Here is a 72,089-nt window from a genome sequence, read left to right as displayed (position 1 = left end):
GGTGAAGAAAGCTGTGCATGTCTAGTTCAAAGTGACTAAACTTTAAATTATGCAGGAAAACAATTCTGGTAGATGATACAAGTGAAATGTTGATAGTTAGGTAGCACCTTAATTACTTTGATGATGCAAGATCTTTAACTACCTTGTTTATACACCCAGAAATAATTTTGAAAAATATGTATCACTTCACAATAAATAAAGCAAAGATCTATATCTTGTTTTCTACTTGTTTATACATCCTATGCTATCTAGCAGAACACTGATGTTTCTCTTCTCAAGATATCAGAGAATTATTCCTTTAGCTTTTGTAGTTTGTATGATGAGTAGAACTATAGGTGCAATTTCTATTAAGCCTGGCTTAAATGAAATTTGTAGAAATCCACTGCAATACTATCTCCAGGGACTGAAACATGCTTTTTGATATTAATTTGGCAAGACTTTTACAAATCCATTAAAAATCCTTTATTCAGAAGTTATGCTTTGTATTTTAAATCCATATACACAGGGAAGGAGCAGTTTGAAGTCAAGGATAATGGAATAAAAGAAATGGTGTAGCCCTGCACAGCCTCTGCAGCAATCTTCTGTTTTCTTTTCTTTTTTTTTAAGTATCCATAAGATAGGACATTGAAGTTCCTAAGAAAGTGTCTATCAATCTTAGTGGTTCGTATATGTGTGGGGTTTTGTGTCAGCATTTCCCCAGTGGTCCAGTGGTTGACTCTGCCTTCCAATGCAAGGGGTTCAGGTTTGACCCCTGGTTGGGGAACAAAGAATTAAAATAAATAAAACTGGTTAAAAGGAGAGAGACAGAAGTAGTGTCTAAATACACTAAATACTGAGAACACTGCACGTCCTTGGGCCAGAGTGCTTGGCACTAAACTGAGCTATACCATGTACGTGCAGGTTGACCTTACAAAACTAGCTTTAAATTGTTTTCGGTGACATAGTTTTTTCTTTAATCAAATGGGAAATAAAAATAGTATTATTCTTAAACATATATATATGTGTGTGTGTGTTTATATACCTACACATAAATTATATACTAGAATCATACCCAATTGAAACATAGTAAATACTAGAAATATTATCAATTATCATGAAAACATACAATGCCTAGGTATATCAAGAAGAATAAAACCTAGAGAAAACAAAATAAATATTTCTTTTAGGTTCTCAACTGGCTTTCTATTCCCTTTAGTATGAATACAGCAGGGCTCCACTATATTATTTCCTGAAGCATCCTCTAAGATTCAGTGTTCCATCTCATGACTGATACTTTTAATGGAGGGATCAGACAGTGGATATTACTCCAAGTTGACATCTTCTTTTTTGTTTAAGCCAAGCACATAACCTGCACAGAAGAAAGGTCAGGTGGAGAGCTGTACAGAGAAACCCAAATCAATAATGCTATATGATAAAGATCATGTAAGAAGCATTATCACATCAACTCCACAGCCACTCTTGACATCAGCTCTTCCATGGCCATGTCCCAAGAGTCCCTAATCTCTTTCGTTTTCCACTAGGAGGTCAGATCAGCTCTTAACTGTCATCATATTTACATTAGTTAAATGATGCAGTTTCAAAATACTCAGTTAGTAGATTCTGCTTTCAGGAGAGCTGAGCCAGGTGTTAATTTGATCCTGGTGGCTATTGGTGACTCTCATTGTCCCTCCGCACTCAGGTGGCTCAGTTCATCATGTGAAAGTTGAAAGTGAAAGTTAAGTCGCTCAGTCGTGTCTGACTCTTTGCAACCCCGTGGACTGTAGCCCATCAGGTTCCTCCGTCCATGGGATTCTCCAGGCAAGAATACTGGAGTGGGTTGCCATTTCCTTCTCCAGGGGATCTTCCCGACCCAGGGATCGAACCCAGGTCTCCTGCATTAGAGGAGGAGCCACCTCTGAGCCACCAGGGAAGACCAGTTCATCATAGGAATCCCTATCTCAGAAGGGTTCAGTTTCTCCTCTTGCAATCAGAGTCCAAACTATTTTCCTCTTTACTATGAGGCACCATTAACAGAGGCACTTCGTTCATTCTCCCCAGGGGCTGTGGGTAGGATGAGCTGTATAGTGGATTCTATATAGCTTATATATTAGGCTTCTAGGAAACAAAGTCACCACTCAACAGAGCTTTAAATTAGCATACTCAGGAAATCAAGAGCTCCCAGTGTGATTAGCATACAGCTGCTAATTATCAAGTGAAACGCTGCATCAAAGAGAGAGGGGAGTTGACTGCCGATTTGGGTGTTAACATGACATGATCATGATTTCAAACCACTTTACTTCAACATTTTGGTTATTGAACATATGTCTCTAATTTCCCAGGATGCAAAATTTTATTGGAAAGATATACAAGGCAACTATTTCTTAAAGCACATCTTAGAATTGTTCAATAAATTCTTTTGAATATTGTGTGATACACCCTTGCAGACAGCAATATGTTAAAAATTGTGCTCTTTCGTAAAAATTAATGATAATAAAGATGCTGTAGAAGCTACAAAATGCTTTACTATGTGTAGTACATACATACATAAATAACAATAATGTCTTTTTAATATAACCAGCTCCTCCAAATATGTGACCAAGAGTTTTATCTATTTAATCTTTCCAATTTACGACTTGAACACGCATCACCTTTGTTCTTAGAAATTGAGTATTTCACTTTTCAATGCCTCTGGCTGGCTCTTTGAAACAGTAAATTTTCAACAATTTCTGCAATTTTCTCTGTTAGAAGGATAGTGGATTTATTTCCAAATTATGTTTTTGGAGAAAAAATAAAGTCTGGGCATTTGAGAGCTGCCTTTGCTCCACTCTGCCCCACGTGTTTCTGTGCAAAAGCCGTCTTCCATAATGAGGCAGGTAACGTCCCACTCTGCAGTTTTGATTGGCCACTTCTTTATGGAGGGTACAGAGAACCCCATGCTTGGTTTCCCAGCAATGATTTTTTTTCATATTCACATGGTGAACCATTGTTCACAAAAGCGTAGGTCTCTAGGTAGCATGAATGGGTTACAAAAGTCTGGAAGGAAGTAATAGTTGTCCATGGCTGAGAGGTAAACTTTAAGAAAAGTATGTGGCCATGGATGAGTCTTAGAGAATTATGGAGGTTTTATGTCCTGATTGATCACTTTAAGCCAATAGTAATTTTATATGTTACTCTGTGAGAAAATGTCTTGAGAGATGTGATTGAAGTCACAAGAGTAGAAACAAAATACTCGGAAGAAAGTAGCTGTTCCAGTTAGTGTTGTTTTCAGTTGAAAATTTATAGATAGATAGATCAAAGATCTACAAAGTAATTTTAATTCCCTTTATAAAAAGAGGGGAATGTTTGTCACTTATTATTTAATATATATTTTCTATTTTCATAAGGTTTGGGGAGGAGGAGATAGAGGAGAAAGAACAGTATGAAAGATGAGGGCTGAGACAGTACCTCAAGACAGAGATCTGAGTCCTGGGGAATATTATCACCAAAAAGGACACCCATGTCAAGAGCGTGGGGACAGAGGAGCCCATTCAACCCTGGAGAAGACGGAGCCTGTGAGACCAAAGAGAGCGCACAAAAACAATGCACTCTTTTTGATACGGTTGCTTCCTGTGGGGATATAAGTTAATAATTCTGAAATAGCTCTACATGCACACTGAAACTGAGCAGTTAAATACATGAATAGCTGCGGTGGGAGCCAGAGTTCTCACTGTTGGAGTAAAAATCGTAAAGAAACTAGAGAAGGATTTTCGAAAGACCCATGTGGTCATCAGAGTTGCAGACATCCTTATGGACTCATATTTAGCTTAATAGATACAGATGGTTAACCAGTAGTACTACGTATACATATGCACATATATGTGCTTTAGAGGCAATGATGTACTGTGACATAAGTTATTTCTAACAATATTTCACTTACCCTAATCTCAGAAGGTGCTGTATTTGATTTGCCTACAGATTTTTGTTTTTGAGATGTAAATATGAGTTCAGCACATTGTGAACCTTGAGTTTAAGTATTGTGTGTGTGTGTGTGTGAGAGAGAGAGAGAGACAGAGAGAGACAGAGAGAGACAGAGAGAAAAAGACAGAGTTTAACGGGACGTCTTTGCATTTACAGGCTTAAGTCCCGTGAATGGTTCAATTCAGGACCTATTGACTCTGATGGAGTTGACTGAATGACGAAAAAACATGCAATAAATGTTAGCACATTCTAGAGTCATTTGTCAGGGATGACTAAATCGTGAAAAACGGCAAAATAAGCTGTAATCTGTTGAATAAGTCATCATCTCTATACACCTAAATAAAAGCCTGGGGGGATATGATTTCAAACAACGGCCCCAAAGCTCTAGGAAAGATAGGATTCTCCAGTGAGCATCTAAAAGTATAGGAGAGGGAGAGCCTGCTTTGTTGACAGTAATCTAAAAACACAGATAAAGTCTTTTTAGAAAGATATTCTATTCTGCTTTACATCTTTGTAGAGAAAAACAAAAACTTTCAAACAGAATTCAGCATTGCCAGAGCTCAAGTTTGTACCTTTCTGTTTACCTGCAGTTACCTAATATATCTCTCAGGTATGTTTTCTTGCTTAAAAATGAGCATTTTATTAGTATTTCTTCTCCAAACAGGCTTATCTTTCAGCCTGCAGCCCACGCTTAGGTGACTTTGCAATTACAATTCTCTTATGTTTGCCCAATCGTGAGAAATATATCACAAATTTAAGCTGTTTCCAGTCTGTACAATACAAATGAAGTTATATTGTGGAAGACTGCTAGGGGTGTGACTTTTTAGGGGAGATTTTGGTCTGAAATAGAGGTGGATTCTGTTTCCTAACTAGTTAGTCCTGACTATAAGGCAGTGAATTCTTTTGAATACAATGTGATGGACCACTGTTGAGAAAGGTTTAAGATAAAATCCTAGTTTTTTCTTTTCAAAGTAACATTAAGTAATAATCAATTTTAAGTGCAGTGTTTTCTCAGCCTTCTGAGGTTCTTTGCAATATTTTAAAAGTATAAGCAAGGAATTGTTGTTTAGTCCTTAAGTTATGCCTGACTCTTAGTGACCCCATGGACTGTAGCCCACCACGCTCCTCTGTCCACGGGACTTCACAGGCAAGAATACTGGAGTGGGTTGCCATTTCCTTCTCCAAGGGATCTTCCCAACCCAGGGATCAAAGCTGCATCTCCTGAACTGGCAGGTGATTTCTTTCCAAAGAAATTTAATGAGGAATCCCAAGACACCAGGGAAGCCCATTAAGCAAGGAAAAACTCCCCTAAATTTTTCTCCATCCCTATGTTAAAAAGTACATTAAACACAAAACCTCAACTTTAGTCAAATTATAAGTTTCCAACAAACACACCATTCCCACTGGAAGCAAGATATTCATCAAGATAGTGATGTCTTCCAATTCCAATGATTTCTGTCTCATTCATGATCCCGAGGGCCACAGAATCTCCCTACTCACACATATAATGAAGATATGAATTAGCATGCATACAGTTTTCTTGGCATAAAGCGTACTATAAAGATCTTTGCAGAGCCACTTACGGTTTTGTTCCCTTTGCTTTTGTAACTTAAAGATTTTTTTCCTCTGGTTAATGGAACAACGCACAGTTAATAATTCCTTGTGAAAGATTTTCAAACCAGCCTTTCCCCCAGATAAAGAGCCATTTGCCATAAGGCATATACTAAAGAAGCTATTTTGGCTTATGAGGTTAAAAATCCTCCAAGATTCCCTGGACCAGTATCTTAATGGACCCTGGAATCTATGTAAAGCTAAGCTAAGATGATAAAACATTTAAAATGCTAGGTATAAGTTTTCACAGGTTTTGATCATTGCTATGCTTCAAGATTTCATGTACTCACGCCAATCTCCAAGTCATATTTTATATTCTTGTCCAGAGCACACCACTGTGATTAAGTTGCCTACTGAGACTTCCCAGGTGGCACAGTGGTAAAGAATTCACCTGCCAATGCAGGAGATATGGATTCTATCCCTGGGTCAGGAAGATCCACTGGAGGAGGAAATGGCAACCCTCTCCAGTGTTCTTGCCTGAAAAATCCCACGGACAGAGAAGCCTGGTGGACTATAGTCCATGGGGTCACAAAGAGTCGGACAAGACTTAGTGACTGAGGCTTGGTCACAAATGCCCACCCAAGGGGTGGTATGAAACCAAGGGGGTTTCATAACAGAATCAATATTGCAACTTTGCAAGCTCTATGTTTTAAGCTATGTCTTTAATGGAGACAATAAACATGTAAGAATGCACTGTTCTCCTTGAAAGATATTAGTGAGTTGTATTTCTAATCAAAACAAATTATCATAACATATCATATTAGTGTGAGAAGTTATTTACGTATTGGCAAACAGAAGACAAATGTAAAAAGCTTTTTTACAAAGACTTTAAGAAAACAGCAACATAAAATTGTCAAAATACTACATTTCTATTTCTCATCATCCTTTGCTTGTTTATGAGTAAAGCTATAGAACTAGTAATCTATGATTTTGGAATAAAATTGTAAAATCCCTTTCTTACTGTTTTCTCCCCTAAATTCCCTAGAACAAAACTGATGTATAGAACAGTCTTTTGGACTCTGTGGGAGAGGGAGAGGGTGGGATGATTTGGGAGAATGGCATTGAAATACATATAATATCATATATGGAACGAGTCGCCAGTCCAGGTTCAATGCACGATACTGGATGCTTGGGGCTGGTGCGCTGAAACGACCCGGAGGGATGGTATGGGGATGGAGGAGGGAGGAGGGTTCAGGATGGGGAACACGTGTATACCTGTGGCGGACTCATTTCGATATTTGGCAAAACCAATACAATATTGTAAAGTTTAAAAATAAAATAAAATTTAAAAAAAAATAAAAATAAATAAATAAAATCAAGAATAAGAAAAAAAACACACCTGAAATTTGTATTTACTGCTCCATAAATATTCCAAATATGACTATGTCATTAGTAAACCTCATTTCCTCACAGCATCTCCTCGGATGGAGGAACACATTTATCCATCAAATAATGACGTTTCTTTGGATATTAAGCTTTGAAAAGAACTCTGCTGTACGCCACGCTCTCCGGTCCCAGGTTGATGGAAGGAAGGCTGTTAGCTTCTTAAGGCACTCACTGAGGAGGGTGGGTGTGGAGTTAGGACAGAGGCTTGTTAAAAGGCCACAAACCTCACTGTTCTTCCTGAAATGCAGGTGTTTTTCTTAAACACATCTTGTCTGGGTTGCCGCAAGCCTTCAGTTATCTTCCAGGGTTCTGAAATAGTTGCCATTGGTGATATTTGCCAGCTTTTCCCATTGCTTTTACGGAATCGTGAATGTTCAGAGGTGAGTACTCTGCCCTTTGGCTGATGTTCGCTGAAGCGCCTCATACAGAAGGAGCCACTACCAGCTCCTCTGGGCTGGGAGGAACTTCCCACTTTCTCCCGTTTCCTACGACATCAGTATTCATTCCATGACGGTTTTCTCACCCCAACCCACACCTCTGTACATAATCTATTTATAAAATTATTTTTGTTTAAATTCTGTTCAATGCATCAAATTTTTCCTAACTGAACCATGACCAATACAGTAATAATATTCAATAGACACCAAATATTATAAACAAATGTCTACGTACAAGACAGAGTGCTAAATTCTAGAGTTATTTTAAAGAGGGCCAGAATAGATTTTCTATAACAACATAATTTTTGAACTTTGCCTCTTAATAAAATATTTCCTTTAAACCGGCTTTGCTTTAGATATAATCCATTCATGGAGATTTATTGTCCTTTAAGCAGCTGCTACTTATTAAAAAACAATATACCTACCCAAACAAAAAGAGAATAACATGCATTTGTCTAGCTAATATTGAGATTAATATTTTTCATTAGTATTTTAAATGAAATATCTGTAAACATTTGAGGAGTGAAATTATAAGTTTTATTCTAATTTCAAGTGTTTTTACTTTGAGATACAATATTTAGATAATAAATATGGCTTGATTTTTCTTAGTGAGTACCGTTTGTGTAACAGAAACATTTTGTTTGGGGATTTAATGTAAATAAAATAATTTTTTAAAGAGGTAGAGATTTCCACATAAGCACACTTGAAAGGATTTTAATTGCTACATTGTTTATAAATGCAATTCTATAATAGAAGTCTGTTTTTACAGGTACAGAAGATATACATGGTATTTTAAATGTCATTTAAATGAAATAAAGTATTTTCTGTTGTAATAATTTCAAAATACAGTATGAATACATGAATATGTGAAATAATAATATACGAGCTTTCACTGGGTGACCTTGCTAGGCAGTTACTTTTTTTTTTTTTTGCAATACTGTGTCTTCGTTATGGCTCCGGGCTTTTCTCTAGTTGTGGAGCATGGACTACAGAGTACGTGGGCTCAGTAGTTGTGACAAGAGGGCTTCTCTAATTGTGGCATGCGGGCTTAGTTGCATGTGGGATCTTAGTTCCTTGACCAGGGATTGAACCCGCGTCCCCTGCATTGGAAGGCAGTCCTTAACCATTGGACCACCGGGGATGTGCCGAGAATTACTGTTTGATGAGTATAAAGTTTTAGTGTCATAAGATGAGAAGGGTTATGGAGGTGGGTGGTGGTGATGTTTGCACTACATTCCAAATATATTTAAAAGCACTAACCTGTACTTTTTAAAATGGTTAAAATGGTACAATTTTGTATTCAGTTCAGTTCAGCTCAGTTGCTCAGTCCTCTCCAATTCTTTGTGACTCCATGGACTACAGCACACCAGGTTTCCTTGTCCTTCAGCATCTCCTGGAGTTTGTTTAAGCCCATGTCCATTGAGTCCATTGGTGATGCCATCCAATCATCTCATACTCTGTTGCCCCCTTCTCCTCCTGCCCTCAATCTTTCCCAGCATCAGGATCTTTTCCAATGAGTCAACTCTTTCCATCAGGTTGCCAAAGTATAGTATACTTTACCAAAATTTAAAAAAAAAATGAGGGTAAAAGTCATGGGAAAAATTATATTCATATGAAACAATGTAATATTCATAAAGGGAGCTTTCAAATAAAAAATACAATTATCAAAATATAAAAATCCAGTAGAGAGTGAAAAACCAATAGCCTCTAAAGAAAACTGGATTAGTAATACAAAGATCAGCACAGCAATTTTTTGAAAACTAATTGAAAATAAAGAAAAACAATAAAATATACATGTGTTATAGATCCTCAAGGCTCCATTTGCAAATAATATGAATTCTATTCGGACTTTATAAGAGCAAAATTCAACAAAATGAAAGTAGATACTCTGAAAAATAACTTGGCTCTTGAGATGCATATGAGTCATCAAGTACCTAGGTAAAATTTTTTAACAATAGATTCATATCTGGGCACTTCTTAGTACTTTTTAAAAAACATTCAAGGTTATAAAAAACACATATGTGTTGTAAAAGACACAAAAAAGTACACATAAAAATACAGACAAAGAGTTGCCTACAATGGAAGAAGAAAGCAGAACTGGTATTCTTCCTTTTGCCTTCTGGCATCTCTATATTCTTTGAGTTGTTCATTTTCACCTGCTAACTCCTGTTGGACTCTTTTGCGGCCCCATGAACTGCAGCCCACCAGGCTCCTCTGTCCATGGGATTCTCCAGGCAAGAACACTGGAGTGGGTTGCCATTTCCTTCTCCAGGTGATTGTCCCAACCCAGGAATCAAATAGGGGTCTCTTATAATCTCCTGCATTGCAAGAAGATTCTCTACCATGAGCTACCAGGGAAGTATTCTTTGAGACATCCATACAATTTTCAAATCTTACACACTGAACATTCTTTCAGTACAGGGTTGGGGTCAAGTACATGACCCCTGCATCAGCTCATCTTGGGTTTGTTTCCAGTGAGGCTGCTACCGTGTATACAAGATCTATATTCCTTAGGAGCTTGAGCTTATTCACCATCAAAATGTGTGGATACACAGCTTATGTGTTATGAGGTTGTTATCAAAATTAATTGAGATGACACGTCATCAGAAGCTCATATGAGCTGGAGACACAGCTGACCTGTTACAGGTTAGAGTACAGAGGAGCCCATTGAAACAACAAACCAACAAAGAAAGAGTTAATCCTTGAATTACTTACTGCAGTGATACAAGCAAGAGGGAAACATCTGAGAAAGCACTGACTCCTGCTTTGGGATGGTGCACAGACACAGGGGGGTCATCTCACTGTTGAAGGAGACTGAACAAAAGCCCGGGCTTCCCAGGTGGCACAGTGGTAAGGAATTTGCCTGGCGGTGCAGGAGGCACAAGAAACATGGGTTCAACCCGTGGGTGGGAAAGATGCTCTGGAGGAGGAAATGGCAACCCATTCCAGTATTCTTGCCTAGGAAATCCTATGGACAGAGGAGCCTGGAGAGCTGCAGTCAGTGGGGTCGCAAAGGTTCAGGCAGAACTGAGTGACTGAGCCTGAACAAACGTCCTTGCAGTTTTAAGGAACCTGGAGGCATCAGGTGAATGGAGGGTGAGGCGGAAGGGCTAAGAGTGGGAAAGCCCTGGGACTGAGTCAGAGTGGGGAATAATGACTTTATTCTTCCAGAAAACCAGAAAACCAATGCTTGTTTGTTCCAAGTGGCTCCCAGGAGATTAGAGTGACTAGTCCTGTTGGTCTCTAGAGGTGGGGTAAATTTCCACTGACCCATCGTTGCTGAGGAGATTACTGTTCACCCACACCCATCAGCTTCCAGATGCAGGTGAGTTAGAATTTGCCCAATCCTCAGTGGCAGCAGTGAAAGTTTGCGGTTAAATTCCTCCCAGAAGAAACTGAGACCTCGGCATTTTCTCATGGTCCCTCTGTGCTGAGCCCCTGGGGAAGGCAGCGGGGAATACTCCTGCCTGCTCAGAAACTGCCTGTCTGTTTTATGCAATCCTGGTGGTGTCATTGGCTTTTATTTCTATTTATTGTTTAAAATATTTATTTGGTAGTGTCGGATCTTACTTGTGGCTCATGGGGTCTTTATCTGCAGCACACAGAATCTTTTTAGTTGTAGCATGTGGGATTTAGTTCCCTGACCAGGGATTGAACCCAGGCCCCCTGCATTGGGCACAAGTCTTAGCCATGGGACCACCGGGGAAGTCCCCACTGGCTTTTAGAGCTGGCGGATGTGGGAGCCAGTGTCCCTGGTGACACCCAAATAAACTGGAGTGTTGGATGTGTGTTTCATATCCTCTTTGCTCCTCAGGGAGAAGCTGGGAGTTGGGGGTCCCTCTCAACTGGGAAGTGCAGTGCCCGGGGAGGGTTTGGATAGCTGAGTTTGTCTCACATTTTCCCGCCCGCTTCGATGGGGCTACTTTCTCAGTCACTGGATGTGCAGTTGTCTCTCAACTGGTTTCTGAATTCCTCTCAGAGGGGATTTATCTGCATGTAGCTGCATACTTGGTGTGCCTGTAGGAAGAACAAGAGTCAGGAGTGTCCTAGTCCTCCGTCTTGCACCATTTCTGTCTTTTTCTCCTAAGACCTTCAACTGATTGCATGAGGCCCACCCACCTTTTGGGCAAGGATATTATAGAGTGGATGAGGATAATATGCTTTACTCACTGTCAACTAATTTAAATGTTAATCCCATCTAGAAAATACCTCCACAACACATCTTCTGGTATTTGATTAAATATCTGGGTACTTAATCAAATGGACACACCAAATTAGCCAGCATGGTGAGGAAGTCTGTATTGGAATTCTGCTTGTTATTAGAGCTCCTATTAATATCTACTATTTCTTAAATTATTTTCATTTCCATCAACAAAGTATTAGAATATTCTGTCTGTTAGGGACAGAAAAGTGAACCAATCATAATATGTATATGTAAATATATTCACACATAAGATAAAACTGTATGGAGAGACTGTTTCTTGTGATAATAGAAAGCTATCATCTTTGTGAAGTGAAGAGAAAGTCGTTAAGTCTTGTCCAGCTCTTTGCAACCCCATGGACTAGAGTCCATGGAATTTTCCAGGCCAGAATACTGGACTTACTTTCCCTTCTCCAGGGGATCTTCTCAACCCAGGGATTGAACCCAGGTCTTCCACATTGCAGGCAGAATCTTTACCAGCTGAGCCACAAGGGAAGCCCAAGAATACTAGAGTGGGTCGCCTTTCCTTTCTCCAGGGGATCTTCCCAACCCAGGGATCAAACTGGGGTCTCCTGCTCTGCAGGCAGATTTTTTACCAGCTGAGCTTGCAACTGATTATTCTTAATCAATTCAGTTAACTGTGAGGCCACCTGTGAGCACACCTTATGAGGTTGGCACCTAACAAATTAGGCAAAAATTGAACACAAATTTTGAGAAAAATCAATTAATTGAAATGTCAGTTCCTTTTACCAGAGATTTCTCAAGACCTAAAATATAATATGATTTGCTTTATTAATTTGAAGGACATGAACATATACAAGCCTAAGAAGTGAAGTGACACATGTTAAATAGTATTTTAAGCTATTTTGCAATATTCACAAGTTGCCATTATTTTATAAATCATGGAAACTTACTCTGCAACATGGCCTGGGATCTTGCGGTTACCGAAGAGAAGGCTTTGGTTTAAAGAGCATCCTGATAAAGGCCTTTCTTTCGTTCCTCACCTGACTACAGTACGGGCTGCCTCTTGGACCTGCTGAGGGATGTGGGAAGCCCTCCTCCGGCACGCGGCCCGCAGAGTGAGCCGTACAGTAAGGAGACAGAGAGCCCAAGGGAGATGAGAAAAGGTGCGAGACGTCCTGAGTGGACCCCACACTTGCTTTATGTCATAATCTGAAGGGGGCTCCAAATGCCTCCCTTTGTGTTTGATGGCTGAGCCTGTCTGGGAAGGACGGCTGCCCTTTGCGGGTGGGGTGGCTTTCCTGTTGGCTGGGTTTTACCCTCCTGTTCTCAGGGACACCTTTGAAATGTGCACACAGCTGCTCGCTCCGTGATTATATTCTTGGCAATTTATGGCTCTGTTATGTTCTGTTTCCTTCTCTCACTGTCTCTCTTCACATACACACACACACGCACACACACTCTTTGAAAGGACAAAGGAGCACTACCAAGGGTTCCGCCCACTACCCTTAGTAATTTCGGTTTTGACCTACTCAGATATATGCAGCATAAAGACCTCACCCCTCACTGTACTCATCTCTTACTGGCAACGTGAAGTCAAGGTGCCAATCCTTCCGTGCTTTAATTGATTGGATGAAAATTTTCAGACATTGTTAATGAGTTATAATCTCATCTCCACTAGAGCAAGTCTACATTAGAGTAATGCTTTACTGGAACTTAACAATATCTTCCAGGCAAATAAGTAAACAAACATAAATCAGAGTAGCTATAGAGAGAGAAAGGGGGAGAGAAGGAAAGGGTAAATGGAGTGGTGGAGTAAGTTGGTCTACACTGTCTGCTACCACGCATCTATCCACAGAACATGATGGCCTTCAAGACCAAAGCAGTGGGAGCTTTTTGGTGAAACCTAAGAAGACTTTTTTTTTTTTTTAAGTTTTTTAAAAAAAATTTACTGGAATTTTATCAGTAAAATTTAACATTTTACTGGATTTAAAAATTTTACTGGAATATAGTTAACTTACAATGTTGTATGAGTTTCAGGTATACAGCAAAGTGAGTAATTTCATGAGTTTCTCATTATTGGCAAAGAGTTGAAGCGCAGTGTCTAGAGAGCAGGGAAGTCAGTTGAAATGCCTTCAGGAAGAAACTGAAGAATTAATTAGGGTCCATGGAGAACCCTGAGGTCATGTGGTGGCTCAGTGGTAAGGCATCCGCCTGTCAATGCAGGAGACAACAGGTCCCATCCCTGGGTTGAGAAGATCCCCTGGAAGAGGAAATGGCAACCTACTTCAGTGTTCCTGCTGGGATAATCCCATGGACAGAGGAGCCTGGTGGGCTGCAGTCCTTGGGGTCGGCAGTAGTTGGACATGATTTAACAACTCAAGCACACCACCGCCATGGAGAACTCCACATTAAACAAGAGTCAGGGGGATTGACATAAAGATCCTCAGAACCAGAATATCTCTAAAAGGGTAAGCCTTAAATTGGAATCTTTATAAATCTGATGTTATATTCTAAGCATCAGAAGTTTGAAAATTTTAATTTTGAAGAGTATCCTCTACAAAATCACAAAATGCCTATTTCTTTGTACTTTAAATACCATACAAATGTATTTACCATCTTGGACTTAACAATAAAATATGTACTGTACTTTGAAAGCTTATTAATGTTCTATAAAGTTTTACAATGTTCTATAAAGCATAGACTTTTCAATTCTAAAGTGACGGAAAAAAGGAATGTTATTTTTCAGTTTTGGAGAAATTACCTCTTTGTGGTATGTTAATCTGTTAGAAATATCCTATAACCAGATAAACATAACTTTTGGTTACTTAAAAACAAATGTTAAAAATAAGGAAAAAGAAGCTTTCTTTTTCAATACTAAAGTCTTCACAGCAAGTAATGTGAATTCCTCTTCAGTCTTTCTGTTCTATTTTGCATCTTTTTCTCTCAGAAACAGTGTACATCCCTCTAGATTTTTTAAAAGATCATTTTGAACTTGTTCTTTTTTTCTTCTGTGTATAATTTAGCAACAAACCCTATCATGTCTTAACACCATTCTGGCTCACACATTTAGCAGTTATATTTTTATGAAAAATGACTGAAGGGAGACACTGGTTATCTTCTTACTCTTACAATAGAGAATAATACATTTACTTTCAAGGGAGAATTCACAATGAATCACAGCAATTTTCCTCAGTGCCAAGTGATACATAAGTACTGACAGCTATAATTTAGGTACTCACGTTTTTTCTTAATATTTAGAACCAAGGTTCTGTCTATCCCAAGCCAAGCTATGATTGATAAATTAAGTCAAGTAAATTAGGTTGAATATTTTAAGTAATCAAATCATTCACAAATCAATTCAATGTTAATAGTTGACTTTGTAATTCCAAATGCAGGGGAAAAAATTAGCCACTATTTCTAGGAAGGTTCTGCAGTTTTTCTCACTGATACATCTTATATTTGATTGATTTTTTTAAAGAAAAAAGGAGAAGTGGGACTTGCATGGCACTCCAGTGGTTAAGACTTTGCCTTCCAAAGCACGGGGCACAGGTTCAATCCCTGGCCGGGGAGTTAAGATCCCTCGTGCCATGTTGCCAAAAAGAAAAAAACAAAGCATAAAACAGCGATATTGTAAAAATTCAGTAGACTTTAAAAATGGTCCACATTAAAAAAAAAAGTCTTAAAAGAAATACAAAAGGAAAAGGATTTCAGGGCACAGGGAAATCTGCTCATTATTATATAGCAACCTAAATAGGAAAAGAATTTTAAAAAGAATCAGTTCAGTTCAGTCGCTCAGTAGTGTCCCACTCTTTGCCACCCCATGAATCGCAGCACCCCAGGCCTCCCTGTCCATCACCAACTCCCAGAGTTCACTCAAACTCACGTCCATCGAGTCTGTGACGCCATCCAGCCATCTCATCCTCTGTCGTCCCCTTTTCCTCCTGCCCCCAATCCCTCCCAGCATCAGAGTCTTTTCACATATATAGGACTTCCCTGATAGCTCAGTTGGTAAAGACTCTGCCTGCAATGCAGGAGCCCCTGCTTCGATTCCTGGGTCAGGAAGATTTGCTGGAGAAGGCATAGGCTACCCTCTCCTGTACTGTTGGACTTCCCTGTGGCTCAGCTGGTAAAGATTCAGCCCGCAACGCAAGAGACCTGGGTTTGATCCCTGGGTTGGAATGATGCCCTGGAAAAGGGAACGGCTACCCACTCCAGTACTCTGGCCTGGAGAATTCCATGGAGTTTATAGTCCATGGGGTCTCAAAGAGTCGGAAACGACTGAGCGACTTCCACATGTGTATATCTGAATCACTTTGCTGTACATTTCAATCTAACACAACACTGTTAATTAACTACATTCCAATATAAAATAAAGAGTAAAAAAAACTAAAAAAAGGAAAAGCATTTCAAGTTTGAAATACTTCATATTTTTTGATATATAAGACATGCATTTTGGTATTCATTCTCTATTAATTATTCATGAATTAATTATAATCATATTATAATACTATGAACCATTAAATCAATAGTAATTCTCCTTAAATTGGTATTTTATTAAATATTTCTATCAGTAATCACAACAAGTTCTTGACATTTATATGTAAGATGCCATTCTTTGGTGCTCTAAGCTGATTTACATTTCTCCTGTTTGAGAGGAATTTATTTTAACTGGCTCTAACCTTTTTATGCAAATATTTTGAATATAGTGGAACACCCATACAGATACTGAGTTCTGTCCCAGCACTTATTGGATTTCACTGAAATTAGCATCTTTTAGTCAAGACACAGTATCTGAATAATTAAATGTCATCCCAATCGACTTCCTTCTATAAAAGAAGTTTTTCTTGGATACACAAATCCAAAATGCCTAAATTGTTAAATGTCATCCCAATCGACTTCCTTCTATAAAAGAAATTTTTCTTGGATACACAAATCCAAAATGCCTAAACTGAAGCTAAGTATTCACAGACTTACAATTTCAGAAGAATCACAGAAGAGCCTGGGAGGAGATGGAAGCTGGCTTTGAGGGTTCTTCTGCTATTTGTCTACTCATGCAGATCCTTACTGAGATAAAATCTAAATAGCAGTGACTCGATGGTGCCAATTATTTAAGCAGATCTAGGATCCATGTGGCTAGGAAATTAGTATTAGGTGTTAGATGTTACCTGGGAAATGAATTAACAATAAGTTAATTCATAGCTATTCAAGGTTTATCTGAAAATTGAATCAGTCACACTTTTATTACTCTATGAGCTGTTTTTCAGTGTGATTTTTATACACCATGGTAAAAGAAACTGTAAAGATAATTTAAAATGCACTTAAGAACATATCAGTCAAAGAATAAGAAAGAAAAAGAAAGCTTGTAATGATTCATTCTTGTTACGGCTGTGAAAATGCCTAATTTAAAAAAAAAAGAAAAGGTAAGATCTACCAGATATTCTGAAACAATGTGCAGAAGAAAGCCTTCAAAAAATAGAAGAGTATTCAATGATATGCATACATTAATGTAACTTAATTATACCCCAGTGAAATTTGAAACAGGACAGATGTGTTAGATTTATAGATAATTTACATTTTTTAATTTAGGTTTTAGAAAAGTATCATTATAGTAAGTTAGTTCTGTTAATGGACACTTATCGGGCATCAAAGTGACAAGTTAGTCAACCTTGCTGGCCAGGTTTTTTGTCACCTGTTACTGCATAATCTTTGAGGAAGTTTAATAATGTGGACTGTTCAATTCTAAAGCTATGAAATAAAAAATATTGTTACTATTCAGTTTTAGACAATTTACTTCTTTGCTGCATCTTAATGTTGGAAATACCCTGTAGCAAGATAAAGGTAACTCCTTGTTACTTAAAAAATAAGTGTTAAAAAAAAGGAAAAAAGAAAAACTCTTTACAGTGAATAATGTAAACCCCTCTCAGGTCATGTCCTCCTCCACTCCTCCTTCTGGGCACAGCGTATATCTCTACAGACCTCATTCCAGGCATTTACACTTAGAAATGGAAAGCTCAAAAATACGACTTAGAAAAGTTGTTTTTTATTTGCATAAATAAGCTAATATAGTTAATATATCTCTGAAATCTTCATTCTTCATCTAATACATTTTGGACTCTTTGGTCTTGCATACCAATCAACTCCATTGTATTGAATTTCATTGAAGTTTCTTAACCACAATTCATGAAACTATTGCTCTATTGATGGATATTTTTGCTACTAATGTTGTCTAAATGGCACAGACATCCTATGAGCATCTCTGTGTGCTTGTTAGTTAATGTTTCTGTAAGATGCTGTTCACAGATTTGTAATTGCTGAGCAAATTTTCATAAATACAACCAGCATGCTTTTGCAAAAGGCTTTCTGTAAAATTCAGTCCAAAAATAAATTTTGAATACAGCTTTTCCCCACATTTTTGCCAATATTTTATATGATGCATAAAACATGGGGATTTTTAATTTCCCCATGTTCCTGGTTACTAGTGAGTTTCTAACTTCAGCTCATGGTTTATTAACCAGCAGTGAATTTAGTGAATTGGCTTTTCATGAACTTTATCTAGTTTTCCTTTCACTGCCTTACTTTTTTTACCTATTTATTTATGGGAACTGTTTATAGGTTAAAGATATTAAACTTTTGTCTGAAAAACATTTTCAAAATCTGACAAGTGTTTAAAATTTTGAATATTTGTAATTCCAATATTTTAAACTTTCATTTAGTTATATTTTTGTATATCACTCTTTTTCATCTCCTGATGTTGTTTTCTGATCTCACTTGGGTGTGAAAAGAGTCAAGGATGATATAAAACAGTTTCTGGAGCACGTGGATGCTTAGGAGACACTGATGCAGAGAGCCTGTCCAGAGTTGGGTTTGACCAGAATCTGTCTTTGAGGCAAAACTGTCCTGATTGCAATTTGATCTAAGTTCCTTTGTAATCACAGCTGGCTTAGTCAGAAGGATTGTCTTTCCTGGTATTATATAAGTCTAAGTATCAGTTCTCTGGGGTTTCCCATGTGGCTCAGTGGTAAAGAACCCACCTGCCAATGTGGGAGACAAAGGAGCCGTGTGTTTGGTCCCTGGGTCAGGAAGATCTCCTGGAGAAGGAAATGGTAACCCACTCCAGTATTCTTGCCTGGAGAATCCCATGGACAGAGGAGCCTGGTGGGCTATAGTCCACGGGGTCACAAAGGGTCAGACACCACACACACACACATACACACACACGTCAGTATGTCAATATGATTTCAGCTATATTATGGAAATAATTTTGTTGACACGTAAACTAATTTACTACAACATTATTTCTATAAGAAAATGAATTTTAAGTCACAAATAAATTCATAATAAAATTACATTTTGAATGCACTTTCATTGTGAGTTAATACTTAGAGAGATTAATGTAAATTAAGTACTTTTAAAAAACTAATAACTTCTTTGGCTCGACAATTTTATTTAGGGTTTTTGTCTTAACAGGGACAATAAGGTTGTTATAACTTTTTATCACCATCTAGTGGCAGAGCATATACTTCATAGAAGAAGATATCCTAGAGATTGAAAATTCAGACTAACCATGATAATAGTGATTTCATGACAGTCTGCTTTATTTTCTTTGAAATGAATTCTCCAAAATCAAGCATATACATATTCAGAAATGGAAATTAGGGCGTGGTCATACTTCTGGTTTAGGCTTTTTCCCCCTGTTACCACAGAAAAGAAATGGCAGAGCACCAACAAATGCATTCCTTCTAATTTATTTTGCATTCACTGTCTATTGCACCTTAAATTTTAACATTTAAAGGAACTAAAAAAAAAAAAAAAAGAAATGTTCTACTGAGCAGGTAAAAACTATTTCTGCTGTCTACTGGGCTTTGGAATTCTGATGGTAATTAAAAATCATTTTCTCCCATAGAGAAAACATGAGATCAACTTCATTTTAATCCAGTGTTTCCTTCCTAATAACATTGCTGGAAGCATTAGGAGCAAAGAAAAGAAACACAATACGCTGATAAGTTATACTAATAATTAAATTTCTAGTTTAAGAATGAAATAAAAATGTTTTAAAGGTAGGATATTTTTCTTCATAAAACATGACCAAGCTAATTCAAAAGTGATGTTCTTATGTTGGCTTCTAATTTTGGAAACCAACATTTGTTCATCATCTTCAAATGCTAACTTCTTGATGCTCTTCTACTAACCTTGTTTAACCTCATTATCTCATGAAAAATAGAGCATATTCACCCAGGTTTTGTTTGCTTTGGCTTTAATTTTGGGAGCTCTGTCTACAATTGTTGCTCTTCAGCCACCAAGTTGTGTCCAATTCTTTGAAATGTAAGTAGTATTCATTTTTTTGTTCATAATGACACGATTCTTCATCCTGTTCACCTTTACTTTAATCAGATAATGTTACATATTTTTAGTTTAACATTCAACAGATTAATGTTTATCAATTTAACGGTTTAACATTAAAATTGCTCTTTTTCTGCTAATGCAAAAACTTTCAAATTGTGTTGTAAAGTAATAAGTGACATTGAGAAGCTCTAATATTTTAGCCACCAGATTCAGGGAGCCGACTCACTGGAAAGGATCCTGATGCTGGGAAAGATTGAGAGCAAGAGGAGAAAGGGAGTGGCAGAGGATGAGATGGTTGGATGACATCCCCTCCTCAGTGGCCATGAATCTGAGCAAATTCCGGGAGATAGTGAACGACAGGGGAGCCTGGCGGTGCTGCAGTCCATGGGGTTGCAAAGAGTCCGACACAGCTTAGTATCTGAACAGTGAACATTATCAAGAAATCTTCCTCTTCAAGGAAGTCCAAAAGTAGGAAGTCATGGAGGCATCATTTTGTAGTTCTGTTAGAAACACTGTGCTCTAGAGCTCCTGGAGTGGCACCCCTACGTGGGTCTTTGCTTTCTTCTCTATGGCAGAGGAAGTGCAAGCTGCTAAAATGACGTCACAGCAATGAGCCACGTGGAGAGCCTCACACTGGGTGCAATCCGGAAGTTTTCTCCTTGCTCCTTGAGCAGCATCCAGCACTGTCCTGGGAGTCAGGTGACTCAACAGTGACAAATTCTGGAGCAAAACTTTGTAACATGGAAGAAATTGGCAGGTTTGGAAAGTCTTCTAGGAGTGACACCAAATTAACGAAGTAAATGTTCGCTGTGAATTGTTAATGACTCCTCGCTGAGACAGACACTTTGAGGTGAGGTTCAAACAGCGATTTCCAAAGTGGAATTTTATTAAACAGACCTAAGATGCAATTATGCTAACGTTATAATTATTCTACCTGCTAAATCACTTTCAAATATAAATACAATATAGTCATCGGTCAGAATCATATTCATAAATCACAGGACCCAGCAGGTTCCATAGATAAATGTGCACTGCAATAAGGAAAAAGTGCTGTGAAAGTAAAATAAATTTCATGGTGTAGCCAGTAAATGCATTACAGACTCGGTTGAAAAGGAGAATTGTCACAGCAAACTCATTATATAGACTCTAGGCAAGGACTTGGCATAATAACACTATGAATTTGGGAGAAAAGTGAAATCATAAGGCAAAATTTTTGCCTTATTCTATCGAGTTAAGAGTGATGCCTCAAAAGACTAAAATCTATTTGATAGCATTTTCTACATGCCTTCCTGCCTTGATAAAACACATTTTAGGTGCTAGTTCAGTTCAGTTCAGTCGCTCAGTCATGTCCAACTCTTTGCGACCCCATGAATCCCAGCACGCCAGGCTTCCCTGTCTATCACCAACTCCTGGAGTTCACTCAGAGTCACGTCCATCGAGTCAGTGATGCCATCAAGCCATTTCATCGTCTGTCGTCCCTTTCTTCTCCTGCCCCCAATCCCTCCCAACATCTGGGTCTTTTCCAATGAGTCAACTCTTCGTATGAGGTGGCCAAACTACTGGAGTTTGAGCTTTAGCATCATTCCTTCCAAAGAAATCGCAGGGCTGATCTCCTTCAGAATGGACTGGTTGGATCTCCTTGCAGTCCAAGGGATTCTCAAGAGTCTTTTCCAACACCACAGTTCAAAAGCATCAATTCTTCAGTGCTCAGCCTTCTTCACAGTCCAACTCTCACATCCATACATGACCACAGGAAAAACCATTTAGGTGCTCAGTCCTGTCCAACTTTTTGCAACCCCACGGATTGCAGCCTGCCAGGCTCCTCTGGAGTATGTTGCTGTGCCCTCCTCCAGGGAATCTTCTGGACCCAGGGACTGAACCTGTATCTCCCAGGTCTCCTACATTGGCAGGTGGATCCCTTACTGTTGAACCATCAGGGAAGCCCCTTGAATGTTATATAGGGCAATAAAACAGCTAAGATGATGAGCAGAGTTCTTTCTGATGTGGTGAGATTTGAGCTGAAAGGTGGAGACACTTTTTTTTTTCTTTTCAGGCCATGACCCACAGCATTTGGGATTTCAGTTCCTCAACCAGGGATTAAACCTGGGACCCCTGCAGTGGAAGCACACAGTCTTAACCACTGGGCCACCAGGAAAGTTCCAATATCCATTTTTTTAAAAAATGCTTTGAATTATGCTTTGAAACCATGGAAGCTGAACCTTAGTATTGGTTTAACTTTTTTGACGAACTTGATAAGAAAATTCAGTTAAACATCATAGATTTAAAATACTAATTTTAAACAGTTGTAAAGATACGTTTTCCAAAAAAATCAGTTCATTCTAAATGATTATTTTATTATAAAATGTATAATTATTTTATTGATATGACAAATTTATATCATGTACCTAGTGCATACATCAGAAGTCATTGCTTCAGCTCGACAGTTCACAAAGAAAATAAAACTACTAATAGGAAAAGTCACAGAATCAAAAGAATATTGCTTTAGTTAATTATTCAGAAACTCAACCCCAACCATTCCCCAGCACACCTTATATGCTCTCATTCTTTATTTTCCTTTATAATAATCATCACCCTCAAATACCTTGTATAATCTAAATGTTTTATTTGCTTTCTATCCCTGCTTAAAAATTCAGGGTTAATGAGAACTGGAATTTCTGCTTCTTTTATTCAATGCTATTACTTAAGTAATAGATAATAGTATTAATTAGGTAGGTTCTGTGAAGACCTACAAGACCTTCTAGAACTAACACCCAAAAAAGATGTTCTCTTCAACATAGGGGACTGGAATGCAAAAGTAGGAAGTCAAGAAACACCTGGAGTAACAGGCAAATTTGGCCTTGGAGTACAGAATGAAGCAGGTCAAAGGCCAACAGAGTTTTGCCAAGAGAACACACTGATCAGAGCAAACACCCTCTTCCAACAACACAAGACAAGACTCTACATGTGGACATCACCAGATGGTCAATACCAAAATCAGATTGAGTATAGTCTTGCAACCAAAGATGGAGACGCTATATACAGTCAGCAAAAACAAGACTGGGAGCTGACTGTAGCTCAGATCATGAACTCCTTACTGCCAAATTCAGTTTGAAATTGAAGAAAGTAGGGAAAACCTGCAGACCATTCAGGTAAGACCTAAATCAAATCCCTTACTATTATAGAGCGGAAGTGACAAATAGATTCAAAGCATTAGATTTGATAGACAGAGTGCCTGAAGAACTATGGATGGAGGTTCATGACATTGCACAGTAGGCAGTGATCAAAACCATCCCCAAAAGAAATGCAAAAATGCAAAACATTTGTCTGAGGAGCCCTTGCAAATAGCTATGAAAAGAAGAGAAGCAAAAGGCAAAGGAGAAACAGAGAGAATACCCATTTGAATGCAGAGTTCCAAAGAATAGCAAGGAGAGATAAGAAAGCCTTTCTCCATGATCAGTGCAAAGAAATAGAGGAAAACAACAGACTGGGAAAGACTAGAGATGTCTTCAAGAAAATTAGAAATATCAAGGGAACTTTTCATGCAAAGATGGGTTCAATAAAGGACAGAACTGGTATGGACCTAACAGAAGTAGAAGATATTAAGAAGAGGTGGCAAGAATACATAGAAGAACTATACAAAAAAGATCATGACCCAGATAATCACGATGGTGTTATCACTCACCTAGAGCCAGACATCCTGGAATGCAAAGTCAAGTGAGCTTTAAAAAGCATCATTATGAACAAAGCTAGTGGAAGTGATAGAATTCCAGTTGAGCTATTTCAAATCCTAAAAGATGATGCTGTGAAAGTGCTCCACTCAATATGCCAGCAAATTTGGAAAAGTCAGCAGTGGCCACAGGACTGGAAAAGCTCAGTTTTCATTCCAGTCCCAAAGAAGGATAAGGCCAAAGAATGTTCAATCTACTGTACAATTGTACTCATTTCACACTTGCAAAGTAGTGCTCAAAATTCTCCAAGCCAGGCTTCAACAATACGTGAACTGTGAACTTCAGATGTTCAAGCTGGATTTAGAAAAGGCAGAGGAACCAGAGATCAAATTGCCAACATCTGTTGGATCATCTAAAAAGCAAGAGACTTTCAGAAAGACATCTACTTCTGCTTCATTGATTACACAAAAACCTTTGACTGTAGATCACAACAAATTTTGGAAAATTTTTCAAGAAATGGGAATACCAGACCACCTTACCTGTGTGCTGAGAATTCTGTATGCAGGTCAGGAAGCAACAGTTAGAACTGGACATGGAACAACAGACTGGTTCCAAACTGGGAATGGAGTATGTCAAGGCTGTATTTTAACTTATATGCAGAGTACATCATGCAAAATGCTGGGCTGGATGAAGGACAAGCTGGGATCAAGATTGCTGGGAGAAATATCAATAACCTCAGATACACAGATAACACCACCCTTATGACAGAAAGCAAAGAGAAACTAAAGAGCCTCTTGATGAAAGTGAAAGAGGAGAGTGAAAAAGTTGGCTTAAAGCTCAACATTCAGAAAACTAAGATCATGGCATCTGGTTCCATCGGTTCATGGCAAATTGATGGGGAGACAGTGGAAATAGTGTCAGACTTTATTTTTTTGGGCTCCAAAATCACTGCATGGTGACTGCAGCCATGAAATCGAAAGATGCTTGCTCCTTGGAAGAAAAGCTATGACCAACCTAGACAACATATTAAAAAGCAGAGACATAACTCTGTCGACAAAGGTCAATCTAGTCAAAGCTATGGTTTTTCCAGTAGTCATGAGTAGATGTGAAAGTTGGATTATAAAGAAAGCTGAGTGCCGAAGAATTGATGCTTTTGAACTGTGGAGTTGGAGAAGACTCTTAAGAGTGCCTAGGACTGCAAGGAGATCACTGCAGTCCTTCCTAAAGGAAATCAGTCCTGAATATTCATTGGAAGAACTGATGCTGAAGTGAAACTCCAATACTTTGGCCACCTCATGCAAAGACCTGACTCATTGGAAAAGACCCTGATGCTGGGAAAGACTGAGGGCAGGAGGAGAAGTGACAACAGAGGATGAGACGGTTGGATGGCATCACCAACTCATGAGTTTGAGCAAGCTCTGGGAGTTGATGATGCACAAGGAAGCCTGGGGTGCTGCATTCCATGGGATCACAAAGATTCAGACATGACTGAGTGACTGAACTGAACCAAATTACCTATGTACCTAGCTAATGTGCCAGAAAGTTAGCAGTTGCTTCAAATATATTATTTCCTCAGATTCTGTTCTGGTTTCATAATGTCATGCTGTTTCATGTTTTACTTTTAAAAGCAGATTTCACTTTTTCAAGTCTAATGTACAGGAAATTGGGATATACTTTCTATGTAACTCACATTGAGTTTCCTTATAGTAAGACCTCATTTAGTTTGATCTCTGGTCACAATTATTGATTAAGTACTGATACATTATTTTAAACAAAAGTGTGTAATACATTAAGTTTTCCAGTTTTTCTCTAATGTTCTTTTCCTGTTCCAGGATCCCATTCAGGTCTCCTTAGTACACTCAGTCATTGTGTCTTCTCTTGGCTATGACACTTTCTCAGACTGACCTGGTTTTTAACGTCCTAAGCAGTCTTGAGGAGTACTCTTGCCTGGAAAATCCCAGCCTAGTAGGCTGCAGTCCATGGTGTCCCGAAGAGTCGGACATGACTGAGCGACTTCACTTTCACTTTTCACTTTCATGCATTGGAGAAGGAAATGGCAACCCACTCCAGCGTTCTTGCCTGGAGAATCCCAGGGACAGGGGAGCCTGGTGGGCTGCTGTCTATGGGGTCGCACAGAGTTGGACACAACTGAAGCGACTTAGCAGCAGCAGCAGCAGACAGTATTCTATGGAAGAATATTCCACATTTGGAGCTTGTCTGATGTTTTTTCTCATGGTTAGACTAGGGTCATGGGAGGAAGACTACAGGGACCATTTCCTATTCATCACATCTCAGGTACTTATCATCAGGGGCTTGTCGCTGGTGATGTTGACTGACTGCCCACTGCTTCTCTCCACTGTAAAGTTGCTGTTCACATGTTCTTACTCCTTGAAGAAGAAATATTTACATATATTACTTGGAATTCTTCTACAAAAAAGATGTATCTCTTTTCATCCTTTTGTTAAATCATACAATCATTTATCTATAATCAGTATGATCTCATGGATATTTATTTTATACTTTGGGTCCAGATTGTAACCCTGAATTATTTACCGTGTTGCTTAAATTGTTCTGATCTTGGTCACTGGGTAAACTTTCAGCACCTGTGATACCCCTATCAATGGAGGTTTGCTGAGATTTTCTTTCCTTCTGGTTCTGCAAAGGATCCACTATCTCTGTTTTTAAAAAATTTTTTGAATTTTCCCTAAAATTAGTCATTTCTCCCAAGAGTTTGGCTTCCTTTTATTGAAAATCAAGGAAACTAAGATCCAAACATTAGGAGTGCATGTAGCTATTGTGAAGTTGCTGTTTCTAAGCCTCTCAGCTGACAGAAGAAGGAAGTCTAGGTGAGCATAGCAGAACCTGTATACACACTTATCTATAAATAATTTTATATGTTACCACTTGTATCTATATTAAGCCAACTTTGAGTTCATAGTGATGTCTCCAACAGTAATGCATCAGCACATGGATCCTTCTAGTACCCAGGCTAACATATAAATCCCCACTCCAACCACAATGAAGCCAGTTCCCACCAGCCACAATCCATTTAATTAATTGCTTAACTGGAGTATACACACATAACAGTATCAGATTCGCTAACCCACATCCTCATAGTTGGAAAACTCAGCAGTAGCCATAGGACTGGAAAAGGTCAGTTTTCATTCCAATTCCAAAAAAAAGGCAATGCCAAAGAATGTTCAAACTACCGCACAGTTGCACTCATCTCACACGCTAATAAAGTGATGCTTAAAATTCTCCAAGCCAGGCTTCAGCAATATGTGAACTGTGAACTTCCAGGTGTTCAAGATGGTTTTAGAAAAGGCAGAGGAACCATAGATCAAATTGCCAACATCCACTGGATCATCAAAAAAAAACAAGAAATTTCCAGAGAAACATCTATTTCTCCTTTATTGACTATGCCAAAACATCTTTGGAAAATTCTTAAAGAGATGTGATTAGCAGACCACTTGACCTGCCTCTTTCACTGTCATCAAGAGCCTCATCAATAGGCTCTTTAGTTCCTCTTCACTTTCTGCCATAAGGGTGGTGTCATCTGCATATCTGAGGTTATTGATATTTCTCCTGGCAATCTTGATTCCAGTTTGTGCTTCATCCAGCCCAGCATTTCTCATGATGTACTCTGCATATAAATTAAATAAGCAGGGTGACAATATACAGCCTTGACGAACTCCTTTTCCTATTTGGAACCAGTCTGTTGATCCATGTCCAGTTGTAACTGTTGTTTACTGACCTGCATACAGATTTCTCAGGAGGCAGGTCAGGTGGTCTGGTAATCCCATCTCTTTCAGAATTTTCCACAGTTTATTGTGATCCACATAGTCAAAGGCTTTGGCATACTCAATAAGGCTGAAATAGATGTTTTTCTGGAACTCTCTTGCTTTTTTGATGACCCAGTGGATGTTGGCAATTTGATCTCTGGTTCCTCTGCCTTTTCTAAAACCAGCTTGAACATCAGGAAGTTCATGTTTCATGTACTTGTTGAAGCCTGGCTTGGAGAATTTTGAGCATTACTCTATTTGCATGTGAGATGAGTGCAATTGTGCGGTCGTTTGAGCATTCTTTGGCATTGCCTTTCTTTGGGATTGGAATGAAACCTGACCTTTTCCAGTCCTGTGGCCACTGCTGAGTTTTCCAAATTTGCTGACATATTGAGTGCAGCACTTTCACAGTGTCATCTTTTAAGATTTGAAATAGCTCCACTGGAATTCCATCACCTCCACTAGCTTTGTTCGTAGTGATGCTTTCTAAGGCCCACTTAGAATGTCTGGCTCTAGGTGAGTGATCACACCATCATGATTACCTGGATCATGAAGATCTTTTCTGTACAATTCTGTGTATTCTTGCCACCTCTTCTTAATATCTTCTGCTTCTGTTAGGTCCATACTATTTCTGTCCTTTATTGGGCCCATCTTTGCATGAAATGTTCCCTTGGTATCTCTAATTTCCTTGAAGACATCTCTAGACTTTCCCACTCTGTTGTTTTCCTCGATTTCTTTGCGCTGATCACTAAGGAAGGCTTTCTTATCTCTCCTTGCTATTCTTTGAAACTCTGCGTTCAAATGAGTATATCTTTTATTTTCTCCTTTGTTTTTTGCTTCTCTTCTTTTCACAGATACTTGTAAGGCCTCCTCAGACAGCCATTTTGCTTTCTTGCATTTCTTCTGTTGGAGATGGTCTTGATCCCTGTCTCCTGCACAATGCCACGAATCTCCATCCGTAGTTCATCAGGCAATCTATCAGGTCTAGTCCCTTAAATCTATTTCTCACTTCTATTATATAGTCATAATGGATTGATTTAGGTCATAACCTTAATGGTCTAGTGGTTTTTCCTACTGTCTTCAATTTCAGTCTGTATTTGGCAATAAGGAGTTCATGATCTGAGCCACAGTCAGCTCCTGGTCTTGTTTTTGCTGACTGTGTAGAGCTTCTCCATCTTTGGCTGCAAAGAATATAATCAATCTGATTTCGGTGTTGATCATCTGGTGATGTCCATGTGTAGAGTCTTGTCTTGTGTTGTTGGAAGAGGGTGTTTGCTATGACCAGTGCGTTATCCTGGCAAAACTCTATTAGCCTTTGCCCTGCTTCATTCTGTACTCCAAGGCTAAATTTGCCTGTTACTCCAGGTGTTTCTTGACTTCCTACTTTTGCATTCCAGTCCCCTATACTGAAAAGGACATCATTTTTGGGTGTTAGTTGTAAAAGGTGTTGTAGATCTTCATAGAACTGTTCAACTTCAGTTTTTTCAGCATTACTGGTCAGAGCATAGACTTGGATTACCGTGATAGTGAATGATTTGCCTTGGAAATGAACAGAGATCATTCTGTCATTTTTGAGATTTTGTCCAAGTACTGCATTTTGGACTCTTCTGTTGACTATGATGGCTACTCTATTTCTTTGAAAGCATTCTTGTCCACAGTAGTAGATATAATGGTCATCTGAGTTAAATTCACCCATTCCAGTCCATTTTATTTTGCTGATTCCTAAAATGTCAGCATTCACTCTTGCCATCTACTGTTTAACCACCAATTTGCCTTGCTTCATGGACTTAACTGTGCATATAAGTTAAATAAGCAGGGCGACAATATACAGCCTTGACGTACTCCTTTTCCTATTTGGAACCAGTCAGTTGTTCCATGTCCAGTTCTAACTGTTGCTTCCTAACCTGCATATAGGTTTCTCAAGAGGCAGGTAAGGTGGTCTGGTATTCTCATCTCTTTCAGAATTTTCCACAGTTTATTGTGATCCACACAGTCAAAGGCTTTGGCATACTCAATAAGGCTGAAATAGATGTTTTTCCGGAACTCTCTTGCTTTTTCAATGATCCAGCAGATGTTGGCAATTTGATCTCTGGTTCCTCTGCCTTTTCTAAAACCAGCCTGAACATGTGGAAGTTCATGGTTCACGTATTGCTGAAGCCTGGCTTGGAGAATTGTGAGCATTACTTTACTAGTGTGTGAGATGAATGGAACTGTGTGGTAGTTTGAGCATTCTTTGGCATTGTCTTTCTTTGGGATTGGAATGAAAACTGACCTTTTCCTGGAAGAAGCATAAGCTGGAATCAAGATTGCCAGGAGAAATATCAGTAACCTCAGATATGCAGATGACATCACCCTTATGGGAGAAAGTGAAGAGGAACTAAAAAGCCTCTTGATGAAAGTGAAAGAGGAGAGTGAAAAAGTTGGCTTAAAGCTCAACATTCATAAAACTAAGATCATGGCATCTGGTCCCATCACTTCATGGGAAATAGATGGGGAAACAGTGGAAACAGTGTCAGACTTTATTTTTGGGGGGCTTCAAAATCACTACAGATGGTGATTACAGCCATGAAATTAAAAGACGCTTACTCCTAGGAAGGAAAATTATGACCAACCTAGACAGCATATTAAAAAGCAGAGACATTACTTTGCCAACAAATGTCCGTCTAGTCAAGGCTATGATTTTTCCAGTGATCATGTAATGGATGTGAGAGTTGGACTGTGAAGAAAGCTGAGCACTGAAGAATTGATGCTTTTGAACTGTGGTGTTGGAGAAGACTCTTGAGAGTCCCTTAGACTGCAAGGAGACCCAACCAGTCCATTCTGAAGGAGATGAGCCCTGTGTGTTCATTGGAAGGACTGATGCTGAGGCTGAAACTCCAGTACTTTGGCCACCTCATAAGAGTTGACTCATTGGAAAAGACCCTGATGCTGGGAGGGATTGGGGGCAGGAGAAGAAGGGGACGACAGAGGATGAGATGGCTGGATGGCATCACTGACTCAATGCACATGACTTTGGGTGAACTCTGGGAGTTGGTGATGGACAGGGAGGCCTAGCGTTCTGAGATTCATGGGGTCACAAAGAGTCGGACACGATTGAGTGACTGAGCTGAACTGAACTGAACTGAACTGATGGACCTAACATTCCAGGTTCCTATGCAATATTGCTCTTTACAGCATTGGAGCTTGCTTCCTCACCAGTCACATCCACAACTGGGTGTTGTTTTTGTTTTGGCTCCGTCTCTTCATTCTTTCTGGAGCTATTTCTCCACTGATCTTCAGTATCATATCGGGCACCTACTGACCTAGGGAGTTCATCCTTCAGTGTCCTATCTTTTTGCCTTTTCATACTGTTCATGGGGTTCTCAAGGCAAGAAAACTGAAGTGGTTTGCCATTCCCTTCTCCAGTGGACCACGTCTTGTCAGAACTCTCCACCATGACCCATCCATCTTGGGTGGCCCTACAGGGCATGGCTCATAGTTTCATTGAGTTAGACAAAGCTGTGATCCTTGTGATTAGATTCGCTGCATGGCTTCTAAGTATTGGGAAAATCAAAAGTAAGTAAAAAAGTTTCAAATATCAAATAGCTCAGAGTGTTAGTGCTGATTCAGACAATTTCCTTTACTGTTAGTTCCTCAGGAGAAAATGAGTAAGTACTCTGGGGAAATAAAGAGAAAATGGAAAACTTCCTTTGCTCTTTTTCTTGGCTCAAAACCACAGGGAGATAAGTCATCGATATGTCTTGAGTCATTGGCAAATTATCATATGGCAAACTAATGTTGTTGCTTAGTCCCTAAGTCATGTCCCACTCTTTGCAATCCCTGGACTGCAGCATACCACATTCCCCTGTCCTTCACTCTCTCCTGGAGTTTGCTCAAATTCATGTGATTTAGGCATGATTTCAGAGAAGTATAATTGAGGATATTACATGTATATCATCTGTGATTGCTACTAAAATTGATAGTATATGATCTCCATGAACATGGACTTGATATGTATTCCACAGATGGAATAAATAGTGATGATATGATGATGGTACAAGCATTTTGGTTTCTTAAAATAATATATTGACAACAACAAAAAATGTTGGAACATAGTATGGGGATATTTTTAGGGTTAGTGAGACACATCCACAGAAGCAGTTTATAAAACAACCCTGAGAAACACTCCATAAACAAACTTGTCACTATTATTCTCTATCAGGATATTTGATGCAGTCTGGATGAGATTCAATTATGTAGTTGGCTCTGACTTAGACTGGGAACACTTTCTTATTCAGCACTGCATCAGAGGATGAGATTGACTCCAAATGTTTCCCTTAAGGGTCTGGAGAGGGGCCAGAAATACACAGTCCGAAATGCAAAGCTGAATCCGTCACATAAAGAAATTTCCAAAAAAAAGAAAGAGTGAGAGGAAAAGAGCATGCAGATGAAAGTAGTTCATCGGGGAACCTTTGATAGACAATCCCACGGGCTCTCCTCCTACTCGGGCCTGTCGTGTTTGCCCTTCTGCTCTGTGGTCAGCACACACACTCGGGCCTCAGGGAAGCCTGTGATGACAGGACAAGGAAGGACACAGGACCCATGGTCTTAGTTGTTGTTGCTGTTGTTTTAAATTTCACAAGTTAAGACTCAGATATAAAGTTTGGGAGGGGTGCAGGTGCAAGTTTGCTCAGTCACTCAGTCGTGTCCAACTTTTTTAACCCCGTGGACTGTAGCCTACCAAGCTCCTCTGCCCATAGGATCTCCCTAGAAGGAATACTGAAGAGGGTTGCCATTTCTTCCTCCAGGGGAAATTCCTAATGCAGGTATCAAATACACATCTACTGTGTCTTCTGCAATAGCAGGCACATTTTTTACCACTGAGCCACAGAGGAAGCCCAAGTTTGGGAGAACACAACCAAACCTGCTTTGTCTCAGAGAAGAACAAAGGATGAAGTAGAGCCTTCCAGGGGTCCATAAACTAGCACATGACTGCTTGAGGGCCAAACCCAACCTGCAGGTTATTTTTGTAAATAAAGTTTTAGTGGAAAACTTTATTCCTTTACATGTTGCCCATGACTTCCTTGGTAGTGACAGGCACTCTATGGTCTGTGAAGGTGAAAATACTTAACAACAGGCCTTTTAAAGAAAGCATGCCTTCTATTGACCTAGACTTTGAGGGATGGCTGAGAAGTGCCTGCTGCTTTCTCTGCCATGCCTGCCCTCTAGCAAATCCCAAAAGGAAGGCTGAAGATGCAGATCTCCAAGAGATCTAAAGGATCAAGAGTCAAGGTCCTGGATCAGGAGATACAGATGTAGATACAGACACAGGTGGTGTAGATCAGACCTGGTTGTCAGTTATGAGATGGCTCACTTATTATTGCATTCTGCAGCACACAAGGGAGCTATAATAAACTTACCTGTGCATGCACCTGTACAGTAGGCAGAAGGACCTGAGTCTCTTAGATATAAATTGTCACAGGCAAGCTGTCACATGTTTCGTGGTAACCCAAGAAGGATTCAAATGTACTTAAGATAAAATCCTTTTGTGGGGGAACCAGAAAGGAAGGACCAGCACATTGATTGGGAAAGTAGAACCCCAATATCCATAGCTTACAAGTGTCTACATGATCAGATATCAGTTCAAGTGGCTGACACCCAATGACCACTTGTCTTCATCTAGCAGTCACTGGACCCCTCTCCTCTGTTTTCATCCTCACTGCCTGAACCTTATGCTCAAACCCAGAGGACTGTAAGCCCCTGATGTGATCAAGGGTATCCCAAGTTGGCTGAGATGACCTAGAAACTTCCCCATCATTTATTGAGAGTGAAAGTGTTTGTTACTCAATTGTTTCTGATTCTTTGCAACCCCATGGACTGGAGCCCACCAGGTTCCTCTGTCCATGAGATTCTCCAGGCAAGAATAATGGAATGGGTTGCCATTTTCTTCTCCAGTAGATCTTCCAGGACCAGGGATCAAACCTGTGTCTCCTGAATTGGAGACTTTACCACTGAGCCACCAGAGAAGCTGACATTAGTTTAGGCACTACAAAACTAAATCAGGCTCTTGATAACAGAATATAAAAATTATTTCAGCTTGGAAATTTGAGATAGGGTCCCTGTGCAATACACAGAAATTTTATTTGTACATCAAGGCTGTATATTGTCACCCTGCTTATTTAACTTATATGCAGAGTACATCATGAGAAACCCTGGGCTGGAAGAAGCAGAAGCTGGAATCAAGATTGCCAGGAGAAATATCAATAACCTCAGATATGCAGAAGAAAGTGAAGAAGAACTAAAGAGCCTCTTGATGAAAGTGAAAGAGGAGAGTGAAAAAGTTGGCTTAAAGCTCAACATTCAGAAAACTAAGATCATGGCATCTGGTCCCATCACTTCATGGGAAATAGATGGGGAAACAGTGGAAACAGTGTCAGACTTTATTTTGGGGGGCTCCAAAATCACTGCAGATGGTGCTTGCAGCCATGAAATTAAAAGATGCTTACTCTTTGGAAGGAAAGTTATGATCAACCTAGGCAGCATATTAAAAAGCCAAGACATTACTTTGTCAGCAAAGATCCATCTAGTCAAGGCTATGGTTTTCACAGTAGTCATGTATGGATGTTAGAGTTGAACTATAAAGAAACCTGAGCACCAAAGAATTGATGCTTTTGAACTGTGGTGTTGGAGAAAACTCTTGAGAGTCCCTTGGACTGCAAGGAGATCCACCCAGTCCATCCTAAGGGAGATCAGTCCTGAGTGTTCATTGGAAAGACTGATGCTAAAGCTGAAACTCCAATACTTTGGCCACCTCATGCAAAGAGCTGACTCAGTTGAAAAGACCCTGATGCTGGGAAATATTGAGCGCAGGAGGAGAAGGGGATGACAGAGGATGAGATGGCTGGATGGCATCACTGACTCAATAGACATGAGTTTGGGTAAATGGACAGGAGTTGGTGATGGATAGGGAGGCCTGGAGTGCTGCGGTTCATAGGGTCACAAAGAGTCAGACACAACTGAGCAACTGAACTGAACTATACATGTTTGTGGACTTTAGGGGAACGATTAGGCCAGAAGAGAGAGATTTGGTAATTTGTATAAAATAGAAATTAAGCCTCTATAATGAGAGGATGGATCAATCTGTTAAGTTCTGATGTTATCAGTTGAGTAGTGATGATTATTCCTTTAAGTATTGGTAGGTAATCACAACTCAGAGTCCCTTTATGGTCATTGCATTGCCCCAGTGTTCTAATAACAATGATGCCCACATCATTAACCATAGGTTAATTATGCAACTGTGCCTTGCAAGAATGGGTGATGTATTTTAAACACATTTCAATAAAAAGGTTTTTCAACAAATATATGCAGTTTTAAATTCTTCTGATTCAGAGAGGCAGTGTGATATACTGTGAAAGTCAAGCAGATGGACTCACAAGCCAGGTAGGCCTGTAGTTTATTTATTTATTTAGTGTCTGCCATTTTTGGCTGTGGGGGGGGCTTCACTGCCTTGTGACTTTTCTCTCGTTATGCAACGTGGGGGCTGCTCTCTAGATGTGGTGCACAGCCTCTCCTTGCAGTGGCTTCTCTCCTGTGGAGCATGGGCTCTAGGGTGTGCAAGTTTCAGTAGTAGTGTTCACTAGTTGTGGCTCCCTGGCCCTAGAGCACAGGTTCAATAGTTGTGACACACGAGCCTAGTTGCTCTGTGGCATAAGGGAATCTTCCCAGATCAGGGTTCAAGCCCATGTCTCCCGTGTTGGCAGGAAGATCTTTATCACTGAACCACCATGGAAGCCCTGTAATTTCTATTAATTCAGAGCCTTCTCTTTAATTTGCTGCTAAAGAGTGACAGGATGATTATTCCAATACATCCAAAAGAATTGTGAGACATAAATAAGAATTGAAAAAACTATTTGCAAGATATAAAATCTTATAATGGTGCAAGACAAAATAACTATTCAAAACATGTCAAATCTCTGACATTTGCTACATTAGATCACTGGGGCTGCTGGAACAAAGTACCATGGACTGGAGCACTGATCAACAAAAGACATTTTTTCCTCACAGCTTTGGAGGCTGGAGTCTGAGATCAGGATGCCAGCATGATTGGATGAGGGCCCTCTTTCTGGTCTTGTCCACACATGGTGAGAGGAGAACAGGAAACTCTCTGGGGTCTCTTCTAAGGGCACTAATCTTATTAAAGGGGCCCCACCCCATGACCTAAGCACCTCCCAAAGGCTTCACCTCCTAACACCATCTCCCTGCAGGATTATGACTTCAACTTGTTAATGTGGAGTGGACAAGAATGTTCAAATCTTAGCATTTGGATAACTGATGTTTGACTCTATCTTTTAATTTAATAATTTAGCAAAACACATAATTCTGCAAAGGCTTGAGAATAAAAGCAAAGTACATGGGCTTTGTACACAGACAGACATGCTCCCAGGTTTGCTACTCCATCAGATATAATTAAAGTGCTGAAATACATAGCCTTGATTATAGCTTCTATTATTAAAACATTTACATTTGGTTGGCTTTATGATAGTATAATAACCATTAAAACATTTTTACTTATCATTTCAATTCTGATAAAACATTGCATTTGTTTTTCCCAAAGTAGTTATTCATAATAATGTTAGGGTTTTTGTTTTGTTTTATTATCAAAGCAATATGGAATCAAAATCATTCATTTTGCTAATGCAAGTCAGACATTTGCATGCATAATTCCTAAGAGCCTAGCTTAATATGACCATTCATTCAACACAATGCAAGGGAGAGAAATAAAATGCCAGATGGATAAATAGCCAGGAACAAATTAAATTTACAATAATTTGACAATGGTTTGAAGCAAGAGGAAAGAAAAATACAGTTTTAACATATCATATCTCAAAAAATTATTCAGGGTTTACAGTATGTTAGACCAGTGTTCATAACCAACAAAACTTAAATTTGTCCTCTGTAACAAAAATACATTTGTCATGATGACAGAACATTTACCAAAATAAGGCACTGCAAGAAACAATAAGAAGTGTGCTAAAATTAATGTCTAAGCTCAACTGAATATTTGATTGTGCAAGATCCAGTGCTAAGTGATTTGCAGGCATGATCTCATTTATTAATAGTTCTGATGACAGCTTTGAGGTTGAGTATTAACATTTTTCTCAATTTACGGTTGATGACTGTGGGCTCAGACAGGTTGATTATCTTGGCCAAGAACAAATAGCTCTTTAATTGTGAAATCAAGATTCAACTATAGGACTTACCTAGTGGTCTAGTGGTTAAAAGTCCACCTGCCAATGCAGGGGACATGGGTTCAATCCCTGGTCTGAGAAGCAATTAAGCCCTCATGCCACAACTGCTGAGTCCATGCACTCTATAGTCCATGCTCTGCAACAAGAGAAGCTACTGCAATGAGAAGCCAGCACACTGCAACAAAGAAAGCCCCTGCTCTCCACAACCAGAAAAAGCTCGCAAGCATCAGTGAAGACCCAGCACAGCCAAAAACAAACAAACAAATAAAAGATTCAGCTATGTCCTCCTAACTCCAGAACCCCAGCCCTCTAATCACCACTTCTCAAAATACATGGAAAATTCTTTCTGTCTTTTAAAAATTATGTCTTAAATGAAAACTATCATAGAAGTCTCACAAGACTGCTGCTGCTGCTGCTAAGTCGCTTCAGTCGTGTCCGACCCTGTGCAACCCCATAGATGGCAGCCCACCAGGCTCCCCTGTCCTTGGGATTCTCCAGGCAAAAACGCTGGAGTGGGTTGCTGTTTCCTTCTCCAATGCATGAACGTGAAAAGTGAAAGTGAAGTCGCTCAGTCGTGTCTGACTCTTTGCAACCCCATGGAGTGCAGCCTACCAGGCTCCTCCGTCCAAGGGATTTTCCAGGCAAGAGTACTGGAGTGGGGTGCCATTGCCTTCTCTGGTCTCACAAGAGTAGTAGCATGTTAACAGGAATGATGCAAATGTTGAGGACCACAAATCCTCCATTGATGGGTATCTGACTTTGTGGGCAGAGACAGGTGATGTAATGATTTCGTGTGTGTGTCTCTCTCTCTATATATATAAATCTGTGAATGTGCATTTATTCATTGTGTTAGTCATTCATTAGTTCAACACGTATGAGCTAATGTGTTAGTTCATATGTGAACTGTGAACTTCCAGATGTTCAAGCTGGTTTTAGAAAAGGCAGAGGAACAAGAGATCAATTATGGACATGAGAGTTGGACTATAAAGAAAGCTGAGCACTGAAGAATTGATGCTTTTGAACTGTGGTGTTGGAGAAGACTCTTTGAGAGTCCCTTGGACTGCAAGGAAATCCAACCAGTCCATCCTAAGGGAGATCAGTCCTGGGTGTTCACTGGAAGGACTGATGTTGAAGCTGCAACTCCAATAATTTGGCCACCTGATGCAAAGAGCTGAATCATTTGAAAAGACCCTGATGCTGGGAAAGATTGAGGGCAGGAGGAGAAGGGGATGACAGAGGATGACATGGTTGGATGGCATCACCGACTCAGTGGACATGGGTTTGGGTGGACTCCGGGAGTTGGTGATGGACAGGGAGGCCTGGCATGCTGCAGTATATGGGATCACAAAGAGTCGGACATGACTGAGTGACTGAACTGAGTCATTCACCACATATCTATTCAGTGTTGCTATGAAACAAGCATTTTTTCTTAATGAATTTGTTAAAACTGCCTCTGAATAACACTTGAATATTCAGAAGAATCCCCTGATAGGTCTAAACACTGATAATTTGGTTGCATTATCACCAGCAAAACATGTCCTCAATAGGCAATTAGGTGTGCTATTTAATTACGGTCTCAAAAAAAATGGCTTCATGTGAATTCTTCTAAAACTAAAATTATTATCTTTGGCTGAAACTTAACAAAATGTAATTGGTTTCTATCAAATAATTCCATACAGCATGTTAATTGGTTTAGGTAGCTGTGGGGTACACTTTCTTCCTAATGCATCCTGGCAGGTTCACCAGGAAACCGTGTTGATCTATATTAGATGCTTCATGGGGAAATTACTGAGGATTTTGACATCTGCTATGATAATTTTCTAGGCTCAAGACTATGCTGCCTTGCTTTATGGTTAAAAAAAACACAAAAAAACAAAAAACATTTGGACATTCAAGCAAGCAGCTGTTTTTATATTGGAACACACTCAAAATTATTTCTAAGCAACTCCTAAGCAAAGTTTTCCCCTCAAGCAACATTGGTGCAAATAGTGGATTTTTCTGCCTTGGGGCATTATTGAGGGGGGAAAAAATGAACAAAAGTAAGCAAATGCACCTCCATTGTTTTCTTTTAGTTTTTAATGTCCTTAATATTTTTCTTTACAGAAAAGACTCAGGGTAGTTAAAAAGAATATACCTTCTACCCATGGAGGTTTAGAAGAGAAAAAAGCAATAATTACAAGTTTCCTCAAATATATTCAGTATTTGTTCTATATGGCATGCAGTACTTATGTTGCAAAATACTTTAAACATATTTTTAGACATTTATTATATTTGCATATTTGAAAATAAAACAAAAAATTTGTGTCCTGGAGGTGTAGAAACTTGAAAGAGATCAACTATAGCCCTCATAACTTGCCAGAAGTACATGATCCAATTTTATTTTTGCAAAAAACTTTCTTTTATTACAAAACTCATTTGAAAGCACTCTTCAACTGAACTAATGAAAATCACACACACGACCATTTTTCTATTGGAAAGAGAAAATCTGTGAAGTCACTGTTGACTCGTTTGGTGGTAATTTGGCCTGAGCAATTGAACATTTTATTTAAGGACCATTTTGTGTTTTGACATTTGATTCAAGATTTGTTTCTAAAGAATCTGATGTTATTTTTCTTGGTATGATGAGACAGGATTTTTTTTTCCTTTGTGTAAGTAAAGATGCAGGACTGTGAATATCGATTATTTCTGTGGCATTGATTGAGGGCTCTATATTTGTTTTAAAAGATAATAGATATTGCAAAATAGGGAATCTGATGTTATTTTTCTTGGTATGATGAGACAGGATTTTTTTTCCCTTTGTATAAGTAAAGATGGAAGATGGTGTTTGAATATCGACTATTTCTGTGGCATTGATTGAGGGCTCGATATTTGTTTTAAAAGATAATATAAATTGCAAAATAGGATGTTGACTGGATGAAGATGACCACACTCAGCCAATTAAACTATGTGTTCAATTAAACCACTATGGCAATTTCAAATGGCATTTCTTGCAGATATTGACAAACTGATCTTTAAATTCATATAAGAACGTGAGAGATCCAGCAGAGAAAACAATCTCACCAAAAAGAAAAAAGTTGGGGAACTTTCACTACCCTCTTTCAAAAACCCATACAAAGCTACAGTAATCAAAATGAACCTATTTGCAAAATATAAACAGAGACACAGGGTAGAGAACAAACATATGGATACCAAAGGAGAAAAGGCGAGCGGTATGAACAGGGAGACTTGAAATGACATATATACACCACTATGGCTTCCCTAGTGGCTCACATGATAAAGAATCTGCCTGCAATGCAGGAGACCCAGGTCTGATTCCTGGGTCAGGAAGATCCCATGGAGAAGAGAACGTCAACTCACTCCAGTATTATTGTCTGGAGAATTCCATGGGCAGAGGGGTCTGGTGGGCTACAGTCCATGACTTGGACATGACTGAACAACTTTCACACACACGTGTATAAAATAGATAACAAATGAGAAGCTACTGCACAGCACAGGGAACCCTGCTCAATGCTCTGTGGTGGCTTAGATGGGAAGGAAATCCAAAAAAGAGGGGCTATGTGTATGCTTACAGCTGATTCACTTTGCTGTACAGTAGAAACCAACACAACATTGTAAACCAACCAATAAAAATGGAAGCCCAATAATAATTATTACTGAATGATAAATATATAACAGTGCTGTGCTGAGTCCACCATATTACATGTTTTGCTTTGTTTGCTTGATAGAACTACAATGTATAGAATATTTAACAGAAGGCCAGTGAGGCTCCATGACATTATTAAGTTGATTGCTCTAGAAACAGAATTTCCTGTTTTAAGAGTATCTGTCCTGGAGCTCCATGTGGTGGGCCCTGGAATCTCCACATCAGCATCATTATGCCTCCACTCCCAGGGCTGAAATGAAATATGTGACACCCACAGACGGGAGGCCTTAAAGACACACGTGTTCAAAGGAAAACATGTTTGTGCCAGTAGTCAGAAGCCTCTTAAGTGCACAAGTCGAAGATGCTTCGTAGGCCTAGAGTGGGGCAAGCATAAGCGGGATAAAGTGTCGAAAATACTTAAGGAGCTCACAGAAGCACATGTGAAGTAATTAAGCAAATCTAGGCGTTGCTAAGAAACGGTAGCTAAGACAGGCGGGAAGCCAGGCTGCCAGCCACCCAGGCTGGTAACAGACTTCTAGAGCAGAGACACAGGGAAGTCAGGCAGCAATGGAAACCACAGATCAGAAGGTTTGTTTCACTTTCTCTCTGTTCAGTGTGAGAGAAGGTGTTTGTGTTCCATATTCATAACTGAAATAAAACCTTCTCCATACAAAAGACTAAGGTGTACTCAGAAGTGAAATTACTGGATCAGATATTAGTTCTATTTTTAATTGTTTGAGGAACCTCCATACTATTTTCAATTGTGGCTACACCAATTTTCATTCCCACCAACCTAAGTGCATGAGGGATCCCTTTCCTCAACACCGTTTGAACATTTGTTCTCTTTTATCTTACTGATATAATGATGCTGGAAAATGTGAGATCATACATCGTTGTGGTTTGAATTTACATTTTCCTGATGATTAGTGATGTTGAGCGATTTTTACAAGTTTGTGGACCTGTATGTCTTCCTTGGAGAAATGTCTGTCCAAGTATTTTGCCCATTTGTAATATATATTATATGTATATTTGTAATATACATTATATATGTGTAATATGTTCATGATCTATAATATAAAGCATGCTCTGTGCTGTGCTTAGTCACTCAGTCATGTCCAACTCTTTGTGACCCCATAGACTGTAGTCTGCCAGGCTCCTCTGTCCATGGGGATTCTCAAGGCAAGAATACTGGAATGGGTTCCAAGCCCTCCTCCAGGGGATCTTCTCAACCCAGGGATTGAACCCAGGTCTCCCACACTGCAGGCAGTTTCTTTACCATCTGATCTACCAGGGAAACTCAGTAATATAAAGCATAGATATGTAATTGAATTGTGGGAGTTCCTTATATATTTTAGATATTAACTGCTTATCATGATGTATAGTTTGTTATCAGAGTCTCATAGAGACAGCTATTCACCTGTGTTCTTTGCAGCATTATTCACAGTAGCCAAGATATGGAAACAAAGGGACTGTGGATAGAAGAATGAATAAAGAAAAAAGGTATAAACATGCAGTGGAATATTACTCAGCCTTAAAAAAGAAGGAAACAACCACATTCAACAACATGATGAATTTGGGGAACATTATGCTAAATGAAATAAGCCAGTCACAGAAGGACAAGTACTGTATGATTTCACTTATAACAGATATCTAAAGCAGTCAAGGGCTTCCCAGGTGGTGCTAGGGGAAAATAACCCACCTGCTAATGCAGGAGACATAAGAGGTGTGAGTTTGATCCTTGGGTCGGGAAGATCCCTTGGAGGAGGGCATGGCAACCTGGAGAATCACATGGACAGAGGCGTCTGGTGGGTTACAGTCCATGGGGTCGCAAAGAGTCAGCCATGACTGAAGTGACTTAGCATGCATACACACAAATTAGTCAAACTAATAGAGAGCATGGTTGTTTGAAGGGGAAAATGTGGGGGCTGTTCAATATGTAGAGTTTTAGTTCTAAAAGATGACTATGTTCTAGAGATCTGCTGTGCAACCTCGAGGCTAAAGTTAATATTGAGTTGTATTCTTGAAAATTTGTTAAGAAGTTAGGACTCACGTGTTCTTAGCAAAACCAACCAACACACACACACATATACACACAGAGGCAAGAGGAAAAGTCTGCAAGAGATGTTTACAACAATGACTGTGGTGAAGGGTTACTGGGTATATGCATATCTTTAAGCTCATCAAATTATATGGACAATACATATGTTCAGTTTTTTAATGTATCAATTATACCTCAATACAACTGCTTTTTAAGCTTCAATAATCAAGACAGCATTATTGGTAAAGGAAACAATATATAGAGAAAAACATGAGTCCAGAATAAGTCAGGACAAATGGGACAGATCAATTTTTACCAAGGCAGACCTATGCAATATTTTTAAATGGAGAAATAATATAGTGCTTCAATAAATGGCATTGAAACAATTGGATATTCATATGCAAAAAAATCTTTAAAAATATCTTGACCTAAAACTCACACCATTATACAAAAATTATCTCTAAATAGAGAATATACCTGAATGTAAAATGCAAGACTATAATATTTTTAGAAGAAATCACAGATCTTTGTGTCCTGGCATTTGGCAAAGAGTGCTGAGACAAGACACAGAAAGCACAACCCATAAAAATAAAATGATAAATTAGATTAAAAATTTAAACACTTCATTGTTTGTGTCTTTTTTTAATCTGAGAGGCACTGTTAAACAAATTGGAAGACCTGCTACAGGCCAAGAGAAAATATTTGAAAATCATATATCTGACAATGGACTTGTAGCTACAATATACATTAAAAAACTGTAAAAACTAAACAGAAACAGACAAATATTAAAAATGGACCACAAAATTCACACAAACTCTTCCCCCAAGGGGATGTATGAAAGGGGAAGAAGCACCCATGGAGAGATGGTTAACATCATTAGCCGTTGTTGTTTAGTCACTCAGTTGTGTCCGACTCTCTGCAGTCCCACGGACTGTAGCCCGCCAGGCTCCTCTGTCCATGGGATTCTCCAGGCAAGAATACTGGAGGGGGATGCCATTTCTTTCTTCAGATCTCCCTGACCCTGGGATTGAAACCGTATCTCCTGCATTGGCAGGTAGAGTCTTTACCGCTGAGCTAGCTGGGAAGCCCTGGTTTAAATATTTACTTACATGTAATGCTGGATCATGGAAAAAGCAAGAGAGTTCCAGAAAAACACCTATTTCTGCTTTATTGACTATGCCAAAGCCTTGACTGTGTGGATCACAATAAACTGTGGAAAATTCTGAAAGAGATGGGAATACCAGACCACCTGACCTGCCTCTTGAGAAACCTATATGCAGGTCAGGAAGCAGCAGTTAGAACTGGATATTGAACAACAGACTGGTTCCAAATAGGAAAAGAGTACGTCAAGGCTGTATCTTGTCACCCTGCTTATTTAAGGGTGAGAAACGCTGGGCTGGAAGAAGCACAAGCTGGAATCAAGATTGCCAACAGAAATATCAATAACCTCAGATATGCAGATGACACCACCCTTATGGCAGAAAGTGAAGAGGACCTAAAAACCTCTTGATGAAAGTGAAAGAGTGAAAAAGTTGGCTTCAAACTCAACATTCAGAAAACGAAGATCATGGCCTCTGTTCCCATCACTTCATGGGAAATAGATGGGGAAACAGTGGAAACAGTGTCAGACTTTATTTTTTGGGGCTCCAAAATCACTGCAGATGGTGATTGCAGCCATGAAATTAAAAGACGCTTACTCCTTGGAAGGAAAGTTATGACCAACCTAGATACCATATTCAAAAGCAGAGACATTACTTTGCCAACAAAGGTCCATCTAGTCAAGGCTATGGTTTTTCCAGTGGTCATGTATGGATGTGAGAGTTGGACTGTGAAGAAAGCTGAGCACTGAAGAATTGATTCTTTTGAACTGTGGTGTTGGAGAAACTCTTCAGAGTCCGTTGGACTGCAAGGAGATCCAAACAGTCCATCCTAAAGGAGACCATTTCTGGGTGTTCATTGGAAGGACTGATGCTGAGGCTGAAACTCCAATACTTTGGCCACCTGATGCGAAGAGTTGACTCATTGGAAAAGACCCTGAGGCTTGGTGGGATTGGGGGCAGGAGGAGAAGGGGACGACAGAGGATGAGTTGGTGATGGACAGGGAGGCCTAGCATGCTGTGAGTCACGGGGTCACAAAGAGCTGGACATGACTGAGCGACTGAACTGAACTGAATTTAAGGGTGGTACAATTAAAGACAAAACCATAATTATGGATATGTTATCGGTGGTTGGCAGCATTTGAATCAGGCTTGAAATTTTGAAGTTTGAGATTGAGGAAGGCCATGTTAAAAATTTAGGATATGGATGACAGGCATATAATCCAACCAACAGACACATTAATAGTATCACATCAGTTCAGTTCAGTCGGTCAGTCGTGTCTGACTGTTTGCGACCCCATGAACTGCAGCGCGCCAGGCTTCCCTGTCCATCACCAACTCCTGGAGCTTACTCAAACTCATGTCCATCGAGTCGGTGATGCCATCCAAGCATCTCATCCTTTGTCGTCCCCTTCTACTCCCACCTTCAGTCTTTCCCAGCATCAGGGTCTTTTCCAAGGAGTCAGTTCTTCACATCAGGTTGCCAAAGTATCAGAGTTTCAGCTTCAGCATCAGTCCTTCCAATGAATATTCAGGACTGATTTCCTTTAGGATCACATATCGTTCACTTAACATTAACATGTGTATAGCAAGAAAGTCGGAGAAGGCAATGGCACCCCACTCCAGTACTTTGCCTGGAAAATCCCATGGGCGGAGGAGCCTGGTAGGCTGCAGTCCATGGGGTCGCTAAGAGTCGGACACGACTGAGCGACTTCACTTTCACTTTTCACTTTCATGCATTGAAGAAGGAAATGGCAACCCACTCCAGTACTCTTGCCTGGAGAATCCCAGGGATGGGGGAGCCTGGTGGCTGCCGTCTATGGGGTCACACAGAGTCGGACACGACTGAAGTGACTTAGCAGCAGCAGCAAGAAAGTATAAGACCCAGTGGAATAGTGTTGACATGGGAGTTTCATTAAAAGAAAGACACATTTCTTTCTTTTAAAGAAGATGGATAAATTATGAGTTTGGGATTAACAAACACAGACTATTATATATAAAATAGATAAAGAGATATATATAAAATAGATATATAAAATATATATATAGATATATAAAAGATATATATAAAATAGATATATATAAAGATATATATATAGAATATATGTAAGATATTGAATATGGTTTCTATATCTATAGCACAAGAAACTATATTCAATATCTTATAAAATAATGGAAAATAATCTAAAAAAGAATATATATGTACACACACATATATATGTATATATATATAATATACATATAACTGAATTACTGCTTTATACCTGAAACTAACACAACATTGTAAATCAAGCTTACTTCAGTTAAAAAAGAAAATAGACACATAAACATAAGAAACTACTTTGCGGTATGCACAATTAAAGTGCAGGCAGAAAAAGAACAGATTATAATGTTCTACATGGAAGAAACTTTAAATCCATATGGTACACCAAGACTGTTAATGTTCACATCTTAAATTACACATTGTGTTGTCTCTTTTATTTAGAGAATCTCATTCAAAATGCTTGTCATATACATCAAGGCAATATTTTGTTAGAACTAACCAGTTTATCTGAAGTTAAATTTTTATGGAGCTAGATATTCCAAGTTAATTTTAAAAATTTAAGAGATATGAATATCCTGAAAATGTAACATAAGAAGGCCTAAGAAATAAAGAACCATGTCTTTTGTAAGAAAATCTTTGAGAATGAAGTTCAAGCTCTACATGATTAGTTTAATTCACTTTTGAATTATTTTCTGTAATAAAGTTTTTAGAATACCTATTGCAGTTAAGTTGAATTCTTCACCTTTCCTAAAAAGGTTGTCATATTTTTTTAAATGTAGAAGTCATTTATTAAAAGAAAAGATAGATGTTTTAATAACATTTTTAAAAATAATGTAGCTGTTAATGATTTGGCTATTTCTTGAATAAATTAAAAGTCAAATATTCAAACTTGAAAGAACTATCATACTGTTTCAATTTGAACATTAGCCATATTATAAAAATAGGGATGATGGAAGAAAAAGCACTTTTTGCAAATGAAGCTGTGTTTGTTTATTTTCATAGAAAGAAGTAGCTGGTTGTGAGTTAAGTATAAAGGCAATGCTAAAAAATTATACAATTATATTTACTTGTTAAAAAGAAAAAGCACAGCTCTTCTTTTGTGAAAGTGTTAGTTGCTTAGTCGGGTCTGACTCTGTGACCCCATGGACTGTAGCCCGCCAGGCTCCTCTGTCCATGGGATTCTCCAGGCAAGAATACTGGAGTGGGTTACCATTCCCTTCTCCAGGGAACCTTCCTGACTCAGGGATTGAACCCAGGTCTCTCATTTTGCAGGCAGAACCAGGGAAGGCCCTTTTGTGGAAATCTGAGTCTAATCTAAACAGCACTGAAAAAGAGAGACAAAACAAAAAGTCTTGAGCCAGAGAGGGCAGGGTGGAAGTAGTAAAAGGAAAGAAAGTCCTTTTATTGGGAATCAGTCTTATTATATTGATTTAGTTTCTCCCTTTCACCATAAACATTTTGCAATATTACCTTTTTCACTGGCTTATAACAGAAGCATATTCTTAGAAAAGCTGCATCTGCTCTAATTCAAAACCAAAATATACTTTTATATTTTAATAGTAATCAGTGGCTTGTTAATATTGTTGGATTATTATGATGACTGTAGCCACATAAAGGCGCTTCCCAGGTGACACAGTGGTAAAGAATCCACCCGCCAAGCAGAAGACACAGGTTCGATCCCTGGGTCAGGAAGAGCCCCTGGAGAAGGAAATGGCAAACCACTCCAGTATTCTTGCCTGGAGAATCCCATGGACAGAGGAGACTGGCAGGCTACAGTCCATAGGGTCACAAAGAGTTGGATACAGCATAGCATCTGAGCACAAGCATGAGCCACATAAAGTGAGGTGGTCCTTGCATATGTGATGCAAATGCTATATATACACATTGACTTTAATGGTATATCTTTGATGCTACAGAAAAGATAACATTGAACCCAGGCTGTCCTGCATAGAACCTGTGCTTATTCAACAAAAGATGGGACAATAAAGTCCAGATATTTGAGACACTTTAGAGGAACTCTAAACTTTTAAAAATTAATGATGTCTTAGTAGAAGGAAACCAATAATAAAGACAAAAGTGCCAAAATATGTTACAAGTAATGTTCTTTGTTAAGGAGTACTAGGAATTTGGAAGTACATGAATAGAATAATGTTTAACACTTAACAAGATCCACTGGAGAAGGGATAGGTTACCTACTCAAGTATTCTTGGCTTCCCTTGTGGCTCAGCTGGTAAAGAATCTACCTGCAATGAAGGAGACCTGGATTCAATCCCTGGGTTGGGAAGATCCCCTGGAGAAGGGAAAGGCTACCCACTCCAGTATTCTGTCCTGGAGAATTCCATGGACTGAATAGTCTATATGGTCGTACAGAGTCAGACATGACCGAGTGACTACACTTTTTCACAGGAGAATAGATAAGTAAACAGAGCCTCTGAAATTATAACACTCACAGTCTAGTTGGGAATAAAGCCTTGTAAAAATGAATGAAGTACAATTCATTTGACAAATATGTTGGTGGTATTATTTTTCAGGAAGTCTTACAGATGTGGGGCAAATAAAATTAAATGTTAGTGACAATTTCTCTGCCCTCATGCAGTTTACATCTTAGAGGAAGGGGCAATAAATTAAAAAAAATAAACAAATTAAAGATAAAAATATGGTCAGATAATGGTATGTTCTACAAGTGAAAAGCTACAGATCATAGAATGCTTAGGAGATTGTTGTTTTTTTGTTACTTACAATGGAAATATTTCCAGCTAGTATAAACTCCTGGATCTTGCACTAAATTAATGTTGTATTATCAAAGGGACCTGAAAACCCAAAGGATTTGAAACATCATCACCTCTTCCTATAAAAATAGGCATGCTAATTTTTGCTCCCTGTGATTCCTCGTATTTAATTAAAGTATTACTTTATATAGATTGCAAATACAATTGTTTTATATACATGTGTATATTACAATAGCTTCTTAATACCCCTCAATATTCATTTTCCTATTCCATTTGGTAATAGAATTCTGGTTTGAGTTGGGTGTGTGGTACCTAAGAGGAAGATAATATTTATCAACCTGCCTTTTAGTGAACTGTGGACATGCAACTAAATTCTAGACAGTGGAATTTCAACAGTTGTGTCCTGTGAGTCATAAGATAATGCCACATATAAAGGTATGTGTATGTTTCTGCACGCCTTTTTAACTTTCTGTTGGTTAATATGCAGATGTAACTGCTAGATCTAGAGCAGTCGTCCTTTGCCACGAATAGATATTGGAAATGGAGGTCTGTATAGAATTAATGAGGATAGGGAGGCTGAGTCTGACACCATGGCATGCTACACCAGCACAGGATCACATAACTGAAATTGTTTGTAAATAAATATAAGCTTCTACCTTCTACCCTTATACCCTTCTGTTTGATTTTTGTTTTCTATTGCTTACAGCTAAGCCTAATAATCATTATTATAATTTCTTAAAGATAAAAGCTATATTAAAAGAGGATGCTGTGATAGTGCTGCCCTCAATATGCCAGCAAATTTGGAAAATTCAGCAACGGCCACAGGATTGGAAAAGGTCAGTTTTCATTCCAATCCCAAATAAAGGCAATGCCAAAGAATACTCAAACTGCTGCACAATTGCACTCATCTCACATGCTAGTAAAGTAATGCTCAAAATTCTCTAAGCCAGGCTTCAACAGTATGTGAACTGTGAAATTCCAGATGTTCAAGCTGGTTTTAGAAAAGGCAGAGGAACCAGAGAACAAATTGCCAACATCTGTTGGATCATCAAAAAAGCAAGAGAGTTCCAGAAAAACACCTACTTCTGCTTTATTGACTATGCCAAAGCATTTGACTGTGTGGATAACACTAACAGTGGAAAATTCAGAAAGAGATGGGAATACCAGACCACCTGACTTGCCTCCTGAGAAATCTGTATGCAGGTCAGGAAAAAACAGTTAGAACTGGACATGGAACAACAGACTGGTTCCAAATCGTGAAAGGAGTACGTCAAGGCTGTATATTGTCACCCTGCTTATTTAATTTATATGCAGAGTACATCATGAGAAACGCTGGGCTGGAAAAGCACAAGCTGGAATCAAGATTGCCAGGAGAAATATCAATAACCTCAGATATGCAGATGACACCACCCTTACGGCAGAAAGCAAAGAAGAACTTCAAGAGCCTCTTGATGAAAGTCAAAGAGGAGAATGAAAAAGTTGGCCTCAAACTCAACATTCATAAAACTAAGATCATGGCATCTGGTCCCATCACTTCATGGCAAATAGACGGGGAAACAGTGCAAACAGTGACAGACTTTATTTTTGGGGCTCCAAAATCACTGCAGATGGTGACTGCAGCCATATCAATAGATTTTATTGATATTGAATATAATGAAAGATAGAGTAGCTTTCACTTTGGTAAAATAATTTTCACTGGGTGCTTCTTGTGTTTACCTAGGTTATCTTTATAACAAGAAAAGCTCTACATGGTTTAGCTTTCCCTGTTTCTCAAATGAAAAAAACTGAGGCCCAAGATTTTAAGTAAATCAGTTAAGAATTTCAGCTTAGGTTAAAATGCCATTAAGTAGGTGTAATATGCTATTCAATCCAAATATTCTTTTAAGAAGCATGGCATAAGAATAAATAACTGTCATACAAGGAATAAATTGATACGTGCCCAAAAAAAGCACAAAGTGCTATGGGAAGTTCAAAAATGCAAAAGATCGAGTCTCAGGGAACAGCATTAACTTCTAATCATTTTCTAATTAATTTTCCTCCTTCTCATACACAGAACACTTTTATATATTTTGGACTTGCTGTAAAAATCAATTTTATTGTAAGAGTTCTCTTTTTGACAGAATGTTTCCTGCTCTTTAAAGAAGACATTTTTAGTGTTCAAAATGATTGATATATATTTCCATTCTTCATGATTCCAATGTTTCAGAGGTAGATGCCTAGAAATATAGATAAAATATACATGATACATTCTTAGCTAATTGTCAGTGTATTACTAAATCACATTGCTTCCTGAAAGGCTATCTAAATTTCATTAAATCATGAAATTCTCTACATAATTAATAATACTAGAATGAATGGTTTCTAGTCAAGTAATTTCCTATTCTCATTCTAAAGAAGGAACATTTATCATTTTTCTTTAAGAAAGGAATCACTGTTTGGACAAGTGCCAAAGTGTCTTTCCTATTCACAGTAGCATGTAATATATTTGCTTGACTATAGAAAACAAGAAACAACAGTTTTAATTTATATCACACTAACAGGCCTAAACCTACCAAAAATACAGCAGATTATTTACTGTTTTGGAGATTCATTAACTCTTTCATGACAATAGATGAGATAGGAAAATCTCTTTCTACATATATCATCCCCAAAGTAGTTGCTGTTTCTTTGAACACTTTTAGAAACATTTCAACACATAAACTGTGTTTATTCCTCAATTCTCTGACTTCTTTTAGAAGAGGTGTATGTTAGTTTCTTTGACTACTTTTGGGAACCCAATTTAAATATCCAGCTAAAGCTACCAGTTGAAAGAGTTAACACAATAGCTCAGACTTAAACAGTAACTCTCTCATGACACTGGGAAACACTGAAATCATTTACCTTGATGTACAGCATCAAAGACCTGGGTTCAATTCCTGGGTCGGGAAGATCCCATGGAGAAGGAAATGGCAATCCACTCCAGCACTCTTGCCTGGAAAATCCCATGGATAGAGGAGCGTTATAGGCTACAGTCCATGGGGTCGCAAAGAGTCGGACAGACTAAGCAACTTCACTTTCACTTTCACAGCATCAAAGAACACTATCAGTCAAGTCCATCAGGAGGGGAGGCAATTATCTCTGAAACAACAGATTGGGTGGAATGGTCTTTTGCATTTGTAAAGCTGTAGATTATTCAAGAGCATGACTTTCAAGTTGAAGCCAATGCTATTAACATTTTAATGCATGTTCTCACAATCCAATTCAATGCATTTTTATAGTGTTTACATTATGTTAATTATTTAAAACAACCAGTTCAATTCATGGCCACCACAGAGTCGATAACAAAATCTATGATATTCTTTATTGCTAAGTGAGACTGGCACAAGAAAATTGTTTAGATAATGCAGATATCAGCTCTCTATCACTTGTAGAACCAGGCACAACTGGGATGAATCCTAATTCTGTACCTTTCATAGATACTTTGAAAAGGAAGTAAAAGTATTAGTCGCTCAGTTGTGTCCAACTCTTTGTGACGCCATGGACTGTAGCCCATCAGGCTCCTCTGTCCATGGGATTCTCCAGGCAAGAACACTGGACTGGGTAGCCATTTACTTCTCCAGGGGATCTTCCCAACTCAAGGATTGAACCCTGGTCTCCTGCGTTGCAGGTAGATTCTTTACCATCTGAGCCACCAGGAAAGCCTAAAGAATTTGTAGCATTTATTTAACTACTACAATTGTGTCCTTGTTTCTCTATACAATTTTAATGTTTTTATTTGTTCTCTAAACCATAATTTTAATCAAAGCTATCTAAATTATTGTATACATTTAATATTATTTAATTATATTACATTGTATCAGAAAATACTAATAACACAATATATTTAGTGAAAATTTAGAAGTAAACTTAGATGTTAAAACACCATCAATTTTAAAAATATTTCATGACAACATGAAGTTGTACAATTTGCTTTCTCTTGCTATTATTGATTGGTTAATGTAGTCTGTAGTATGTTAATAATTCAAAACCTTTTTTGATGGACTTGTATTTCCTCTAGTTTATCTGATATATATTGAGTCATGATATGTAAAATTTCCATTTTCTAACTTGATTTTTAAAATTATAATTTAATTCTATGTATTGATAATTTGACCCATGAACATTCATATCTTAACACTTAACATTTTATTGATCTAATAATATTTTAAATGACTATTTCTTAAATTATATATAGCTTGAAATTGTGTTTCTGTTTATACTCTGTGAGTTTTCCAATCATTAAAAAAAAAAAACTTAGGGGTTTCCCTGGTGACTCAGTGGTAAAGAATCTGCCTGACAAGGCAGGAGACAGGGGTACAATCCTTGGTCCGGGAAGATCCCACATGCCATGAAGCGCCACAAGTACTGAGCCTGTGTTCTAGAGCCAGGGAGCCACAAGTACTGAAACCCACGGGTCCTAGAGCCTGTGGTCTGCAACAGGCGAAGCCATGGCGAGGAGAAACCCGCGCACTCCAGCTGCAGAGTAGCCCCCGCTCACAACTAGAGAAAACCCATGCGGCAATGAAGACCCAGCACAGCCAAAAATAAGTAAATAAAATTGTAAAACCCTTCTTTAAAAAAAAAAAAAATGTGGCGTATATCTGATGAACAGAGAACAGCTTGACAAGACCCTGGATTTAGAGTGCTGTGACCTGCCAGATGCAAGGAGATCCAACCAGTCCATTCTAAAGGAGATCAGCCCTGGGATTTCTTTGGAAGGAATGATGCTAAAGCTGAAACTCCAGTACTTTGGCCACCTCATGCGAACACTTGACTCATTGGAAAAGACTCTGATGCTGGGAGGGATTGGGGGCAAGAGGAGAAGGGGACGACAGAGGATGAGATGGCTGGATGGCATCACTGACTCGATGGACGTGAGTCTGAGTGAACTCCGGGAGTTGGTGATGCACAGGGAGGCCTGGCGTGCTGCGATTCATGGGATCGCAAAGAGTCGGACACGACTGAGCGACTGATCTTATCTGATCTGATTTGACCTGCCAGATAAAGGGTTAAGCAAATAAAGAGAAAGTACAGGCAGGAGGGTGAAGAATTGAAAAGACTTTATAAAGTCCTTCTATGGGAAGTGGTGAAATCAACGAATAAACAAGAGAAACAGGAATACAGGTGGTCAAAAAGAGGATGGAAGCATAAAGGAGAATGAGGTTGGAAGAATATTAAAACTGCAACACTTGGACAAGGGAAAGATTCTGTTTTCATGTTGACAGTTGAGGTTGTGTATGACTTGATAAGAGCCAGACCACCAGCAGCAACATAACCTAGTTGTTTGCTACAAGAAAACTTTAACTGGGAAAAGATAAGCCTGGAAACCAATAAATTACTGTTTGCTTCAGAACATTCCTACCAATCCATTCTTCAAAGCCAGTATGACCCACCAACTTGGCTAAGCAATTCTTTCATCAAGACCAGTTTGGCAGTTCCACCACTCCTAAACTATGTGTCATGAATTCGCTAAATCTTAATTAGTCCCTTGTCTGATAAAAATGCCTTAAAACCCTCTTTCTTCCCACCTGCAACACTGCTGAAATTGTCAAGGTGGTGTTCTTGTTAAAAACAGTAAGTTCTAATATACTCAGCTCTGATTTTTTAAACAGATTTCTTAGTGACATTTTCGAGAGTTTAGCAATCTGGTGGTTTCACCAGTGTCTACTCAACACCCCTTTGTTGCCGTCATCCAAGATCTGAAACTTGTAAATAGAATGTTCCCCTGAGGTCCCCAGAGTTTAGGTTAGAGGTCTCCAGGGTGATGAGAAGAGTCAGACATTGCATCTGTGCATCAGCCTCCAAATGTTATGTTTAGTTTGTCTCCTAGAAAATAAAAGCCCTGTTAGCAATCCTCTGATTATCAGATCAGCTTGGAAAGACTTTATTCTCAGTAGAAGCCTGTCTGCTATTTGTTTGTAGTTGTCCTTGATTTTGGACAGCTATAAAGGATTTTCTTAAGAAATAGAGATGAGAACATGACTTGATAAATCTGTTCCTTGATTTTGCCTCGGGAACTGAGGAGTTCATGAGGTTTCTTCTTGGACTAGTGTGTTTTCACAAATTACCTTCAAGCATCAACACTTTATACAAGGTTTATTAGTGTGGTTGTATTTTGTTCATGAGAATCTGGCTCAGGGAGGTATTTCTTTTCTAAACTTCTGCTAGGAATCACAGACATAAGACTGCGGACCCAAGCATGTGTGCAGTGCTAAGTCATTTCAGTCATGTCTAACTCTTTGCAACCCCAAAGACTGTAGTCAGACAAGCTCCTCTGTCCATGGAATTCTCCAACGCTAGAATACTGGGGTGGGTTGCCATTGCCTCTTCCAGGGGATCTTCCCAACCCAGGGATCAAACCCAGTCTCGTGCGTCTCTTGCGTCTCTTGCTCTGGCCGGTGAATTCTTTACCACTAGTGCCGCCTGGGAAGGCCCAAGAACCCAAAACACAGGTGTGAAACCAAACTTCCCACTGACCACTGCCAGACTCGTGAGTTTCTCAGCCTAACCCAAAGTTCATGATGTTTCTGTCTTAGACACTTGCCCTTTGCTATAACTGCAACTAAGATGACAATCTGTCACTTTCTTAATTTTCATTATGAATAAAATGGTTCACTTGAGAGAGTTCTTAGAAACTAAATTCTCCAATATGCAGTGACCACTGCAAAGCCAAAATCCTCTGAAATCTACATTTTCTCAGAAAAAGACATCCTCTTAATATGACAAGGTGCTTAATTTTGGTTTGTAAGCTCTGATCCCATCCTGAGCTGAGAACCATTGTCAAATACTTTGCAAATCATCTACAAGATAGACTAAAATTTACAGAACAACTTAACATAATTCTAGGAACATGTAAATCTGAGTTTATGAATTTGAATCAGCTTGTTTGAATGTTGATTGTTGTTGTTGTTCAGTCACTAAGTCATATCTGACTCTCTGTAACCTCTTGAACTGCAGCACGCCAGCTCCCCTGTCCATCACCAACTCCCGGAGTTTACTCAAACTCGTCCATTGAGTCAGTGATGCCATCCAACCATCTCATCCTCTGTTGCTTCTTTCTTCTCCTGCCCTCAATCTTTCCCAGCATCAGAGTCATTTCCAATGAGTCTGTTCTTCGCATCAGGTGGCCAAAGTACGTGTTGGTAGAAAACTCCAATGCAACAAAAATGGAAAGAAAAAGGCAGAGCGAAAAATTTCATGGAAAGATGATGATTTTTTAAGAAAAAAGATCTACTAATGAGATTTGTTTGTTTTTACATGGCTTTTTAAATTTTTGCTTTTTGTCTTGGGAAGGTCACAAACCTTCTGGAACTCAGTTTTCTTATTTGTAAGATATATGCACCTCATCATTGGGCTTCGCTGGTGCTTCGGATGGTAAAGAATTTGCCTGCAATGTGGAAGACCTGGATTCAGTCCCTGGGTTGGGAAGATCCCTTGGAGGAGGGCATGGAACCCACTCCAGTATTCTTGTCTGGAGAATCCCCATGGGCAGAGGAGCCTGGTGAGCTACAGTCCATGGGGTCCCAAAGAGTTGGACATGACTAAGCGACTAAGCATAGCACAGAGCATCGTGGCATTAGATGTTGGTGAATGATGAACTCCTCATGGTAATGCTGTATCAGTAGTAAAATCTTGAGTAAATATCCACCAGTCCTTCTATTAGTCTATTTCTTCTCTGAAATCTTCATTAAAGATGACATTTTCTCATGGTATTTTTAGGGAGTAGATTTTTGTTGTTGTTTAGTCACTAAGTTGTGTCCAACCCTTTTTCGACCCCATAGACTGTAGCCTTCCTACTGGAGTGGGTTGCCATTTCCTTCTCCAGGGGATTTCCCGATGCAGGGATTGAACCTGTGTCTCCTGCATTGGCAGGTGGATTCTTTACCATGAAGCCACCAGAGAATGTTTTTCCACAAATACAAAGAAGAAGCATGTTTTCCACATGCTTTGTGGATATTGGGATGAAAATAATTATAACGCTTAAACATTAGCAAGTCATTCAGACAGGTGCAGGATGACAGCAAAAACATGCCTCCTTTATTTTTCTGCTGTATCTCCTTCAAACTTCTCCTTCATTTTCTTTCATTGACTTTGTGCTCATCTAGTTTACTGCTTTGGAGAAGGCAATGACACCCCACTCCAGTACTCTTGCCTGGAAAATCCCATGCGAGGAGCCTGGTAGGCTGCAGTCCATGGGGTCGCTTAGAGTTGGACACGACTGAGCGGCTTCACTTTCACTTTTCACTTTCATGCATCGGAGAAGGAAATGGCAACCCACTCCAGTGTTCTTGCCTGGAGAATCCCAGGGACGGGGGAGCCTGGTGGGCTGCCGTCTATGGGGTTGCACAGAGTCGGACACGACTGAAGCGACTTAGCAGCAGCAGCAGCAGTTTACTGCTTACGCACAGGACAAATTTTCTACTCATTCTCTTTTTGTGCCTTTCACCTGATCTCCCATTTTTATTCCTTCTCCACTATTTTTGGGATTATCTTTTATCCACAAATTTAACTATACTACCATAACACAAACTCTTGTGAAGTTGAAAATGCATGGGTTCTATATTAACTAATTGGTAGCCTCGGCTAAATTACCCATACACCTTCAGCTTTCCAATCATTGAAAAAATAATTATTAATAAAGACCATGTAGGATCAAGTTCAGAGCTAGCAGTAATGTATGCAATACTGGACAAATGTTACTATTTGTGACCATCCCAAAACTGTTCCTTCTGAGATTGGCTTTCTTAAGACTGATCTTAAATTTCTAAATGAACGTTTATCATAATCTCTACCTGAATATCCATTTAGAATCTCAAATACAACACTAACCCAATTTACCAGCTCTATTTGTTTTTGCTTTTTTCTTATTTATATTTATGCCAGTCTTATTTATGCCAGCTCAAAAACTTAGAATAATTTTATGCTTTTTTATCTCTTATATTCAAACAATTATCAAATATCATTCATTAAAAAAAGAACAGTCACACTGTTATTCTAGTGTCTCTCTAATTCTTATATTATATATATTATAAATACGTTATATTTTTTTTTACCTATACTATTTCTTTCTACACCCAGCTGCCATAATGCCTATTGGTAGAATTTTTCTGATAATAATGAGACTCTGTTCAACACTTGCAGAGATAACACTACAGAATAAAGCTCATATTAGTAAGCCTGGGATTTGAGTTAATCCAGAACCAGAGCTCAGCCATTCTTCTTCAAAACATTCTACTTTGTACAGCTTCTCTCAGTGACAATACTAGGATCCTACAGTGTCTAACTTGTCTATTAATCTGTCTGTGTGCATGATGATTCAATAGGTGTTTAATGCCTATCTACTTAAATTTACAATCTCCAGGACTTAAATATAACATATCAGTGATTTAAATATAAAAGACAGTAAATTTCTGCTGACTGAAAACAAAAATGCAATATAACCAGAAGGATTAAGTTAGGTACAAGTATTCCAAGAATTAAGAAAACAAGTAGACTGAATTGCTCAGTGAAGTCATAGTAAGAGGAATAGAACTTGAGAGCTAAAAATAATAAATGAAGAACCAGGATATTTTTGAATTAATTATTTTGTATGTTTAATCATACCAAAATGTCAATATTACCCTATTCACAAGGTTAGTTAGAGGTTAAAAGTACGGTAAATTCACCTATATAATGCCTAGTATCTCTGTTATAGAGAAGTCATTAAAACACGTGGGTGAAAGTCAGAGATAGTATGTTACAGGCTTATTTATTTTAACCTAATATTTGCTTTCTATTTTTAGATTATATACAATATCACAGTTACACTTACAGAGATGAGGGGTACTACTTAGTAGGGTACATAAAGTGAAGGCAAAAACTTAAGAATAAAATATGCATAGACAATCATGTTATATGTTCAGATTCTAAACATGGAATCAGCTGGCCATATCAATCCTCTATTAAGCCCTTGAGGTGACTAGGGATTTATAAATGGTTTCTGTCTGTAAAGGTTACCCAGAATTCCCTGTTATTTTAAAATTAACACCTTCAGTGAAACCCCAGATTTCCATTTCAGTAAAGGCTGAATGAACTTCACTATTTTGAGATCCTTTAAGAGCTTTATGATTTCTTTAAATTGTTCAGAGTCCACACAGCCTTCTCTTCTCTAGAAAGTACACTTCTGAAAAATGCACCCTTGATCTTTATGCGAAATGACTGAGCAAGCTACACACCTACCTTTATAACTTCCACCTCCTTCTCATGAGAAGATGGGTTTGTTTACGCCATTAGCAAGATCAGCAGAGCAGAGATGTTCTGCTGGAAAACACAGCCGTGCTCAGGGAACAAATCTACACCCACCTGGTGTTTGTTACAGTGAGCGAAGGTTGAAGACAGTGGCACCAGTAAATATTTTTAGTTTCACATGTACACTAATAAGGCACATCAAATTCCACTGAGTAAAACACATCTGGCTAACATATACGAAAACTTCAAAAAAGCTTAGGGATAAATGGCAAAACGATCGTTAAAATTAACATCTTTTTTTTGAAGTTCTCACACTCATGCTCAATTGTGTCCGACTCTTTTGTGACCCCATGGATTGTAGCCCACCAGGCTTCTCTGTCCATGAGATTTTTCAGGCAGAAATCCTGGAATGGGTTGCCATTTCCTCCTCCAGGGGATCTTCACCACCCAGGGATCAAACCCATGTCTCCTTCTTCTCTTGCATTGGTAGGTGGATAATTTTACCACTGAGTCACCTGAGAATCCTCAGATCTAGACTGCTTCTGCTAAGTCGCTTCAGTTGTGTCTGACTCTGTGCAACCCCATAGATGGCAGCCCACCAGGCTCCCCCGTCCCTGGGATTTTCCAGGCAAGAACACTGGAGTGGGTTGCCCTTTCCTTCTCCAATGCATGAAAGTGAAAAGTGAAAGTGAAGTCGCTCAGTCGTGTCTGACTCTTCTCGAAGTCGCTCAGTCGTGTCTGACTCTTCTCGACCCCATGGACTGCAACCTACAAGGTTTCTCCGTCTATGGGATTCTTCAGGCAAGAGTACTGGAGTGGGGTGCTGTTGCCTTCTCCACAGATCTAGACTGGAATCTACCAAATCCAGGTCCTTTGATTTTGTTTCCGAACATGGAATCTGGCTGGTAGCCAGAATCTGAGCTGCTATAGATTAACTTAGCAAATTCATTTTTTTTTTTAAAAGTGCAATGTGGAATCTGATTTATTGTCTGACCTAATCCCAAACAGGACTTCCCTGGTGGCTCAGATGGTGAAGAATCTACCGGTAATGTGGAGACCTGGGTTCGATCCCAGGGTTGGGAAGATCCCCTGGACAGGGGAATGGCAACCCACTACAGTATTCTTGCCTGGAGAATTCCACAGACAGAGGAGCCTGGTGGGCTACAGTCCATGGGGTCACAAAGAGTTGGACAGGACTGAGCAACTAACACACATACAATCCCAAACAGAGGTTTTCCTGCATAACGTCACCAGCAGTAATAATACCCAACCACAGAGAGCTTAGTACAGCTCAAAATTGTTCTTTACCTTAGGTATATAATTAATTTAATCCTCACAGTGAGTCTAAGATAGCTTCTATTATTTTTCCCATTAAACAATTGGTAAAATAGAATAAAAGAGAGTAATTTGCTTAATATCACCCTGCAAGTTGTGAGCTAGAATTCAATTCCTAGCAGCCAGGCTTCAAAGGCTTGCTCTTAGCCACTGTGCAGTTTTCAATTATATGTATTTTATATGAGATCCATCTCATTTTTCCCCTCTCTCTTTGCTCACTATTCCTTTTTGCATGTTAGTCCTTCATCTAGATTTTCTTCTTTCATCTGAAGTCATTCTATTTCTTTCTTATGATCTATTGATAATAAACTACACCAGCTTTTGTTTTACTAAAAAAATATTTAATCTTCTTTCAGGAGAGATAGTTCTATAGTGTAAATTTTCTTTCAGCACATTGTTGATTTTTTACAATCTCGTATTTTTTTCATTCCTAGTGAAGGAGTCTTGGTATTCTTGCAAATAGCTAGCTTGTTCTACTTGGTGGTAGGAAGCATTACTATTCAAATATTCTCAAGAAGTAATGAATCTAGCCCAATATTCAGGATTTGAACGTTAACAGTCCTGAATTTTTGTCAGAAATTCTTACCAATTATGGGTCCATTCAGCTGCATGTAACAGAAACTCGACCAATTAAGCTAGAATAGGCACTGATTTTACAACATAAAAGGTATCTATAGAGATTTCTTTCAGGGATGATAAACTGTCTCCTGTTCAATGCCATTACTGTCTCAGGCTCCTTCTATCATTCTGCTTTGCCGTCCTTAGCATGAGGATTCCAACATAGTGTTGACACTGCAAGGCATTTCCAATATTTCCAGCTTCACACCCACATCAAAGGCAGTTGTAGATAAAGAGAAAAGAAGAAAGTATAAAGGGAAAATTTCTCAATGTTACTTTCTTTTCGAGTAAGCATCCTATGTAAAGAATGATTCTTTTTACTTCAATGTTAATCAGCACTGACTCAATTTGCATAAGCAAGTTGCAGAAAGAGAAAAACTACCTTTCTAAAAGATTTCAATGTTGAGAAATAATTCCTGAATGAAGTGATGTAAGCGCATTTAATTCCATTTTTCCATTTGCAGAAGTCATATGAAGTGATGTCTAAATTCTGTTGAGTACCTTCTTTTGAGTATGTAGAGGGATTTGGTAATGTCTGAAAAATGATGAGGAAGTAATTTATTGTACTACTGCATTGGCCACCCTGTTCAGGAAACTACATATGAAGATTTTTATCAAGTCTTTTAAGTATTTCTTATTCATATTAAAATTACTTTCAGTATGCTGGAAAAAACTGTTCAGATTGCCAAAATAATACAATTCACCATCATTAAGCAATTCTTATGACTCTGGTTCACAGTCAACAAATACATCATTCTCTTGCAAAGGGAATGATGATGTAAGCTTGCTTTTTAAGGATAGATCTAAGCTGTTGAAATGAGCAAATACAATTGAAAAATCAGAGCATTTGCACAGGCTGTCTCATTCAATAATTGGATGTCACAGATAGAATATTCATCCCAGACACACATGAATCTCTTTTCAACATTCATGTAAGCACATTTCTACTTCTCAAGTGGTACTAGTGATAAAGAATCAACCTATCAATGCAGGAGACACAAGAGATATAGGTTTGATCCCTGTGTGGGGAAGATCTTTTGGAGAAGGAAATGGTAACCCATTCCAGTATTCCTGCCTAGAAGATTCCATGGGCAGAGGAACCTGGCAGGCTATAGTCCATGGGGGAGCAACAAATCAAAAAAGACTGAGTGACTGAACATACTGTCCATGTTATCTGAAAGTAAATACCATTACGTCTATTTATTTTGAACCCTTCCTATATATATAATATTAATGTATATGAATTTTTTAATGTTTTACCAAATAGTAGTTTTGAATATATGTATTAATTTGAACCTACATATATATATATATATATATATATATATATATATATATATACACACCCTGGAGAAGGAAATGGAAACCCACTCCAGTATTCTTGCCTGGAGAATTCCATACACAGAGGAGCCTGGCAGACTCCAGTCTATGGGGTTGCAAAGAGTCAGACACAACCAAGCAACTAACACACACACATCCACACACACACACACACACATATATACACATTGGATTATATATATATATATACATATATATATAGGTGTACTCAAATAAATATATATGTTCAAACTATTATTTAGTAAAACATACAAAATTCATATATATTAAGATTAAAATTTACACTGCATTTAAATTCAGTTCAGTTGCTCAGTCGTGTCTGACTTTTTGCAACCCCATGGACCACAGCACACCGGGCCTCCCTGTCCATCACCAACTCCCAGAGTTTACTCAAACTCATCTCCATTGAGTCAGTAATGCCATCCAACCATCTCATCCTCTGCCGTCCCCTTCTCCTCCTGCCTTCAATCTTTCCCAGAATCAGGGTCTTTTCTAAAGAGTTAGTTCTTCCCATCAGGTGGCCAAAGAATTGGAGTTTCAGCTTCAGCATCAATCTTTCCAATGAACACTCAGGACTGATCTCCTTTAGGATGGACTGGCTGGATCTCCTTGCTATCCATTGGACTCTCATGAGTCTTCTCCAACACCACAGTTCAAAAGCATCAATTCTTCGGCACTCAGCTTTCTTTATAGCCCAACTCTCACATCCATACATGACTAATGGAAAAACCATAGCCTTGACTAGATGGACCTTTGTTGACAAAGTAATGCCTCTGCTTTTTAATATGCTGTCTAAGTTGGTCATAACTTTCCTTCCAAGGAGTAAGCATCTTTTAATTTCATGGCTGCAGTCACCATCTGCAGTAATTTTGGAGCCTCAAAAAATAAAGTCAGCCATTGTTTCCACTGTTTCCCCATCTATTTGCCATGAAGTGATGGGACCAGATGCCATAATCTTTGTTTTCTGAATGTTGAGTTTCAAGCCAATTTTTCCACTCTACTCTTTCACTTTCATCAAGAGGCTCTTTATTTCTTCTTCACTTTCTGCCATAAAGGTGGTGTCATCTGCATATCTGAGGTTATTGATATATCTCCTGGCAATCTTGATTCCAGCTTGTGCTTCTTCCAGCCCTGTGTTTCTCATGATGTTCTCTGCTTATAAGTTAAATAAGCAGGGTGACAATATACAGTCTTGACATACTCCTTTCCTGATTAGGAACCAGTCTGTTGCTCCATGTTCAATTCTAACTGTTGCTTCCTGACCTGCATACAGATTTCTCAAGAGGCAGGTCAGGTGCTCTGATATGCCCATCTCTTTCAGAATTTTCCACAGTTTGCTGTGATCCACACAGTCAAAGGTTTTGGCGTAGTCAATAAAGCAGAAATAGATGTTTTTCTGGAACTCTCTTGCTTTTTCGATGATCCAGCGGATGTTGGCAATTTGATCTCTGGTTCCTTTGCCTTTTCTAAAACCAGCTTGAACATCTGGAAGTTCACAGTTCACATATTATTGAAGCCTGGCTTGGAGAATTTTGAGCATTACTTTGCTAGCATGTGAAATGAGTGCAATTGTGCAGTAGTTTGAGCATTCTTTGGCATTGCCTTTCTTTGGGATTGGAATGAAAACTGACCTTTTCCAGTCCTATGGCCACTGTTGACGTTTCCAAATTTGCTGGCATATTGACTGCAGCATTTTCACAGCATCATCTTTCAGGATTTGAAATAGCTCAACTGGAATTCCATCACCTCCACTAGCTTTGTTCGTAGTGATGCTTCCTAAGGCCCACTTGACTTCACATTTCAGAATGTCTGGCTCTAGGTCAGTGATCACGCCATCGTGATTATTTGGATCTGAAGATCTTTTTTGTGCACTTCTTCTGTGTATTCTTGCCACCTCCTCTTAATATGTTCTGCTTCTCTTAGGTCCGTACCATTTCTGTCCTTTATTAAAATGCTAAAATGTCCTAGAGGAGGGCAAGGCAACCCACTCCAGCATTCTATCTTGAAAAATCCCATGGGCAAAGAAGCCTGGCAGGCTACAGTCCATAGCATTCCACAGAGTTGGCCATGATTGAAGCAACTTAGCACACACACATGTATTAAAATATAACTTCTGTTCTGTGTATCACCCAACATACTTACAGGGAATACCTGCAGGAAAAAATATATAATATTTGGCCAACACCACCTTATGAATCCAAGAGTCTCAGAAAAATTATCATTCATTCTGTAAAATAGGCAATTCACGTGTGTTTTTCCCTCAAATATAAGCAATCATCCTAATTTTTCAAGTAATTAAATTTGTTAATTTTAAGAATCTCCCAGGTTTGCTAGAAAGCTTTATACATATCAGCCATGTGAGAGTTGTTATGATTATGAATATAATATATGAATGAGAATTCAACAGACAAAATATTTATATGACCTATTGTTGGAAGTTTCTTTATTTTTTATTTTATTTTATTTTTAAACTTTACATAATTGTATTAGTTTTGCCAAATATCAAAATGAATCCGCCACAGGTATACATGTGTTCCTCATCCTGAACCCTCCTCCCTCCTCCCTCCCCATACCATCCCTCTGGGTCATCCCAGTGCACTAGCCCCAAGCATCCAGTATTGTGCATCGAACCTGGACTGGCATCTCGTTTCATATATGATATTTTACATGTTTCAATGCCATTCTCCCAAATCTTCCCACCCTCTCCCTCTCCCACAGAGTCCAGAAGACTGTTCTATACATCAGTGTCTCTTTTGCTGTCTCGTACACAAGGTTATTGTTACCATCTTTCTAAATTCCATATATATGCGTTAGTATACTGTATTGGTGTTTTTCTTTCTGGCTTACTTCACTCTGTATTAAGGCTCCAGTTTCATCCACCTCATTAGAACTGATTCAAATGTATTCTTTTTAATGGCTGAGTAATACTCCATTGTGTATATGTACCATGGCTTTCTTATCCATTCATCTGCTGATGGACATCTAGGTTGCTTCCATGTCCTGGCTATTATAAACAGTGCTGCGATGAGCATTGGGGTACACTTGTCTCTTTCCCTTCTGGTTTCCTCAGTGTGTATGCCCAGCAGTGGGATTGCTGGGTCATAAGGCAGTTCTATTTCCAGTTTTTTAAGGAATCTCCACACTGTTCTCCATAGTGGCTGTACTAGTTTGCATTCCCACCAACAGTGTAAGAGGGTTGCCTTTTCTCCACACCCTCTCCAGCAATTATTATTTGTAGACTTTTGGATCGCAGCCATTCTGACTGGTGTGAAATGGTACCTCATAGTGGTTTTGATTTGCAGTTCTCTGATAATGAGTGATGTTGAGCATCTTTTCATGTGTTTGTTAGCCCTATGTATGTCTTCTTTGGAGAAATGTCTATTTAGTTCTTTGGCCCATTTTTTGATTGGGTCATTTATTTTTCTGGACTTAAGCTGTAGGAGTTGCTTGTATATTTTTGAGATTAGTTCTTTGTCAGTTGCTTCATTTGCTATTATTTTCTCCCATTCTGAAGGTTGTGTTTTTACCTTGCTAATAGTTTCCTTTGATGTGCAGAAGCTTTTAAGGTTAATTAGGTCCCATTTGTTTATTTTTGCTTTTATTTCCAATATTCTGGGAGGTGGGTCATAGAGGATCCTGCTGTGATGTATGTTGGAGAGTGTTTTGCCTATGTTCTCCTCTAGGAGTTTTATAGTTTCTGGTCTTACGTTTAGATCTTTAATCCATTTTGAGTTTATTTTTGTGTATGGTGTTAGAAAGTGTTCTAGTTTCATTCTTTTACAAGTGGTTGCCCAGATTTCCCAGCACCACTTGTTAAAGAGATTGTCTTTAATCCATTGTATATTCTTGCCTCCTTTGTCAAAGATAAGGTGTCCATATGTGCGTGGATTTATCTCTGGGCTTTCTATTTTGTTCCATTGATCTATATTTCTGTCTTTGTGCCAGTACCATACTGTCTTGATAACTGTGGCTTTGTAGTAGAACCTGAAGTCAGGTAGGTTGATTCCTCCAGTTCCATTCTTCTTTCTCAAGATCGCTTTGGCTATTCGAGGTTTTTTGTATTTCCATACAAATTGTGAAATTATTTGTTCTAGCTCTGTGAAGAATACTGTTGGTAGCTTGATAGGGATTGCATTGAATCTATAAATTGCTTTGGGTAGTATACTCATTTTCACTATATTGATTCTTCCAATCCATGAACATGGTATATTTCTCCATCTATTAGTGTCCTCTTTGATTTCTTTCACCAGTGTTTTATAGTTTTCTATATATAGGTCTTTAGTTTCTTTAGGTAGATATATTCCTAAGTATTTTATTCTTTCCCTTGCAATGGTGAATGGAATTGTTTCCTCAATTTCTCTTTCTGTTTTCTCATTATTAGTGTATAGGAATGCAAGGGATTTCTGTGTGTTGATTTTATATCCTGCAACTTTACTATAGTCATTGATTAGTTCTAGTAATTTTCTGGTGGAGTCTTTAGGGTTTTCTATGTAGAGGATCATGTCATCTGCAAATAGTGAGAGTTTTACTTCTTCTTTTCCAATTTGGATTCCTTTTATTTCTTTTTCTGCTCTGATTTGCTGTGGCCAAAACTTCCAAAACTATGTTGAATAGTAATGGTGAAAGTGGGCACCCTTGTCTTGTTCCTGACTTTAGAGGAAATGCTTTCAATTTTTCACCATTGAGGATAATGTTTGCTGTGGGTTTGTCATATATAGCTTTTATTATGTTGAGATATGTTCCTTCTATTCCTGCTTTCTGGAGAGTTTTTATCATAAATGGGTGTTGAATTTTGTCAAAGGCTTTCTCTGCATCTATTGAGATAATCATATGGTTTTTATTTTTCAATTTGTTAATGTGGTTGATTGATTTGTGGATATTGAAGAATCCTTGCATCCCTGGGATAAAGCCCACTTGGTCATGGTGTATGATCTTTTTAATGTGTTGTTGGATTCTGATTGCTAGAATTTTGTTAAGGATTTTTGCATCTATGTTCATCAGTGATATTGGCCTGTAGTTTTCTTTTTTTGTGGGATCTTTGTCAGGTTTTGGTATTAGGGTGATGGTGGCCTCATAGAATGGGTTTGGAAGTTTACCTTCCTCTGCAATTTTCTGGAAGAGTTTGAGCAGGATAGGTGTTAGCTCTTCTCTAAATTTTTGGTAGAATTCAGCTGTGAAGCCGTCTGGACCGGGGCTTTTGTTTGCTGGAAGATTTTTGATTACAGTTTCAATTTCCGTGCTATGATGGGTCTGTTAAGATTTTCTATTTCTTCCTGGTCGAGTTTTGGAAAGTTGTACTTTTCTAAGAATTTGTCCATTTCTTCCACGTTGTCCATTTTATTAGCATATAATTGTTGATAGTAGTCTCTTATGATCCTTTGTATTTCTGTGTTGTCTGTTGTGATCTCTTCATTTTCATTTCTAATTTTATTGATTTGATTTTTCTCCCTTTGTTTCTTGATGAGTCTGGCTAATGGTTTGTCAATTTTATTTATCCTTTCAAAGAACCAGCTTTTGGTTTTGTTGATTTTTGCTATGGTCTCTTTTGTTTCTTTTGCATTTATTTCTGCTCTAATTTTTAAGATTTCTTTCCTTCTACTAACCCTGGGGTTCTTCATTTCTTCCTTTTCTAGTTGCTTTAGGTGTAGAGTTAGGTTATTTATTTGACTTTTTTCTTGTTTCTTGAGGTGTGCCTGTATTGCTATGAACTTTCCCCTTAGGACTGCTTTTACCGTGTCCCACAAGTTTTGGGTTGTTGTGTTTTCATTTTCATTCATTTCTATGCAAATTTTTATTTCTTTCTTGATTTCTTCTGTGATTTGTTGGTTATTCAGCAGCGTGTTGTTCAGCCTCCATATGTTGGAATTTTTAATAGTTTTTCTCCTGTAGTTGAGATCTAATCTTACTGTATTGTGGTCAGAAAAGATGCTTGGAATGATTTCTATTTTTTTGAATTTACCAAGGCTAGATTTATAGCCCAGGATGTGATCTATCCTGGAGAAGGTTCCATGTGCGCTTGGGAAAAAGGTGAAATTCATTGTTTTGGGATGAAATGTCCTATATATATCAATTAGGTCTAACTGGTCTATTGTATCATTTAAAGTTTGTGTTTCCTTGTTAATTTTCTGTTTAGTTGATCTATCCATAGGTGTGAGTGGGGTATTAAAGTCTCCCACTATTATTGTGTTATTGTTAATTTCTCCTTTCATACTTGTTAGCATTTGTCTTACATACTGTGGTGCTCCCGTGTTGGGTGCATATATATTTATAATTGTTATATCTTCTTCTTGGATTGATCCTTTGATCATTATGTAGTGACCTTCTTTGTCTCTTTTCACTGCCTTTGTTTTAAAGTCTATTTTATCTGATATGAGTATTGCTACTCCTGCTTTCTTTTGGTCCCTATTTGCATGGAAAATCTTTTTCCAGCCCTTCACTTTCAGTCTGTATGTGTCCCCTGTTTTGAGGTGGGTCTCTTGTAGACAACATATGTAGGGGTCTTATTTTTGTATCCATTCAGCCAGTCTTTTTCTTTTGGTTGGGGCATTCAACCCATTTATGTTTAAGGTAATTACTGATAAGTATGATCCTGTTGCCATTTACTTTATTGTTTTGGGTTCGAATTTATACACCGTTTTTGTGTTTCCTGTCTAGAGAATATACTTTAGTATTTGTTGGAGAGCTGGTTTGGTGGTGCAGAATTCTCTCACCTTTTGCTTGTCTGAAAAGCTTTTGATTTCTCCTTCATACTTGAATGAGATCCTTGCTGGGTACAATAATCTGGGCTGTAGGTTATTTTCTTTCATCATTTTAAGTATGTCTTGCCATTCCCTCCTGACTTGAAGAGTTTCTATTGAAAGATCAGCTGTTATCCTTGTGGGAATTCCCTTGTGTGTTATTTGTTGTTTTTCCCTTGCTGCTTTTAATATTTGTTCTTTGTGTTTGATCTTTGTTAATTTGATTAATATGTGTCTTGGGGTGTTTCACCTTGGGTTTATCCTGTTTGGGACTCTCTGGGTTTCTTGGACTTGGGTGATTATTTCCTTCCCCATTTTAGGGAAGTTTTCAACTATTATCTCCTCAAGTATTTTCTCATGGTCTTTCTTTTTGTCTTCTTCTTCTGGAACCCCTATGATTCGAATGTTGTAGCGTTTAATATTGTCTTGGAGGTCTCTGAGATTGTCCTCATTTCTTTTAATTCGTTTTTCTTTTATCCTCTCTGATTCATTTATTTCTGCCATCCTATCTTCTAATTCACTAATCCTATCTTCTGCCTCTGTTATTCTACTATTTGTTGCCTCCAGAGTGTTTTTAATTTCATTTATTGCATTATTCATTATATATTGACTCTTTTTTATTTCTTCTAGGTCCTTGTTAAACCTTTCTTGCATCTTCTCAATCCTCGTCTCCAGGCTATTTATCTGTGATTCCATTTTAATTTCAAGATCTTGGATCAATTTCACTATCATTATTTGGAATTCTTTATCAGGTAGATTCCCTATCTCTTCCTCTTTTGTTTGGATTGGTGGGCATTTATCCTGTTCCTTTATCTGCTGGGTATTCCTCTGTCTCTTCATCTTGTTTAAATTGCTGAGTTTGGGGTGTCCTTTCTGTATTCTGGCAGTTTGTGGAGTTCTCTTTATTGTGGCATTTCCTCGCTGTGTGTGGGTTTGTACAGGTGGCTTGTCAAGGTTTCCTGGTTAGGGAAGTTTGTGTCGGTGTTCTGGTGGGTGGAGCTGTATTTCTTCTCTCTGGAGTGCAATGAAATGTCCAGTAATGAGTTATGAGATGTCTATGGTTTTGGGGTGACTTTGGGCAGCCTGTATCTTGAAGCTCAGGGCTGTGCTCCTGTGTTGCTGGAGAATTTGCTTGGTATGTCTTGCCCTGGAACTTGTTGGCCCTTGTGTGGTGCTTGGTTTCAGTGTCGGTATGGAGGCATTTGATGAGCTCCTGTCAATTAATGTTTCTTGCAGTCAGGAGTTCCCTGGAGTCAGGGTTTGGACTTAAGCCTCCTGCTTCCAGTTATTGGTCTTATTTTTACAGTAGTTTCAAAACTTCTCCTTCTATACAGCACCATTGATAAAACATCTACATTAAAGATGAGAAGTTTCTGTTCTGTGAGGGTCACTCAGAGAGGTTCACAGCATTACATGGAGAAGAGAAGAGGGAGGAGGGAGTTAGAGGTGACCCAAATGAGATGAGGTGGAATCAATAGTGGAGAGAGTAGGCTAGCCAGTAGTCACTTCCTTATGTGCACTCCACAACTGGACCACTCAGAGATGTTCACGGAGTTATATAGAGAAGAGAAGAAGGAGGAAGGAGACAGAGGTGGCCAGAAGGATAAAAGGGGGGAATGACAAGGAGGGAGACAGATCCAGCCAGTAATCAGTTCCCTAAGTGTTCTCCACCATCTGGAACACACAGAAATTCACAGAGTTGGGTAGAGTAGAGAGGGGTTAGGGAGGAGACACAGGCGACCTGGTGGAGAAAAAAGAGAGTCCAAAGGGAGAGAGAGCAGTCAAGCCAGTAATCTCGCTCCCTAGTGAAAAATGGGTCCTGAAGATTGGGTTCTTAAAGGTACAAAATTGGTAACAAATACATAGAAGCAAAAATTAAAAATCTAGAGTAGAGTTTGGAATTTCAAAAATACGATGTTGAAGAAAAGAAGAAGGAAAAGAAAGAGAGAAAAAATGAACAAAGAAAAACAAACAAGGTCGCGAAAATAATAAAGAAAATACAGGTACAAAATTGATTACTAATACCAAGAAGCAAAAATTAAAAATCTAGAGTAGAGTTTGGAATTTCAAAAATACAATGTTAAAAAAAAGGAAGAAGAAAAATAGAGAAAACAAACAAACAAAAACAATGTCGCAAAAATTATAAAGAAAATACAGGTACAAAATTGATATCAAATACCAAAAAGTATAAATTAAAAATCTAGAGTAGAGTTTGGAATTTCAGATATACAATGTTATATAAAAGAAGAAGAGAAAGAAACAGAGATTGTTGGAATTTTCTATGTTGAAATTGTGAGCGTTGAAAAAAACAGTCAAAGCAGGTGAGCTCAGCAGGGAGGGAAGCCACTTAGTCTGCAGGAAAGACAGACTCAGGAGCTGAGCCCTGGGTCCTCCACGCATTGACAAGGCAATCTGGACCCAGGTTAGAAAGCTACTTTAACTTCTCCTGGGGCAACTAATGCAAGAAAGAGGAGGCAGAATTGGAGGTGAGTAAAAACACAAAAGGGCTTCCAAGGTGGCACTAGCGATAAAGAACCCACCTGCCAATGTAGGAGACATAAGAGATGGGGGTTCAGTCCCTGGGTCAGGAAGATCCCCTGGAGGAGGAAATGGCAACCCACTAGTATTCTTGCCTGGAGCATCTCAGGGACCGAGGAGTCTGGCAGGTTACAGTCCCTAGAGTCCCAAAGAGTCAGACACAACTGAAGCAACTTAGCATGCACGCATGCAAAAATGCAAAAACATAAGCCAACAATATGATACAATTCAGTCATGATGAAGACAGAAAAAATATGAGTATCATATTACCAAAGTTCATATAAAATTATACTAACATTAAGAGGCAATGAACCACAAACACAATCCCCAGAATAAAAACATGTCCTATTATATCACATTAGGTATCAGGACATATTTGACTGAAATCTGTCAAATGGTAACATGGGGACAGATTACGACTGTTGATGCAAGGGAAGGTTAGAATGGAAAAAGGCTTAATTTCTCCATTTGGACTGTTATTAGGGTATATTTAAGCTGAATTTTTTTTAGGCCTGAGTTAACTGTGAATCTATTTTAATTCTCAGCTTCAAATGTAAATACATGGAAGGAATCAATATGCTAATTAATAGTTTACAACTAATTGAAAGCTGGGCTTCCCTGGTGGCTCAGATGATAAAGAATCTGCCCAACTTGCGGGAGTCTCTGGGTTGGGAAGATCCCCTGGACAAGGGAATGGCAACCCATTCCAGTATTCTTTCCTGGATAGAATAGGAAAGAATTCTGGCGGGCCACAGTCCTTGTGGTCACAGAAAGTCAGACCCAAGTAAGTGACTAACACACACACACAACTGAATGCTACATCAGCATTATTTTTAAAGCCCATATTTACGTATTAAGGGACACTTACCCAGTTGTATGTGATGTTATTCTTTGGAGTTTCATCAATTACTATTTATGAAGGATGTGGAAAACCTTTGGATGTGTCCTTGTCATTTTCATTCAGAATCAATCATGTAACTTCTGTCATGAATCATAATCAGGAGAGAAAAAGAATACAGATAACATCTTAGCCAAGCTGAAAGATCCTTCCATCTAAGATTTGAAATGAATGCTATTCCAAAATAAAAGTGAAAAATAAAATGCATGTGTAATCATACATGCTTTTATGATGAGATTCCATGAATTATATAAACATGATCTCACTTTTT

Source organism: Bos indicus, chromosome 24 (genome assembly GCF_029378745.1).
Source record: "Bos indicus isolate NIAB-ARS_2022 breed Sahiwal x Tharparkar chromosome 24, NIAB-ARS_B.indTharparkar_mat_pri_1.0, whole genome shotgun sequence".
Taxonomy (NCBI): Eukaryota; Metazoa; Chordata; class Mammalia; order Artiodactyla; family Bovidae; genus Bos; species Bos indicus.
This window is presented reverse-complemented; position numbering follows the sequence as displayed.